General features: G+C 33.5%; 4 protein-coding genes and 2 long non-coding RNA genes across 13 annotated transcripts; 4 read left to right on the top strand and 2 right to left on the bottom strand.

Moving 5' to 3' along the window:
* The first annotated feature begins 1,237 nt into the window (after nt 1-1,237).
* Nucleotides 1,238-2,567, top strand: LOC125057930. The gene is made up of 2 exons (XR_007118288.1): nt 1,238-1,882; nt 2,399-2,567. It is a non-coding gene; the product is annotated as an uncharacterized LOC125057930 (long non-coding RNA).
* On the bottom strand, nt 2,565-3,404 carry LOC125057926. The gene is made up of 2 exons (XR_007118283.1): nt 3,287-3,404; nt 2,565-3,202 (listed from the first exon to the last, which is right to left on the bottom strand). It is a non-coding gene; the product is annotated as an uncharacterized LOC125057926 (long non-coding RNA).
* A 75-nt stretch (nt 3,405-3,479) lies between these two features.
* LOC125057914 (facilitated trehalose transporter Tret1-like) lies at nt 3,480-12,104 on the top strand. Its single transcript, XM_047661878.1, has 8 exons — nt 3,480-3,619; nt 3,686-3,783; nt 3,979-4,113; nt 6,366-6,449; nt 7,342-7,620; nt 8,094-8,214; nt 9,553-9,684; nt 11,227-12,104. The coding sequence occupies exons 1-8, from the start codon at nt 3,562-3,564 to the stop codon at nt 11,742-11,744; spliced, it is 1,425 nt and encodes a 474-aa protein (XP_047517834.1). The 5' UTR covers nt 3,480-3,561; the 3' UTR covers nt 11,745-12,104.
* Nucleotides 12,105-13,446: 1,342 nt separating this feature from the next.
* LOC125057910 (eukaryotic translation initiation factor 3 subunit D) lies at nt 13,447-20,740 on the bottom strand. The gene is made up of 10 exons (XM_047661871.1): nt 20,431-20,740; nt 20,129-20,319; nt 19,528-19,684; nt 19,001-19,110; nt 18,649-18,787; nt 18,130-18,290; nt 16,774-16,905; nt 15,617-15,823; nt 14,348-14,543; nt 13,447-13,735 (listed from the first exon to the last, which is right to left on the bottom strand). The coding sequence occupies exons 1-10, from the start codon at nt 20,621-20,623 to the stop codon at nt 13,575-13,577; spliced, it is 1,647 nt and encodes a 548-aa protein (XP_047517827.1). The 5' UTR covers nt 20,624-20,740; the 3' UTR covers nt 13,447-13,574.
* A 1,550-nt stretch (nt 20,741-22,290) lies between these two features.
* On the top strand, nt 22,291-36,337 carry LOC125057912 (facilitated trehalose transporter Tret1-like). 3 transcript variants are annotated; one of them, XM_047661876.1, is made up of 9 exons: nt 22,291-22,478; nt 24,841-24,886; nt 25,449-25,546; nt 30,257-30,391; nt 31,257-31,340; nt 32,735-33,007; nt 33,786-33,906; nt 34,867-35,001; nt 35,445-36,337. In XM_047661876.1, the coding sequence occupies exons 2-9, from the start codon at nt 24,844-24,846 to the stop codon at nt 36,008-36,010; spliced, it is 1,455 nt and encodes a 484-aa protein (XP_047517832.1). In that variant the 5' UTR covers nt 22,291-22,478; nt 24,841-24,843; the 3' UTR covers nt 36,011-36,337. The 3 variants fall into 3 exon arrangements, with proteins under 3 accessions (XP_047517832.1, XP_047517831.1, XP_047517829.1); XM_047661875.1 differs by lacking the exon at nt 22,291-22,478 and adding an exon at nt 23,721-24,124; XM_047661873.1 differs by lacking the exon at nt 22,291-22,478 and adding an exon at nt 24,644-24,756 and having other exon boundaries at nt 35,445-36,336.
* Nucleotides 36,338-39,556: 3,219 nt separating this feature from the next.
* On the top strand, nt 39,557-69,931 carry LOC125057907 (facilitated trehalose transporter Tret1-like). Of its 6 annotated transcripts, none has more exons than XM_047661864.1 (14): nt 39,579-40,032; nt 40,434-40,531; nt 41,448-41,582; nt 42,540-42,623; nt 47,349-47,624; nt 48,239-48,359; nt 48,759-48,893; nt 52,994-53,091; nt 56,249-56,383; nt 56,833-56,916; nt 57,333-57,611; nt 58,287-58,407; nt 59,568-59,702; nt 60,147-60,934. In XM_047661864.1, exons 1-14 carry the CDS (start codon nt 39,990-39,992, stop codon nt 60,677-60,679), a joined length of 2,277 nt encoding a protein of 758 aa, XP_047517820.1. In that variant the 5' UTR covers nt 39,579-39,989; the 3' UTR covers nt 60,680-60,934. The 6 variants fall into 6 exon arrangements, with proteins under 6 accessions (XP_047517823.1, XP_047517824.1, XP_047517820.1 ...); XM_047661865.1 differs by lacking the exons at nt 59,568-59,702; nt 60,147-60,934 and adding exons at nt 68,150-68,284; nt 69,351-69,931 and having other exon boundaries at nt 39,581-40,032; XM_047661863.1 differs by lacking the exons at nt 58,287-58,407; nt 59,568-59,702; nt 60,147-60,934 and adding exons at nt 66,675-66,795; nt 68,150-68,284; nt 69,351-69,931 and having other exon boundaries at nt 39,587-40,032.
* The last annotated feature ends 2,158 nt before the right edge of the window (nt 69,932-72,089 follow it).

Here is a 72,089-nt window from a genome sequence, read left to right as displayed (position 1 = left end):
AGTCAGAGCATATTGCTAGATTTGGTGAGAAACAGCGAAAGAGAAGGCTGATCTTCTAGGCTGTCTCTTTGCATCGAACTCCACTTTGGATGATCAAGGGAAGGAACCACGGTCATTATTGCGGTGTGATACTACGATGCCTGAAGTTATATTCCGGCAACGTGCTATCCCTAAAGCTTTATCTTCATTGGACATCCATAAGTCGAGTGGGCCTGATGGCATCCCCCCAATTGTGCTGCGTACTTGTGCTACTGAGTTGACTCCGGTCCTAACGCGTCTTTTCCGGTACCTGTACTCGCTCCGCACTGTTCTGAAGTGCTGGAAGATCGCTTCGATACATCCGATCCCTAAAAAAGGCGATCGCTCTGATCCGTCCAACTATCGCCCATATCCATAACCTATTTGTTCTCCAAAATAATGAAAACCATTATTAACGGCAGCTCTTGAGGTTGAGCTCTTGATTCCCTTCCCAATCTTCCCTTTATAGCGGTGGAATGGAGGGCTGACATCAATTCCCTTGGACAGCTTTGGCAAAAGACCAGAAGGTTTGTGTCCCCGAAGGGAGGAAAATTTCTCGCCAACTCTGACAATGTGCTCTGACTGTGGTTAGCGATTATCCGTTTGAGTGACTGGAGGCTGAGGTATATACTTTTTTTAAGATTGCCGCTTCTGCCCAGGCTTAAAAGCATTCTCACTTTCGACGCAAGGCGGCCTTACAAGAGCGTTTAAACCAAGGTTGGGACTTGTCACCGATGGGCACCTCAGAGAATGAAAAAAAAGGGTGCGTGTACTTATGTACGCGCGTAAGAGGTTATATTTCTTTGGCATTATTATAAATAGTTTTTGATTGCATGCAAATAATTAATTACAATTAAATAATCAAAGACTGGAAAAGGAGTCATTATAGTCAATAAAGTTCAGTTTACATTTGAAAAATTAAATAAATAATCAAAGACTGGAAAAGGAGTCATTGTAGTCAATAAAGTTCAGTTTACATTTGAAAAATTAAATAAATAATCAAAGACTGGAAAAGGAGTCATTGTAGTCAATAAAGTTCAGTTTACATTTGAAAAATTAAATTAATATTTATTATTATTCTCTTACATTAAGTTTGTGTAACATAAATTCTGTTATTATTCGAATGTTGTTTTTAAATTATGTCCAATGCCGTAGCATCTTCTGTGGGCAACTTCATTCTGTTAATTTTGTGTCACGGTGCGCGCGCATCGTTAAATTTCACTCTCATCAATTTTTCATAACGCGCCTTAAGAAATATAACTTCAATAAAAAGTTCCATACCCAGTAAGATTACCTCGGTGACTGAGCCAGAAACGGTATCTGGAGTACCTGACGAAAAGCAAATGTGGGATCCATTTACAAGAGTAGAATACAAAAAAGACCGCATTCCATCCCAATCCTCTGACTTGTATTGCCACAAACCGCGACAGCCCGCAAAGCGAGGATGGTGAAGGCGCGTAAAAAATGATATTAGCCGCCGTGAAATGTAGACAAATTTTAGAGACTATTATTTTCTATGATACAAACTGAATGTCCTAACTCCTATCCGTCGATGTAGGAAAGTCGAGCCTTCAACACTCTATTACCTGTTTATTTCAAGGATTACTTATCTGTATTCTGTAATTATTCGGTTCACTATTGCTCTGCTATTGAAATCTGTGAGACTAGGCGGTATGGTCGAAAGACTATAGTTTGCGCCATAGTCCTTTGCCTTTCCCATTAGGCATAAATTAATATCATCATCATGAAGTCTGTGAGACTAGGCGCCGGCGGTATGGTCGAAAAACTATAGCCTAAGCCTGCGCCATGGGCGAAAAAAAAATTGAAATCTGTGATAGTTTACGTTTTAAAAGTAAATAAATAGGTATAACAATTAATATATATAAACAAATAACAACTTACTTAACTTAACTTTAAATAAATTTAATTTGGTTCAGTCTTTATAATCAGGAAAAAATAAATTTTTAAAACCCATTAACCACGGTAACATGGATGACACTTCTGCTCAAACATATGAATTTAATGCTTCTAAGGAGGACCCGTTATTTCTTAACTCTTTAATCTTTAAATACGTTAAAATCCAGGTCCTAAGAGATATTGTGTACTCTGGGTACTTAGAATCTATCGATCCACTTCAATACAGGTGAGAATAAATATAGAAAAAAATATTCAGCAATTATTAACTTATTAAAATTTATTTTGTTTTTAACACAATATGAAAGTCCTCTTGTTAAAATGTAATTAATTATTCTGCTTTCTAATTAGTACCCTGGGTATTAAAATTTTTAAAGTTTTAGCAGTAACCGCTCATACTATTAATTCTATGTATACAAATATCACAATAAATTAATTTATTAATGTAAATTTTTTTTTGTTTTAGTGTTATATTAAATGTGTCACAGGGAGATGAATGTAAAAAAATATTGATACCTGGACATGCTGTATTAAACATAACTGTTTTAGATGATATTGATTGTATGAAACCAAAAAATAATGAAGTCATATTAACTTCGGAGGATGTCTTAGAAAAGAAACAGAAAATGATATCATGGTTTAAGAAAAATTTATTGCCAGTAATAGAAGAAGGAGAGAATATTGTTGTTGGTAACATTTCAGTTCTACCACCATACAGTGAAAATGATATCTGCGCTTTAAATCCAATTGTTGCTACAGAAGTTAGAAAAATGATTTTAAACATGCCATAACATGAACTACAAGTATATTTAAATTAATGTGTTTATTTCTATTATTATTGCAAAAGTATAGCAACCTGATGACCTTGAGTGAAGCATAGTATATTCTGTACATATAACACAATTGTTTTCTGGAAAATTTAATAGTAAAACAGTTACAGAAAATATGCATAACTCTTCAAAAACAAAAATAATTGCATCAATGGCAAAATGTAATATTCGGAATTTGAGTACAACTATAATAATAATAAAGCCCATTTAATTTGCAATCAAGATTAAAAAAATGTGTATATACAGCTTAGATTTTTTTTTACATTTAATACATTATTTTTATCTGGTTATCCTATATCCTAGCTACCTTCAGTACCGTCCATCGGAAGCTGGAACAGCATTTTCCAACTGACTCTGTCTATAGCTTTCTTTCCCCATTCGCTTCGCTGCTACTGCTTCTATTTCTTCTATCCACCTTTCTTCTGTTTTTGTGGGTACAACTATTGTAACAATATTCAATTTTATTTGTTAATTCTCTTGAGATTATTTGGAATAACATAATAGCTTCCAAAAATACCTATTACCTTCCTAAAATACCTAATACAAATAACGGAAGTTGCAAATTAAAAGAGCTCAACGGTAATGCGACGTTATGAGTCTACTTGATAGTTCTGATCACAAAGTTTGAATTGATAATGCGTGTGACGTGTGAATCAACTAAGCCGTTTACTGCCACTGAATATCACAAACAGCTATTAATATTGTAACCATTGAAGATGTAGCGTCGTTTTTGTATTAAAAAATATACTGCCAACCATTACGTTTTAATTGGAAACGAGTAATATATATCGATCTCAAAATGTGTTCAGTGTCCGAGTCATCGAGTAGAAGTGTACAATATTTGGCGGGACTAAGCGGTTAGTGAAAAATAATTTATTTCTGTTTACAAGGAATATTTTGTTATGCGAATTTCCCCGTTACAGTTTCCTTTGCGTTTACATTCACTGGTGCAGTATTATCATGGCCTTCGCCAGCGATTCCAAAGTTCAAAAACGGTGAAGCAAATGTACAAATAACTGACGTGAGTGTTAATGACAATTAATTATTAAAAATACATTGTTGGTTTTATTTATAATTAACACAAATCTATGCCTAGAGCTAACAAATTATTCGAATATTAAAATGAATTCGTAATATTTAAAATTATTAAGAATATATTTTAAATCAAAAATGTTTGTTTACTTGATTTAAAACATGTTTTGTGTAAATTTAATAGGAACAAAGCTCTTGGGTCGTTGCTCTATGCCCTCTTGGTGCGTTACTCGGCTGCTATTTTGGGCAAGTTTTGAATGAGAAAGTTGGTCGACGCCGTACAATTCTCGCTTCAGTACTGCCGGGATTAATAGGTGCGGTATGTTATTCCTTATCTAACGTGTCTGGCAAAGATATTATTAGCTTCATAGGTATTACACCTAGAATATGTTTTTGATAAAGTTTATGTTTGAATTATCGCATATACATTAGTCCGTCAATATTTTACTTATGTAGATACAATTATTAATGTATAATGAATAATCGTTGTAAAGAAGTATGTTAAAGATCTATTTTCTCTATTCTAAATGCTGTTATTTAAAAAAATATCTAATCGAAACAGTTATCTAATATATAAAATTCTCGTGTTACAATGTTCGTTCCCATACTCCTCCGAAACGGCTCGATCGATTCTTATGAATGTTTTTATGCATATACAGTAAGTCTGAGAATCGGCTACTATCTATCTTTCAAACCCCAAAATGTTAAGGGCGGTCCACCCAAAAATTTTAATTTTTTAGATAATTTATTTTTTAATTTTTTAGTGATACAACATACAACCCTTAATTTTCACCCCTCTACGATCAACCCCTTTAGTATAGTAGATAGTTATTTTATTGAACTAAAATAATATACATGGAAAAACAACGTTTGCCGGGTCAGCTAGTTTTTAGCTAAGATAGTTTTAAAATTGCTAATCTCAGGAACTGTTTCTGCTGGTTTTAATTGAAATTGTTTTGTGTTCCATTCATCAAAGAAGGTCTGTGGAGAAGAAAGCGTAGCGGTTATGCGAACTAATATAATTTTCTCTCAAAAAATCTGTTTTAAGTTTTTCATATTAAGAGTCAAAATGAATCTTCGAACTATAATGGTGTTCGCTTACACACGGTTGACTAGAAACTAACATCTCTTTTACACGCCTGTCTCACGATAATGCTTATCGTTTAATGGTCCTGTTAACAGATTGTGTCCGATTTACCTACAATAAAACTGTGATGTACAATGACTCGATGAAAACCTTTCGCCTTGTCGTTTGAGAAACCTTGCTGTTTTGATTAATTGCTTATTATTATTCCTACATAATGATGTATTACAGTGTATAGTCAGTGCCGGATTAAGCCAGCGCGGGGCCTGTAGCAAATTCTGCCTATGGGCCCTTGGTTTGCTTTAGGTTTTTAAGTTAAGGGTATTTAATAAAACAAATCTGTTTCAAATAAACTTTTCTGGGTTTAATATGGGCAAATTTAAAGATAACACTATCAATATCGACTTCTTCAAGCAAATCATTATCTATATTGAATATTGAACAAAGTGAGATGATTAAGACGTTTTTGGCCCATCGAGTTCCTTAATTCATTTTTAATACCATTTAATATTGAAAAAAAAAACGTTCGCCACTGCAATTAGTGATCATGAGACACAAGTAAATGCAATGCGCAAGGATCATTAATAAAAGTTTATAATATTGCTGCTCCTGAGGTTCCTGTTTCTTGCTGTCAATAACAGTAGCCACATCTGTTTTCGCAACTCTACAAACTGTACTAATTCGCCACCTAGGCTGTTCTCCAAATCATTTTCGTCGTACGTCTTCATCGTACCACATTGTACCCTTATGATCGTCAAAAAAAAAGAAATGTATAAGAAATGCTTCTAAATTTACATTTAGTGCCAGTTCTCAGATCAAGGGCGTAGAACGGAAGAGAAGAACTGGCAATAAACTCTCCGCCACTCTTTTTAATCGATTTTTTTCGTACACAACGTTTGTAAGCACTCTGAACATTAAAATACTCTAATAATTTCTATAAGATAATTCGCCCTTCTCTCAATCGGTCTCAATCGCTCTCTCCCTTTTCTTCGAAAAAAACACTGCACATCTTCGTGACGCTAATGTTATTATTATTGCGTTTCATCCGTAAAGAAATTACCCTCATGCGCCTCTAGAAGTTTCCCTTCAAAAAAAAATTGAAGCGACTGCCGACTACGACCACAAATTTATGCCGGTTCTCTTTCCGCACAGACTCTTCTTAGCCATTTTGAATACAAAATTTACATACACACAAATTAACACGGCATAAATCGCGAAGCTTAGTAATCTGTAAACAGTGTGAGGTGTTCTAGTTCCACTGTTTATACTAAAATTTCAATTAAATGTTCAACATTTACATTTCATTTATATAAACAATGCAACGTGTAGTTGAAAGTTATCAATTACATATCAATCACACTTCTTCGAACGGCTACTTAGCCGTCTTGAAGAAGTCATAATTGCAGAGAAAAAGATTCGTAATTTACAGAGCTTACCGCTGTAAATTTTAAATGGTATTAGATCCTAAGCGATTTTTTATTTTTTAGCTCTTAATCTTGTTTACAAAGACGCCATGGCTTATGTGCGTCGCGAGAAGTATTATTGGTGTGGGAAATGGTATTACTGCTGTGGTAAGTACAACAATAGATATTATATTATTCTCATACATCTGCTGGCTTAAAATAAATAAATCAGTGCGACCTTTTTAGGTTTGGGCCTCAGATTTCTGTATCTGTTTCACAATCATTTGTCAATCTAATAGGCAAGTAGATGAGCCTCCTGTGCCTGACATGCCGTCGACTTTTGGGTCCAACACAAGCCAGTTTCCTCACGATGATTTCCTTTGCCGTTTGAGCGAATGTTAAATTAGCATAGAAAGAAAGTCCATTGGTGCACAGCCGGGGACTGAACCTATGTCCTCAGGGATGAGAGTCGCACGCTGATGCCACAAGGCCAATACCACTCTATATCAGATCGGCTGGCTTACCGCGTAAAATAGCTATTTCGATTTTAAAAGTGTGTGTACCACGTAATTCCAAGTTTGCGACATGTCTGAAAGAACTACATATAAACTGAGTTTGGTGGACGTTGTCTTGTGACAATCTTTGAATCAGCTTTGATCTTACATAACAAGGCAGCGTGTGTTTCTAAATGGTTAAACGTTATGTTAGAAATATTATCTAATGTAAAATATGAAGAAAATTATATAAGAACAAGCTCATATATATTATAAAGCAATATAAAAACCATGAATTTACATACAATTGAGAACATTCGAGTTAGGTACCATAAATTTTGCGTCAGAAAAGTGACAATCAGAGGCTGAATGTGTTTGTCCCATGACCTGGGGCTTGAGACAAAGTCCCTTTACGACAGTCGTGACAATACGCTAAGCAAATTTGTGGGAATGACATTTGTTTACGCTTTGTCACGTGATCATTTTAATACAAATTTGTTTGGCGTAAATAAAAAAAAATATGTTTAGCCATTTGCAGTGATGTCAAAAGTATTATATGGTTTTAGGTAACAATGGTATATATAACGGAAATAGCTGACAAAGAAATTCGCGGTGCTCTGGGAATGTTGGTTCAAGTAATGATGAACATTGGTAGCTTATTAGTCTATGGTATTGGACCTTTTGTGTCCTATACGACACTTAACTGTATAGTATTATCTATTGTTATCCTCTATGGATTTGCGTGTTTATGGGTTCCCGAATCCCCGTACTACCATTTGAAAGACGGAAGGTTGGCGCTTGCAAAAAAGGAGTTTATGTTCATTAAAGGCACGAAGGATGATAAGGTATGTTTTTAAAATAATCATTCGTAAGTCAATGTTTAGAGATATTTTTATATAAACGGGCTTATCTAATGATAAGTGGACCCATTGCCTTTTAAGAATTGAAAATAATAAATGCATCGTTTTAAACTAAAACTGTTTTATTTGCTCTATTTTAACTAATCCTCTTTCGTCTCTTTCTGTCAAATTGTGTTATCGCTTTGATGAAAAGAGACAGCTTTAGTTACAACGGAGCAAAAAGAGTTTTGTACGGTTGACAAAAATACACATTGTATGTACTGTAGTGGGCTATCTAGTGCCTTGAGATTCGTTAAAAAAAACTATTTAAAAAAAATCAGTGGCGCTACAACCTCTTTAGGGCCGGGCCTTAGATATCTGAATCTGTTTCATGTTTTTTTTTTTAAATATATGTTACACGATATAAAGTAATGAATATATCTTGAATGTGTAACATTTTTTTTTTGATAATTTTTTAGTGGGCAAGCGAACAGCTGGCGATAATGAGAAGTCATGTAGTAGAGAGTATGGCTAATAAAACTACAACTAAAGAGCTTTTTACTAACATGAGATATCGGAAAGCGCTCTATGTTGTGGCAGGTATTTATTTGTTTCTGTAGCATATACATATTATTTATTTTTATTCACTTTATTGGCACTTTTCACTTGCTTCTGCTGTTTTCTTTAATAATAATTAAACATTCAAATACATTTCTATCTCCGTCTTTTAGCTATGGGGCCGTTTAAATATTGCGTAAGCAGATTTACTGCAATTTATCCCCCCCCCCCATCTTGTCAGCAAAAGTAAGCAAAGCTCTCAAAAATAATAGTACATAAACCTTAATTTTTTGTTGTTTCAAGCATAGACAATCTGTGGGTAATATGTGTAAAAAAGTTAATAATTACTGTTGACTCACCAAATAAGAAAATCAAAACAGATCTATGTTCAGTGGCGGTTGTTGAAGGACCAATCCTTCAACAACCGCCACTGAACATAGATTGATTGACCAATCAAATAAATGAAACACTGTTCGAGGCTGTGTCAACTGACTTTAATCGGTTCTTAAAACTATGTGACAAATCTGTTACCTATAAAAAAATAAGTGATGTCGATCTATTGGACATTCTCGAAATGTAGGTTATGTATAAAAAAAGGGTGCGTGTACGCGCGTGAGAAGTTATACTTCTTTGGCATTATTAAAAATAGTTTTTGATTGCATGCAAATAATTAATTACAATTAAATAATCAAAGACTGGAAAAGGAGTCATTATAGTCAATAAAGTTTTACATTTGAAAAATTAAATAAATAAATTTCTATTATTATTCGAATGTTGTTTTTAAATGATGTCCAATGCCGTAGCATCTTCCGTGGGAAACTTAATTCAGTTAATTTTGTGTCACGGTGCGCGCGCATCGTAAAATTTCACTCTCATCAATTTTTCATAACGCGCCTAAAGAAGTATAACTTCAAAAACTCAAGGGTTCATTTATTGTAAAACTGACGTTTTAAATGGCTACAAGTTAAAAATGATTGTAAACATTTAGTATATATGTAACTTAAGTAACGTTAAGTTACTTAAGTTACTTAAGTTACATATATACTTTAGTAAAACTAACTTTAGTAAAAACTGAAATTCGTAGTTGGAACTGTAATATTTGTAATTGTTTAAAAAAATAATATTCACCCTAATTTTCGTGTGTTTTAGAATAGATAGTAATTTATACTTTAGAAAATGCATTCTCTATGATGTGGTGTACTTTAATAAATAAATAATTACGAATGATTTGCAACCAAAATTTTAGATTACATATTTTTCTCGATATATATCGTATTGACTAAATGACATGAAAAAAACATTAATATCATTAAAAAAATAGTTTTTTATTTGACTTTGGAATTTGTGTTCATAATGTTGTTTTTCCTTAATTTTGTACAGGTTTAAAGGTCCTTCAATATATGACGGGTACATGTGCCATACAGGCATATTTAGAGCCAATTTTTCGCCAGAGTAGTTCCGTTTCCGGTCCCTACGTGAGCATTGTCTATGGGTTCGTTCAACTTGCCGCTGGTAAGTTACAAAACCTTACTTATTACTTAATTTATTATGTAATAATAATTAAAAATGTGTGTTAATCTCGAAAGTTAATTAATTATTTCCATATATTGTGTCATGTGTGCCCTGGTTAGTTTTCTCTGAAGGCACGATTAATATCTGAATAGTGTTTACTTAGCTTTTGGATTTAGAGTAGGTATTATTATTGATTGTCATATTTAGACTTACTAAATAAAAATGCATATACGTATAAATATAGTTTTTAAAGGTTGCTATTAATTGATTGCCTCACAAGATCTCACAATATTTAAATATCTTTTTGTATACGCAAAATAGAATGTTAATATTTGGTCAATGTATGCAGGAGAGTAAATTTCTAGATATAAATGAATTAAGTCATTGTCTTTTAAAATATTAGTTTTTATTCATATATACCGGCGAAAGAAAGTCACGCTTTAACTATTACGGCAGATAATTTAATCGTTAAAATGTAAATGGATTGTTTGGCTTAGAAGTTTCGAGAATAATATTATTAATAAATAACTAGTCATGTTTCGTGTATATAACCTTCACTTTGCCTAATCTAAAATATTACAACTCGTATCTTACATCACAAATTGATCTTACTATCACATTACAGTGGACTTTCGATAATAAAATTATCGAAAAATTTTGATATTTTTTCGGTCCCTTGAAAAATACTCGAATAATTGAATAAAATCAATGTTAATTGCTTTCCTCGGTATAATTTTAAGGAATAGTATCTTGCTTGCCAACATGCCATAATTTCAAGTCCGGTCTTCCTTACTATCTAAGTCTCTATAATTTCAAGTACATACATATTTATGATGCACAGACCTATTGTTTGTTTACATAAATGAGATATGGGTTCGCATTCCAGTCTCCTTACAGACGTTAATAACTCACGTTAATCTTTGATGACATCATGATAATGATAGACTGATGTTGCTCACTCAAAAAAAGATAACGACTTCTCCCTTAAATTTCAAATTATCGAGGGTCGAGAGTATACCTATATAGAAAAATAAATATCTCGAACAGCAAAAACTAGATTTCATTTGACATTCCAGAATTCAGTACCAATATTTTTTAGTTATTGCATCAAAGAATGCAAATGTTAAAAAAATAAAATATGAGTACCCAATTGAATATTTCATAAAATTAATTGAAGTAGTGTAGGCATATTAATAATTCTAAATAATTCAATTTCAAACAAGACATATTTCCTCTTTATATCACAAACAATAAAGTTTATTGTTTCCTAGTTTTGTTATCTAAATAATACTTCGGTAAATATTGATTCATACGGCGTCTATAGCTGTAATTACAACATTAAAGAAAGTTGCCGGTTAATTATTTTATTTAGAATAACAGTCGTAATTACTACGAGTCGTTTTAAACGACTTTGTGACGTAAAAAATTAAATAAATAGACGAGATTTATAAAGTGTAGCCTATACATTCTTATTATTACGACTCGTTGCAATTACGACTGGTCTATAATAAGTGAAGGTGTTAATGAAAAAAAATATTACAGGTATCACCGCAACCTTTCTCACAGCCTGTGTAGGACGACGTGTATTAATGTTGACATCTTCGATCGGTGTTGCCATATCACTAACAGCGGTTGGCATATATTTTTTCCTTCAAGATTACTATCAGTTGAGCGCTCAGACGCTTTTATCAATATCTGCACTCCCTCTCCTAGGCGTTTTGGGATTTAATATTCTATATAGTATTGGTTTAGGAAATCTACCTTATATAATGCAAGCGGAGTTATTTCCCATTAATGTTAAAACTGTAGCGTCCAGCTTGGCGACCATGATGGCCGCAATATTAAACTTCTTCGTGACGAAGTCTTACCAGGGTATAAAAGACTTTTTTGGACATTATACAGTGTTCTGGTCGTTCGCGAGTATCGCGTATTTTGGTATATTTTTTATATATTTCTTTGTACCGGAAACGAAGGGAAAGACGTTGGAAGAGGTTCAAGATAATTTGAATGTTGAGGCTGTTGAAATGGAGCAGTTGAATAAAGAGAAACAGAAGGAATAATGTTTTCTTCAGTATAGCTAAATTCGCTTTTACGCACGCGTAAATCGTTGGAAGTAGCGAACGTTTTTTCAGTTGTAGAAATGATTGACTTTTATATACAAAATACGTCTTCAATCAAGTGTGTTGGTGTTTTCTAAACAATTATCGTTTAAAGTTTATTAGATAATATTAATCGGTAATTGGTGAGAGCGAATTAGTGTGTGAGTGCGAGAGAAAACACTGTCGGATCTTTATACTTTTCTCCAACTCAAAAGGTACAAACCAAGGGCGCCTTACGCATTCAACAGATTAATTTTAAGTATATTCTTGTACATATTATTTTGTATGAAATTATTGTTACATTAAAATTCTATTACGAAATGTGTTTATTTTTTTAAATCTCTTTATCATATAAGTATTAGCATACTAATTAAACGTAAAGTTTGTCATGGCCGTAGACGTAGAGTAACCTAACAACGTTAACCTATCTAACGTTGGTAAGGGAGCGTTCAAGTATTACGTAACGCAATTTTTGGAGATTATTGACCCCCCCACTCCCATGTATGATGTAACGTGTCGTAACGTTTTTCTGTACCCAAAAGTAAAACGTTTCTTGACCACCTAGTGACTCTTTATACCTAAAAGTAACCATTATGTGGTGTAAAGTACTGGAAAGTCGAAAATAATATTAACAATAACGCGTAATTTAATCCCCGCCCCGCATCGTAACGTTTTACAAATAGACCCCCCCTCCCGAAATTCGTTACGTAATACTTGAACACTGCCTAAGGCCTTGTCTTAAATGGCGAATATAATGAATGCGTCTCAAGGTCAAAATGTAAGAATAAACGATATTTATATAATATAAAAAAAATAAAGTAGCCAGGTCGTTTTCGCACCACAAATCTTTATGGGTTAAAGGGCGCTCTATATTAGTGGCGCCACACAATTTCTTCGGAAAGCCTCTGGGCTTGGGTGATGGTAAAACCTGTATCGGCCTCTAATTTTTTTTTTTTTTTAGACAATTCACACCTATTAACCTAGTCCCATGCTAAGCTGGTGAAGTTTGTGATATGGGTACTAGGCAACGGATATACATACATATTATAGACATATAAATAAATATTTGAACACCCAAGACCTAAGCACAACACCAAATGCTCATCACATCGATGTTCGTCTCAGCCGGGGATCGAACCCGGGACCCATGGATTCGCAGTCAGGGGTACTAACCACTAGACCAATTGATCGGTCCGAGTAGGGCATCGGCCCTCCACCCAGTCACAAAATGCTTTTCTAAATTTTCTGGATCTCTCGCATGTTACAAAGCAGAGTTGGCCTAGTGGCTTCAGCGTGCGAGTCTCATCCCTGAAGTCGTAGGTTCGATCCCCGGCTGTACACCAATGGACTTTCTATGTGCGCATTTAACACTTGCTCGAACGGTGTAGGAAAACATCGTGAGGAAACCGACATGTCTTAGACCCAAAAGTCGATGGCGTGTCCTGTGCACTGAGGCTGATCGCCTACTTGCCTATTAGATTGAAAAATGATCATGAAACAGATTCAGAAATCTGAGGCCAAGACCTAAAGAGGTTGTAGCGCCACTGTTTTTTTTTTTCGCATGTTACATGTCAAAAAAACTCAGGATCCGTGAGTTATTGTATCGTCTTAGTACAGAAATTTCTTTAATATGTATGTCCATATAAAATCAAATAAAAAAACATTTGTGACGAAATTATTTATTGGCCAATACAAATCTGTAAACAGAACTATTAAATAATATAATAGCAGGACTAACAAAATTCCCGTGTATCTAACGATACACAAAAACTAATTATTCCCACAATTTTATTAAATCCTCTTGGAGTTTCCATACGAGTACAAAGGAGCGAAGGGTGTGTCTGCCGGTTCGTCCCCACTTTCCTCTGAGGCGTCAGACTCAAACGTATTGTCCGGAATGTCGTATAAACGAATGAGTGGCTTGTTAGGGTCCTTCATAATAAGGTATTTACCTGAAAAAATACAAATAACTATTTGAACAGCTCTTCACATAAAAGAGAAATAAATAAACTTTTGTTTAGACTTTACCTACGTTATTGACCAAATATTTTCTTCTTAAAAATAACTAAAATTTAATAAAATATCTATAAAATTTATGAAAAAAAAAAATACAAATGCTACTTTCTGAAAAGCATCTTATTTTATGTACTTTAAAATTGTTATAACAAGTTTACTATATATACATGTATGTTTTTGTATTAGCGAGCGTTAAAGTATTACGTAACGAATTTTTTGTCCTTTTGTAAAACGTTACGATGTGGGGCGAGGATTGAATTACGCGTTATTGTTAATGTTATTTTTGACTTTCCAGTACTTTACAACACATAATGGTAACTTTTAGGTATAAAGATTTACGAAACGTTTTACTATACTTAGTTACAGTACTGTATTTGGGTACAGAAAAACGTTACGGCGCGTTACACAGGGGGGGGGAGGGGTCTCCAAAAATTGCGTGACGTAATTCTTGATTCCCTTACGTAGACGAAAGCTTAATATTGAAATCTGCATCGACGTCCACTAAATAAGATTTATCAAACATACGAAAAAATGTCGTAAAGACTCACCATCCTTCTGCTTCATACAAATATCGATGATGCATCGAAGTATACCCCACGCGTTGTCCATAGACAAGTTAATTTGCGCGGCAAACTCGTGCGGCTTGAATTGCTGCGTGCCGAGTATCACGTGACGCGAGTTGTCACGCACTTGCACACGTGACACGTATCCGAATTTAATCTGGTCCGAACCAGCTAAGAGGGCCTGTAATTTTTAATACATTTTTATTTTATAACTATATGACTCGGTGAGCTTCGTATCACCTACATATTATATTTGTATCAAAACTTAATACAAAATTTTTGAGTCTAATAGAAAATTCAATTGTCGTTAGTATTTTTCTATACTTATTATTTATACCACCGATTAAACCTTTTCTGAACTTCCACAAATATTTCAAGTTCATTAGTAACCAAACCGGTCCAGCCATTTTCGATTTTTGCCGTGACAAACATCAATTAGTTTTTTTCATCATTCACAAGATATAATAGGTATAACATTATTAAAGAATTAAATGTTCCTAAAATTATTTTTTCTGCCAGTCTTAATCAATGGCGTAGAAGTCCCCCTTGAAATCATTTGATTTATTGTTAAAAAAACACCTTTAAGCCATATCATTTTTTGTAACCGTGACTAATCAAATTTGTTTAAAACATATTTCTTAAATTTTCCACATTAAAGTCTCCAGAAATTGAGACTAAACAAGCAAAATATTTTCCCTGACAGTCAGTTTTGACTGACAGTTAATGCAGTTTCTGTTTGTGCCACATGCTGAGGTTAACTGGAGCCCAGCTTAACATCCAAACTGACTGACAAACCATAACACTTGTTTGGAATATTTACACTTCAACTCTTTGAAAAACCATAAAGAACAAATAATCTATAAACAATAAATGCTGTTGACCTACTCACTTCATTAGTGAAAAGTACCTCATTGAATTACAGATCTGTTTAGCATTTCCGTTTTATTATATTTTTGATGTTGACCTTTCACTCAAATTACAAGAAATAACAAATAACTAAAGCACTCTATCACTCAAATTATGTTTCTTAATGATCATTATTTTCATGATATATTCTTGGAACTAATATGATATTTTGCACCTAATTACATATTATTAAAATAAAATTTCAAAAACTATGAACTTTACTGAAAACTTAAAAATATATATATATTTATTTTTATTAACTGACAAGAGAAGAAATAACCAAAGCTTACTAGATTAACCGACTTCAAAAAGAAGGAGAAACTTTAAAATTCAATATGTATTTTTTACCTGAACGGTCCACTTGGCAAGCTTGCACGAGTTATTCCTCAACTCGTTGGCCAGGACAGCACCCCGCTGTGTGTCCAATTTCTGCCTCCACTCCACACCGTTGGCCAACTTAGAGTCCCATTCGTTCAATGCCTTGATGGTCAAGAATTGGGTTTCGCCTTGAGGACCTTGAAGTACTGCGTCGTGTTCGCAACGAGCTACTAATACCTTGAAAAATTCACAATTTAAATTATATAGGAATTAAAAACTGAAATTATCCCTGCACTGTATTTGTATAAAAATAAATCAGTGGCGCTACAACCTCTATAAGTCTTGGCCTCAGATTTCTGAATCGGTTTTCAATCTAGGCAAGTAGTACCTCCAGTGCCTGACACACGCCGTCTACTTTTTGGGTCTAAGGCAAGCAGGTTTCTCACGATGTTATCCTTAACCGTTCGAGCGAATGTTAAATGCGCACATAGAAATAAAGTCCATTGGTGCACAGCCGGGGATCGAACCTACGACCTCAGGTATGAGAGTCGCACGCTGAAGCCACTACTGCCAACACTGCTCATGTCCTGTATGTGTTATGAAATTTATTACCTGTGAAACTCTTCTAGGATATTTCACATACAACTATTTCTTACTATTTTTAAGATATAAATGAATAAAGATTTATTCGATTGTATTATTTACTAGCTGGCCTGGCGAACATCGTACCGCCTAACAGTCGATTCTATATTTGTTTAAAATAATTATTCTGCTATTCGGGACACCAGTCTAGCTAAGTTGTCTTATCAATTTTCTTTATTTTATCTTAAAATAAAGAAAATTGATAAGACAACAAATACATTATGTCAAAAAATAAAATTTACCTTCCCGGAACACCTCCACTAACACTTGAACTTTATGATATGGTATTAAAGTTCAAATTGACTTTTAAGTATTATTACGAATCTTTTGTATGGGAATATAGAAAAGTGTTGTTTTTAGACTTTTTCACTCATTTTTTTTAATTTTTCTCTCCGTAAGAACCATCCTGGTACTTCAAGGAATATTATAAAAAAAGAATCAGACAAATCGGTGAAGCCGTTTTCATGTTATGTCGTGACAACGGAAAACGGGTTTCATTTTTATATATATAGATAAGAATAAATATTAAGTAAAATAACACTTACAACACCATTGTTCAAGTTCCACTTCCGATAGCGGTACCCCACAGATGCCACTTCACCATCCTCTTCTTCAGACACAAATGGATTAGATTCAGGGAATTTGTATTTCGGCTCAGTAGGACCGGATTTCAGCACCTGTAATTAATTAATTTCTTATTTTAAATATATATAGTTATTGAAGTTTTATCTGCGGTGCATATTGTAATTTGATTACTATTTTTAACTGACTTTAGAAAAGGAGGTTATCAGATTTTGTGATATTGTTGGATTATGATATTCAAGTAAGAGTATCTTTTTAGGATTTCAAACATGTACGCCAACTTAATTGTAAGTTTATGTATATGTATATATAAATACTCAATGTCAATATTCTTGAAGTGCATTCATTATATTTGTCTGATACTCTATGGACATATAACGGTCTACTATAAAGCCGACCAATCAGGTACAGCCTTCGGACAGTTGACAATTTTAAGATTGTAATTTGACGGTTTCACTTCGAATAATAATACGGTAAATTGTAAGCAGTGCGTTAAGGTTCACAATCTTTCGACAGTTCACAATCTCGCGAGGTAGCTTACAATCTAACGGTATTTACAATTTTACGGTGACATATATACATATGTTTACAGAGGTAGTCATATAATTAGAAACACTTATGAATAAAGAAAGTATAACTTCAATGTACAAATGTAGCGTATATCAAGATAAAATAGATATTTAACCAGATAGAAAATCTCTTCTGCTGTATTGTTAAAAAGAAAGTCTTAAACAAACGTAACACCAGTCAAAACGAACTATAAAAATGTATGAAATTGATTGAATCAATGCCATGTTGCAGTGCTATTATTGAAAATAAGGGGTTCACCACTAAATATTAATTATAACTATTAGTAGGCTGTGGATAGTAGCTATTTCTTAAATAACAATACTAATTACTAATACTTTAGAAAAAAACTGTTTTTAATACTATTTTGGTGTTGTTCCTAATTAGTTGACCATTATTGTTCATGCCATAAAACTGATTTAAATGTTTGTCCATAATGTTATATTAAAACTGCACTTGTGTACTGGGACTTATATTGATTTTCTAATGTATATTAATTGTTGCCCTATTTATTATTTAATTTAAAAATAGAAACCATTGCAGTGAAGTATCTTACATAATGTCAAGGACCATTGCTAGAGTTTTTTAATAGAACCACCACTATAATTATATGCCAATTTCTCGAATAAAATCGGTTCAGTAGTTTTAAAACATCGGAGTGATTCTACATGCTTAAATTAATCATTTGTTGTCAATTTATGTTTTTTAAGTAACTTTTTCCATAATTATATATCCAATGATTCAATTCTTACTTGCTGGCTGAAATTATGGTTGATGAAGGTAGCCTCCAAAGCCAAGTTACGGGGTGAGTTAATAGAAGTCCCATCATCTGCAGGAGGTTCCACAGATGTCTCGTTGACAGTTAGCAAATCAAACTCAGTGTTGTCACGCTTGTCCAAGAACAACTTATCACCTGTAAATTGCATGTTTATCACATAAAAATATATATTGTAGTGTCTCATTACTTAAAAAGTATGGTAATAGGTCAGTTTTTTGTTTTGCTTCCAAGCATGATAAAGCATTAAATCAACTTTAATTGAACATAATAGCATAAATATCCTTTCTAAGTGAATTTTTTTTGCAATAGTGTTAGCAAAGGTGAGTTAGCCATAACTCTTTGCTATATATATCACAAGAGCAGAAATATAATGTGTCTTGCTTATGACCAAATGAATATGTGTACCTTGTTTCAATTCTTTTGAATTTATTGGCAAATAAAGATTATTATCCTTGCCTCAATTTTTTTTAAATGTTTTAATATAGTTATTTACCAATCTTTTCCATAACAATGTCCCATGAGTAGTTGGAGCGAGTGCAGCACATGATGGTTGCAAGGATAGTGTCTGTGGCATACACAGTACCGACAGTCTTACTGAGACGACGGATCACTGGGTCATCAGTTGTAGTGACCTAGATGTAAAAAACATTGTGTTATTATTGTCAAATAAGAATTGTTTTAGTTTATATTATGTCTATATTAAAGTAGCTAGTAGATAACATAGCTTTAAAAAAATTACCAATGAAAAAAAAGCAAATGTATCTACTTTAAATTCAATAAATTATCAAATTATATAGCTAAAATTTAATTATATGGTAAGAAAAGGAAATAAATAAAAATCTTACGGTATGGAAGATTCTGTCAATGCGTTGTAATGACTTCTCATGCTTCACATTGACTCGATCATAAGACTTTTCATAGTATTCCAAGGTACCACAGCAGGCAATATCCTCACCTGGAAATAGAATAATTTCAATATAATTTTCCACAATCTTTGAATAAGGTAATCTGAAATGGCACTAGTATTACAGAATTTTGATTTAGACTTAAAATAGAAATCAACAAAATTACTATAAACTCCCAATGTTACACTTTCATTATTTGTCCGTAAAATATTAAATTAAAAGGCAGTGTGCATATTTTATGGAATAATTGCAAAAGCCATATGTTTAAGTAACTGGATCTGGCAAGTGACCTGCAATCACAGTTCCCCATATAAGAGACTTTAAAAATTTGTAAAAATATATAAGTTTTCTTTTTAAGGCTGTGATGTAATAGACACATGATAAGTTAAGAGGCACCCTTGTGAACACTTTCTCAAATGAGAATGACTATGAATAATTTAACTATATAAATAATGTTATATTTTCACCTTCTTTAATTCCTGGTAGAGACAATTTCGCCAGACGGGGAAAGTCCATATCTTCAATAGTTACCCAAGTAGGCCTTACAGTAACTGAGGCATCACGAATCTTCATAGGAGCACCCCTTTGGCCCCACCTCTTACCAAGCTTGCGATCCCTTTGTTGCTGCAAATTCAAGTTAATTATTAAACAATTATACATCATTCACATGGATATGCATGTCATAGTAATAAATTTATAGATCATGAATCTCATAAATACTACTGAATGTGTCGAGGTATTCGCTTAAGGAGGCCTGAAGATGTAGAAAAAGCATACGTAAATGCCATAGGCCCACTGCATTTCTCAGTGGTTCCATCAAATGCAACAATAAGTATAGAGGAACGGATATTACTTTTAAAAAAACAATTATTGGCATTTGGCAACTCTCTACAGTAAGCCGTTTTTCATTTTCTAAACATTTTCACTGTTACCCAAGTACATTAGACAAAATGTGTGATTTACTGAATTAGAGTTTATAAATTACTTGTAATAGTTAAGATTAAATGCTTAGTACAGTTTGAGGTAATGCTAGCTAATAGTCAATTCACTAATTGACATGATTCTTACTTTATTCAAAGTTGTCATGCCACCAGGAGTTCGAGCGCCTCTGGCACCACGGCCTCTCTGTCCCCGAGCACGGCCACGTTGGTAAGGAGGTTTCTGAACCCGAGTAGTATCCACCAGATGGAAACTACTCTCATCTTGATCGTGGAAGTAGGCGTACGATGAACCAGCACCAAACTGAGATGCAAACTTATCTAAAACAACACGTTCGGGTAAATATAGACTCCAACAAGGAAGAACATAATAAACCAGAATAGTGGTCACTGTATAACCTACAAATATTATTTGGGACTTATAAAACTTACTCTGGTATTTCTTGTCCTGTACTACTGTCCAGTCACTTATCGTTCCTAGCCTGTCTCCTTTGCTAAAGGGCTGATAAGGCATGTCTCGAAATTGATCCGGCATTTCGCAAGGACCCCATCCTGTAGGGTTATCTTGAATTATCGGCGCGATGAATCTTATCGGCTCTTCAGCCGGCAGCACATGTTCTGACATCGCGAAATAATGTAAAAGAATGTGTTTTTGTCTTAAAATTTAATACACATTCGACAAAAATAAAATTGATGCCACACGACACCTATGACTTTAAGCAGTCACAGATTACTATAGACTATTCACTATAGAGTATAGTAGTATAGAGTACAGACTATAAACAAGGCGCTCTGCAGCGCGGTTTTTGATTTTTTGAAAATCGGCTGCAAAATAATATTCGGCGAAAATCGAATGTTTAAAATAATACATTCCTATAATATAGTAATAATTTATATTAATAACGTTAATTTCAGATAAATTGCGAAAGGGTACTTCACATGATGTTTTTTGTGTAGTAACATTGTGGTAGTAACCGTGGTAATGTGGTAATAACATGTGGTAATAACCATTTCGCACATCATTCTATGTGTCCCAAAATATCAGAGGCGGTGGTACCTAGAGCCGGTTCCAGACTCTAAATTGGCGCCTCGTCAAGGCCCTCGCCACGAATATTGGTAGTAGCCTTCCACACTCTCGCTTTATTTAGTTGCTCGCTTACATCTACGCCCAGATGGACGTGTTTCGGATAACTGCGTTAGCTCATAGATTTATATCGTTAGATAGGCCCTTACCGCAGTGAGACCGCGCCGTGTTGTCGCACAGTCGAAGTGAGTGAGCTCACTAACCTGGGATCAGTGCACCCCTAAACACAGTGTTGTAAAGGACGTTTGCGAGCAGTTTAGTGTCACAAAATGCCATCGTGTGCCTTTCTAAAGTGCAACAACAATTCTAGAAACACAAATAAAGCCAGAGGTGTAACATTTCACTCGTCAGTATTGCGATTTGATTTAAAAACTTTTATTTTTCCTTCCGCACTGTCTAAAATAACAAATTTAAATGGCGAGTGCACGAAAGAGAAAGTAGTGCTTGCAACTAATGTAGGAGAAAAAGAGATGACACTATTTTGTCAGTATTACAACAGATAAGTACAATGGCAGAAACACGATTTTTTAACTACTCGTTAGTGTGCGTGTGTCGGCATATTATTAACGCACACATTCAAAATTTAAATGGCGAGTGCACGAAAGAGAAAGTAGTGTTTGCAACTAATGTAGGAGAAAAAGAGATGACACATTTTTCTCAGTACATAGGTAATAACAACAGATAAGTACAATGGCAGAAACACGATTTTTAAATTACTCGTTAGTGTGCGTGTGTCGGCATTTTGTAAACGCACACATTCAAAAACAATGCCACAGTTTTTGGTGTCTGGGCCTATCTAACGATATAAATCTATGCGTTAGCTACTCTATGTGCCTTCGAATATTTTAATGCCTTGGGTTCATATCACAAATATAAATAAAAAAACTTATCATGCTGGTATAAATAAAATAAAATAAAATTGTATGAACTGTATTTAATTTCCGATCATATAAATTTATCAAATCTAATACGTAAAACATAACGCAATCTAATCTTGAACCCAGAACCACTGACCTTTATGTATAGACAATGTAGAGTAGGATTGTTACATACATATAGTTTACGTGCAGGGAATTCCCCGATGAATCAGAACCTACGCTGAGCAAAAACTAACCGTCTCTGTCTGACAAAGCAACATTGAATTTTCTATCTCATTCATTACGTTTTGATGGTTTTGTTTTATTTCTTTGCTACTGTAGTGAGCACTTTCATTTTATTTAAGATTAAGACTTTTGAATGATTGTGAATAACGTAAATTAAACTAAAAACTATGTAATTGTAAAAATGGGCTCAAGTAGTGAGGAAAGTGATGTTCGTCGCGCTTCTGGTCCGTCAAGAGTAAAAAATAAATATCGGCAACAATTTCTAGAGGAATGGCTCCAAATACAAGACTTTCGTAAGTGGCTAAAACCTGCCAAAAAAGCTGCTTATAAATGTATTTGCACTTTCTACGATTCTTCATTATCTGCCGATATAGGTGCTATTAAAAGACACGGAGAAGGTGCTTAACATAAACTTCGTTTTTCTGGCCAACCGTATGTGCGTATCATTGATAATATTTTTAAGAGTCTCTGACTCTTACTGTTAACTGTACACTGTACACTGTTAACGTGTAGTGTTGATGAGCGACGGAAAATTGCGGAAATAAAATTATCGGCCTTTATGGCAGAATATAAAATATCGCACACAGTGATGGATCATCTTGTTTATTTACTTCCAAAAAAAAATTCCAGATTTAAAATTGCAAGTAACATTAATCTTAAGCATACTAAGTTACAACAAGTAGTAAACAACGTCATCGGAGCTTCTGAAAGAGAATATTTAGTAGCAGATTTAAAACGCGAAATGTTTTCTATAATGGTAGATGAAAGTACCGATGTTGCCAGAGTGAAAACAATGTGTATTGTATTGTAGTCAAATATTATGATCTTAGTTCAGCGTGTATAGTAAGTCATTCTGGCATCTTATTCAAATTTTTTATCATACAAATGCTGGACTGATTGCTGATTACTCTGCTACGACTGAAAAATCTTAAATTCAATAATTAAAGCATTTCAAGACATATACATTTAGAAAATATAATTCGATTTGGATCAGATGGCTGTAATACTATGATGGGCTGTCGTAATTCAGTGTCCTCACGGTTTAGACAACTTTGCCCAGGTATTATCGTGCTAAAATGTCTCTAAAATGCGCTGTTATGCGCCTCAGACGCTTGAAAAGAATTGCCTCATGATGCAGAAAAACTGACTCGATTGATATACAATTATTTCAAACGTCAAGCAGAGCTTAGAGAATTTCAAGCATTTACGGACACTAACATACACAAAATCCCATGACCAGCCCAAACGCGTTGGTGGTCGCTGTCCAGTGTTGTGAACAGAATTATGCAGCAATGGGCTGCCTTGCGATTATATTATGACGATAAATGGCTATAAGAACAGGATTGCCAAGTCATTCAAAATCTTTTGAATAATCATGTTGCATTTTGGATGCTGCCAAAATTTACCCGCGTCAATATATGTATACTTTCAAAGTGAAGATCCCGTTATTATCGAAGCCCACAACAAAATGACTGGGCTATACAGAGAACTGATATTGTTATTCATAACTACAAATTATCTCTAAAACACCCCACTCGACCCTACTAATAGTCAACATTACATCAATCTGAAAGATATATACCTGGGATTGGGTGTTACTAAACATATTGCTGACCCAGAGCTACATGCGCATACCGAAGAAGTTGCCGTGATGAAACAGAAATGCCTTAACTTTATCGTAAAAACATGCGTGGGCATCGTCGTGGAAAAGATACAGTTTAAATGACCCAGTTTTGAGGTCAATCGCAAAGTTGAATCCTGATTCTTGCTTATCAGGTAATAGAGAACAGTCTTTGTCTTCACTGTACCCAGTGTTAACAAGGCTGAAACCCCCCCAACTTTAAATGATCAACAGACGTTAGATGACGAATGGAGAAACTTGATGTTGATAAGTTATTACATGTAGCAGACTTATACAGCAGACTTATTTTGGCACCAGGTAAAATTTAATCATATAAGAACTCTATTTACATATTTTTTTTATTTCAGTCGTCTCAAATGAAAGATAGCAATGGAGACATTAAATTCCATTTGCTGCCTTGTTTTATGCTGGAAGTATTATCTTTGCCTCACACGAACGCCTAGTGCGAACGGAAGTTTAGTGAAATGAATAATATAAAAACCAAGCAGAGGAACTCTCTGATCACAAATACTATTGAAGGAAATTTGTTAGCTCAGCAAGCCATTCGTCGAAATTCTGAAAACTGCGTCAAATTTATTAATCCCACTAATGAAGTAATTTTGAGGTAGACAACAAAAATTTATCAAAATCATGAGGAAATTATTTTAGAATATCTTACAGTAATAAGTATTTTTAAATAAATTAATACAGTAGCTTATTTTTCAATAAGCTTATTATTTTTTAATATTCAATAATATTTAAACAAACTTTTACTGTGATCGATTTTGAAATCTGCTGTAATGTTTTAAGAAACTACTATATTTTTTAGCTGACAACACTGTAATTTTACTTTTGATATCTGGAAGCACTGTATTCTCACTATTCAGTATTCAGTGCTTGTTACAGACATCAAAGATTGTGCATGTCAATTTATAGTAATAGTGGCACTGGTGCGTTTGTTACTTTTAATACGGTGCATTATCAATAACAATGTTTAATTTATGTATCACAAAAAAAGGTTAATTTTATTTCAGAAAATGGAGAGGAACCGACAGCTTCAGTATTTGGTGGCCAGTGCGGGTTTGTTGAACTTTTTAATTATAATGCAATAAATGAGCGCGAAATTTAAAAATGGGGTTAGGTTTGCAATAAATTTTAAAAATAAAATGTCTCTTAAATAAATGTTTTTTTAATACTCATAATATATGAAATATTTACTAGCCACTGACCATGATTAAGTTGACTAAGAATAATGTTTTTCTGAATTGTCTGTTAAGATATAAACGGTTAGTATTTGGAAAACAATCTCCTAGTCTAAATCGATGAGGTATTAAGAAAACAAACAAAATTGTATTCTTCCGACAATACTTTAGATCAAACAGAAGCGATAATTGTTGAAAATAATCTTGCGAAATTACAAATAAATTTGGTGACAGATACGATGTTGGTTTAAAAAAATCAGTAAAATTTAATTATATATTAAGTTAACATAATTTATATGGTTATAGAGTTTCGTATAAGGCATAAGGAGGAAGTAAGGTATTCCTTACATATTTGTTTAAATATTTGTTTTTGATTTCAGAACTAGATTGCCGCCCTAAATGATGGATTAAAAATTATGAATATATTAATTTTTTTGCAGTGTCCTTGGCCACAGCTACGCTAGGTATGTGTTCCTTATGGACAACACCAGCGATGCCTAAACTGACAAACAATGAAACCAGTATTGTAATAACTAATGTAAGTATATTTATTATTCATGGCATACAGTATTACTACCTAGTAAAATATGACAAGGATTCATCAAAAATATATATTGTCTATTATAGCAATGTGACGGAGTCGTTTACGTTGAATACGATTATGCGATTTTATAAATAACTAGCTGACCCGGCAAACGTTGTTTTGCCATGTATATTATTTCTTAGAAACATTTTTAGTTCAATAAAAATAAATATCTACTATAATAAAAAATAGGGGTTAATCGTAGAGGGGTGACAATTAAGGGTTGTATGTATTTTAAAGCAATATAAATAAATAAAAATATCCAAAAAATGTGTGGACACCCCTTATCAGTTAGGGGTTTGATAGCTCAGACTTACTGAATACGAGTATGCATAAAAAATGAGTATTGGAACGAACATTGTGACACGAGAATTTTATATATTCGCGTTTAAGCGTTCGATAAGGTGAAAGTAGACTACTTTAAAGTTATAATATTAGGCTCGATAAATGTTTAATAATTAGACCTTTTTTTTAAGTTCTGCGAAATAGTCTTATTACTTTAAATTTTACCGGAATGCGCTTATCTCTAGTGTAAACACAAATAAACGGGACAAAGCGTTGTAATAAGAAGTGTATCATTTTACATCTATCAGCACTATTGGAAATAGAATGTATACTATTTTTAATAGTCTATTGTACTCTTTAATACCGAGTATTAATTATAAAGTAACAGTCTGGTTTATACATGGTCCACGCAATTACTAAAATAGATGTAAGAGTGAAACAATTAGTTCACTGTGTTGGTTTTGTTTACAAGTTCAATCAATGTTTTGTTTTATTTTTAGTGATGTTGAATGTAATTACTAATACACATTAACGGTAATAACAAGCGTCATGATTCACACTGGGCATTTAGTCTGTTACTAGTTAGTATATATTATATATGTATGTATTTATCATTAAGTACCTTAACATTACAATCAACTGTACAGTATTTACAATTTTATTAACCTAAAATAATTTAAAAAAAAACACAAAAAATAAAACAAATTTAAAAAGGTTGGCAGTTTCATGGCAGCATTACGTCGCTGTATTGCGATACTTATTTGTTGAGCGAGGAAAGCACTAGGGTCACCTGTAGGGTACCAGGCGCCAACTTAAATCTTTAATTAGCGCCTGTGCACTTGAACCCCACGGCCCAAGAGTCTCTACTCCAAAGGGAACAAAATCGAAGTTGGAGGAAAGACTCTTATATTCGTGCCGTTTATTATTTACTGCCTGCTCTGCGGGCGCCCCAGATTTTTTGCTTGTTCGAAGGATATATATTACACGAGAGAAAGGCGTATAAAATGGATATTTGTGTAACTATAAACGTGCCACTGTAAACGTGTACTGCAGTGGATAGGGATTTTAAACAATTCCGTATGAATGACTACATCCATCGTAATTTATTCCATTCCATTCCATTTATATTGTCTAGGTATTTTTGTTTACCTATGATAAAGTTAATGTATAACTTTTTAGCACTGTTTGCGCGTACGTACGTGCGCCATAGGGAACAAAATCGAAGTTGGAGGAAAGACTCTTATATTTGAGCCGTTTATTATTATTACTAGTTAGTGAGTTCTAAAACAACAAAATTAAAAATACAAGAAAATATGACATTACAAATATACACATCAATTATATCGGAAGATAGATAATAATAAAAAAGATAATTAATGTAGGTAGGTACTCGAAAACACATAAAAGCAGCAAAAATAAAATGCAAATAAAAAGCAAATGCAAATAAAAAGCAGCAAAAATAAAATTATTTAGCTTTAGTTTTACTAAAGCTAAATAAAAACTTGGAACTCTTTAAAATCTTAATAAACAAGATTACGGTACGAAGATATATTTTCAAAATTAAAATCGGTCCAATTTGGTGTATTCGTTAAAAACATACGAAAATATAAATCTGTCCTTAAATGTAAATATTTAAGCGTATAGTAAATTAATCTTTAATTACGATAAAAATAAATATTTTTAGTAATTCCCCTGTATGAGTTGTTATCAGTCAACTGATAGTATTTTTTATCTAAAATTATCGAAAAATCAAGGGACCTACATCTGTATGAAATATTAAAATTTGGGTATTATTATTATTTTCTTTCGTTAAGTATATATTTGATTAATTTATTTTTATTTAATATTAACTAAGAGTAGATAATTCGTTTCGCGATTTGATCTCATTAACTTAATTTGGCTTATCTTAGGGTCAACAAATCTAAATTACACTTAAGCTATTGGACATTATCGGAAAGGAGAATGATAAAATACAATTATGAGTGTGGTAAAAACTAAACTCATATTGGCTTCAAGTGTGCGATGATTGTTTTCATTTTGTTTACGCTTCTAATTATTAACTAAATTTTTTAATACATATGTATATCGATAGCGATAGCGATCTTAAGCGATAGAACTTCTTCGTGTTACCTTTGAATGATGTAAAATTAAAAAAAAGGGGCGACAGCGGTGATTAATCTTCGTTGATGTATAATTTAATTCAGCTACATATTGTACCCATTTTCATTACACATATATATAGGTATATGGCCCCACTAAAAATCAGTGGTGTGGTCAAGACTTGCCCGAGTGTCCACAGAGTGATGAGGCCAAATTAATACTGCGAATTTTTATGCCTCTATTTTATCATATTTCTTTAATGTTTTAATACATTTTCAAAAAGCTTTAAGGCAAAAAATATGACGCGTATAATATACGAGGGCGCCGCCTCTGTGTGCGAAGTGTGAGTGCTGAGAAAGTACACACTCACACAACAACATATTCTTTATCCACTACAAAGAGTATCGATAAGTAAGTAGGTAAGCGCAAATGTCACACACCGGAGTTGTTCGGATTAATACTCGAGTTTCATCATCGGACGTCAAGGCAAAATACGAAATATCACCCGTATCGTATTGACGTCCGTCGTTCCACAACTGCCCTGCGATTCTGTAGCTCACTTTTCGAACTCACACAGCGGTTTTCGCATCGGTGGTCGCTCTCAAATCAGTCGTGAAGCAGTCATTTTATGATTTGGCAATCTGAAAAGGTGGGAGCTTGTAGTTTATTGTTTATTTTGTTTAATATTAAAACCAAATAAAAAACAGTATTCACTATTATTAAATACTAGCTGCGGTTCCACCCGCATATTTCGTAAAACGATGTTTTATAGCGTAAGCTTTTCTCGGTTAATAAACATTTAAATGCAAAATAATATTTCTTGTGAGACATATTGTATACCGGATATCTTCTATAAAGATGTATATGTACTCGTAACTTTGCTCTATTGTCAATAGTTTCCACAGCGTACGCGGTGTAGACATTTTTATTGGCCTTATTCACACCTTGTAACCCACCCACTATCGTTATTACATATTTACTTTTTTTTCAATATTCTAAAGCTTATGATCACCAAGCATAACGTAGGGTTCTAATGGTCCCTTAAATAGAATGCCTTGGCGAACCCCGAGGGCCCATCTTAAGGGCGTGTGGAGGGCTTCGAGTGTAGACCCAGCCCCAGAACCCGCGTCAAGCTCGACACTCACCCTGCGTAAGCGCATTTTCACCTCACTAAAAAAAAGTATTCTAATGAACTTTTACAAATCATTCCTGTAGTTTTGGAACCTATGCATGCAATGAAATCTTTCCTCTTTATATTATTAGTGTAGATATAAAAATCATGCTCTCAATTTATTTCAATTTCTGTTTCAATTAACTTGAACATCATGCGTCATTAGTTCGATCTTAGCTTGTGATTCTCCCTAAGGTCAATATTTTGCGAATAACTGGCACGTACGATGAAGGCAGAGATTGTAAGGATACCGGCGTATTTTATAGATAACAATCCAGGCCGCGTATTAGGTACAGGGGGCTGATACGGAATGAAACAGATACAGACATGACTGCCTCTTTGTGAGGTTGTGGGAATTACAATGTACGGTCCGAGTTCCGATCCAGCATTCGCGTCGTCTATGCTTCAGTTTTTTATAAAAAAGATAGATTTTATAAATTTGTAAATATCCACAGACTAAAAAAATCAATAATAAATTTTATATCATGGCCATGACCCCCTGGATTTACCCTTGCCACGGCCAGTGTATATTTTCTATTGACTATAATCTTCTAATGAAACCAGATTAAAGATCGTCTATACTCTATGTTATTTATGGAACAATGAGTTTGTTGTTTATGTTACATTGTTATTGTCTACGCTATTATTGCTTCTCAGAATATGGTTATCGCTTATGTACAGAATATAATGATTGGTTTATTTGCTATGTAATATGAATGATTACAACATAATATATTATGAAGAATTATAAACCTTTTTGACCGGTGTTAGCACATTTCTTCTGACAATAGTGTGTCACTATACAAAAAGTAAATTCATACTCCTCCGAAACGGCACGACTGATTCTTATGAAATTTTTAATCGGCTACTATCTATCTTTTAAACCCCTAAATATTAAGGGTGGTCCACCCCAAAATTATTACTTTTTTTAGATAATTTTTTTTATGATACACCATACAAATATATATACAACCCTCAATTTTCACCCCTCCACGATCAACCTCTAATTTTTTAATAGTAGATAGTTATTTTTATTGAACTAAAAATGTTTCCAGCTAGTATGCTTATATAAAAAGTATATATCTCATATATTGAAAAATATTTTACAGAAACAAATATCGTGGATGCTCAGTCTATCGCCAGTAGGGTTCATGATAGGCAGCTTGGTCACAAGGTTTATTTGTGATCAATTTGGTAGAAGAACCACTCTTCTACTTAGCGCAGTGCCTATCGCTACCGGAACGGTAAGTTTTTTTTTTATAGAACAGGGGCAAACGGGCAGGTGGCTCAATTGATCTAAACGCCCGCCGAGAGTCGTTTAGTCGAGATACTAACTTAATAAAAAACTACAAAAAGCAATAAAAAATATATTGGAGTGAAACTTCTTTAGGCGCATGAGGGTAATTTTTTACGGAAACGTCACGAAGATGGGCAGCGTTTTTGTCGAAGAAAAGGGAGAGAGCGATTGAGAGAGAGTGAGAGGGGCGAATTACCTTATAGATATGCTATTTTTAAAATTACAATTTCGTAAAGAAAATTTATTAAATATTAGTATTTTAGATTCTATGCAAAATAATTTATTGAAATCTCAAATGACGAATTGTATATTAAAATTTGCCACGTGTTTTTATTATTGTCGAAGAAATAGATTTAAAAAAATTAAATTTATAATTTCTATTAATTTTCGATACTTAATGACAATTAAATTCATTAAATTCCTAACATATGTACCTTTTTCCCTCCCTCTAAGTCATGGAAATCTAAAGTTTTAGATTTATATAATTTTAGACTTAAAAAAATAGTTTGCCAAAGAAGTTTCACTTCTGACATGTGTACTTGAAACGCCCGCACTTTAAAAAAAAATATAATAAATAATAATAAATAAAAATAAATTGTGCTTTACTTCGATACTATCTACCTACTACCATCAAATGGTGGCAACCATAGTCTTTACCCTTAACTACAATGGCATGCAGGATATGTTTGTTACATTAGCTTGAATTTGATTCCTACACAAAACCAATTATAAGTAGCCCATTCAAAGACCACACACATGTACACTCGCATACACTTTAAAATTGTGTACACGTATTTTTTGTATGATTTCAGATAATTGCAGCGTCGGCAAATAAAGCTTGGTGGTTGTTCATAATGAAGATTCTATGGGGTTTCGGGACCGGTATGATATCAACTGTATGTATAGTCAATTTAATATAATAATTAATGATAATAATTAATGATAATAATTAATGATAATAATTACTGATAATAATTAATGATAATAATTAAAGATAATAATTTCTGATAATAATTAATGATAACAATTAATGGTAACAATTAATGGTAACAAATAATGATAATAATTAATGATAATCGCTGTGATGTTAACTAATATAATGACTGTTACATTGCATAGAGGTCAGCCTCTATTCCCCGAAACAATTGTTTTACAGGGAACCGAAACAAGTACCTCCAGGTTGTAACAATCATTTCTATGTCGATCAAGTTAGATAATTTAATTAATCAGCAGGTTTACCCTGTATCTTCAATTGCGACCACATAATTCTATTTAACTTTCTCCTTGTAAAAATAAAATAAAATATGGTATATATAAATAAGGTATCACTTATTCACGTCATTAAATTTGAATCGGTAGACATCCCTACTCATCGGCAAAGAAGACAGAGTGTAGGCCGAGAGAAAAAGCCGGCGTAAAAAACTCTCGGTACTCTTTTAAAATAGCAAATCATCAAACAACACTTATTTTAAAACAAATACCGTAAATTAATTAGAAGTAGCCTGTCTAGCACTAGTCCCAGGCCCTTTTATCAACTAGATAATCGTTAACTTTATAGTAAGCCTTTTTACATAGCTTTTCTTTAATACATTTCTTAAATTTAAAAGAGCTTGCTACAGCAGTGAGCCTTTTGTCCGCAACAATATTTTAAACCGTCATAAGTCATATCTGCACTCAACATCGTACCTACACTTTTGATGTTAATTATTTCGACTATGTGTTTGCGTGTTGTTCCCACGAGAATGTAAGTGCGTGCTCCTATTTCACCATGCCTCCTGCTGATAGGGGACAAGTCTTTGTTTTTAATTTATGTTATTATTATTAATTACTTGGTTGCAGCTCCTTACAAACGTTGTGTAAAAAAAAAACATGGTGATTAAAAAGAGTGGCGGATAGTTTATTGCCAGTTCTTCTCTTCCGTTCTACGCCCTTGATTTGAGAACTGGCACTAAATGTAAAATTAGAAGCATTAATATGTTATTTATTTACTGACAAGTCATAAGTGTACAATGTGTTACCTATATGATTAAATGATTTTTGAATTTGATACCTTTTTCGTGGATAAATACGTTACGCATATCTTCCTGAGGCACGACTGCCTTGTGGTGGCACTAAAGCAAGTGGTTTTTTAGTCTCGATGGTCCTTCCGTCATAGTGCATGTTATACTCAAATATCTGCAAAAAGGGGGAGAATACACGATGCCTTGTTAATTTTTGAGTCAGGTTTTCTGTTGAAATATAATGATATGTTACACACGAACTTAGCTATAAATAACACTATTGTTTCTAGATAGTAACAATATATATAGCGGAAATAGCGGATAAGGATATCCGGGGACGGTTATCTGTTGGTACGCGCATCGCGTTCCACTTTGGAGGCTTACTTATGATGTGCATCGGGGCTGTGGCGACGTATGACGTCACAAACTACTTACTGCTAGCCATGCCAGTGTTGTACTTTAGCGCTTGCTTGTGGATTCCGGAGTCTCCGTACTATTATTTGATGAAGGGAAGACAAGAAGACGCGAAGACAGCGTTCGTGAGATTGCGGGGTACGAGTGAGGTGGGTTTTAAATTTTCACTTTGGGAGCGTTCAAGTATTACGTAACGCAATTTTTCAGAACCCAAGTATAGTAAAACGTTTTGTGACCACCTAGTGTTTCTTTAGTTACTATTATGAGGTGTAAGTCGAAAAAAAGATTGACAATAACGCGTACAAAAGCCCCCCCTCCCCCTCGCAAAATACGTTACGTAATACTTGATCTTGATCTTTCTTACCTGATCGAGATCTGTATTTGCGTTCAAATAAACCCCAGGATTTTATAGACTTTAATAGGGTTACAAATACCTCATAATTAGTCATAACGACTTATATTACTGATTTGTTCTATTGGGGGAGTATAGAATAACAAAAAAGTGAAACAGGGTCTGCAAGAAAAGAGCGTACTAATTCTTGAAAAGCCGGCAACGCACTTGCGAACGTCCTGCAATGTGAGTGTCCATGGGCGGCTGTATCACTTAACGTCAGGTGAGCCTCCTGCCCGTTTGCCTCCTACTATATAAAAAAAGAGAAAGAAAAAACCTGCCTATATATTACTGATTTTGATTAAACATCTATTGTTATTTAAGTTGGATATATTTAGTTCTTAGATATCTCAATAGAAGTACACTAAAATATGATCCAACTCAAATACCACATACATAGACGTCAAATTGATACTCTCCTTTCCTGAAGTCGTCTAAAAAGATGCATATTCCCTTCATATTACCATAATACAATTTATTCAGAAGCTTGAAGGCTTTCAAATCATAATTTTTAATTGGTACCAATAAATCTTCAGGATCTTGACGGAGAGTTGGAACGTATTACGTCTCACGTGAAGAAAGACATGCGTAATCCCACCTCAGCTGTGGAACTTATAACGGGGAAGCAGTATCGGAAAGCGGTTATTATTGTTGTTGGTAAGTTTATAGCTACATAGTATCTTATTCTTAAAAAAAATTATCAGTCTAATTGCGCCATCTTAGATTTTTTTTATGGAAACCGCGAAACTACTCGTACGAGTAGCCCTATTCATTCATTTTTAGACAGTATAAATGTGCAACCAGTATTGGTTGAGTTATCTTGCATAACCTAAAGTACGTACGAACTACGGCAAAATAATGTTTATCTACGAAGGCGCACAGCTGTATAATAAACTACCCACAGATATAAAAAATATTACTTCTATCAATTCATTCAAATCGAAGCTATGTGAATATGTTAGACAAAATTACAAAATTACTACTACTTTAATCCATATTTCTTTGGTTACTTTTATTTTTAAGTTTATTGCATGTACGGCTATCTTTTATTGTGATTATTTTAAGAACGACTACAATGTTATGTTAATCTAAAGTATTATTCTCATGTAAGTGTCATTTTTTGTCTTTTTGAAAAATAAAGTCTTTAAACCTAAATCAAAATCTAAGGTAAACTCTAGATTTGCCTGTGTTACTTTGAGCCCGGCGTTGACTCCCGCCAGTATAGCAAGCTTCCCACTACCCGCCTACCCGGCAAAATTGCATATGTACTTTATATGAATTATTTGTTCGGTCATGTTAAAATCTTTGAAGTATGAATAGATCCATTTTCGACTTCTTAAATAATACTCTATTTGTTCCTATCCATGATGAATCCAAATCCAATATCTGTGTCAATCCATATTTGCGCTGCAGAAGCGGGCTGTTTGGGGTATTTGTTGTCTTTCTCCGAGGGAGTCGGTACGGAATAGGTTTAAGGAATTAAATATTATGACACTATCTGGTCAATATATTCTTGAAGCGTTGTTGTATGTCCAAAAAAATATAAACGATTTTAAAACAGTTAATTTCTTAAGTACCCGGAGATACTTAAGAAATTAACCATATCTCATTTTCCAGGACTAAAACTGGTTCAGATAATGTCCGGAACTCAGGCAGTGCAGCAATACTTAGCAGTGATCATGAAGGAGAGCGGAGCTGAACTCCCCCTCTCCATAATGCTGATCATATTTGGAGCTATCAAATTTGGTGTTGGTAAGTTTTTGGTAAAACCTCGAATCTTTAAATTACCTAGAAAATTTTACAAATTATCTAATATATAAAATTCTAGTGTCGCGGTATTTGTGGTTAAACTCCTCCGAAACGGCTCGACCGATTCTCATGAAATTTTGTGTGCATATTGGGTATGTCTGAGAAGCGGACAACATCTATTTTTCATCCCCCTAAATGTTAAGGGTAGTCCAGCCCTACATATTTTTTTTTATTTTTAGATAATTTTTCTGTTTTTATTTTTTTTATGATACAGCATTAAACATACATACAACCCCTAATTTTCACCCTTCTACGATCAACCCCTTTTTTTTATTATAAATGATATACATGGCAAAACGACGTTTGCCGGATCAGCTAGTATTTTATTGTTTAATTGGCAGATTTCAGCGATATCTTTCAAGCATAAACTAAGTTATCTTTTACAGGTATCATGTCCTCTTTCCTTGCGGACAGAGTCGGTCGTCGTCCCCTCTTTATCTTCTCCTTCCTTGGCTGCAGCATTGCCTTAGCTACCGTCGGCACCTACTTCTTCCTTCTAGAAGTTATTAAAGTTGACCATGCTTCTATCAAGCCTTTTGCCTTATTGGCATTCATCGGAATCGTTTCTTCAAATGTCATATCCACACTCGGTTTTAATTCTATCGCTGGCGTCGTTCAAGGGGAAGTTTTTCCTATAAATGTAAAAGCTGTAGCTATCACATCCGTGAATATATATGGAGGTGTTCTGGGCTTCTCAACAGTCAAGCTATTCCAGGAAGTAAAGGACGCAAGTGGATTGTGGGGGGTGTTTTTGATGTACGCGTCGATTTCGTTGATGGGTTCGGTATTTTCATACTTTTATATCCCGGAGACAAAGGGTAAGAGTTTGAGAGAAATTCAGGTAATGCTACAGGGAGAGGATTATGACGAGCAAGAGATGAAGAGTATGAATGAGAAGGACGCATGTTTGGATGAGACACAGGATCTAAAAGAAATGAATGGAAAGAGTTGACCAATTTGGAAGGTATTCTTAATAATAAATCGTTTATTTGCAAAGAAAGTGGTACGTTTAGATTGACTAATTATTAAAAAAAAAACACCGCAAAATCAGCCATGCAAGTGTCATATTAATTATCATGATGTCATAATAATAAGAACAGTTATTTATAATTATTGTCATAACTTATTGATATTCAGATAACTGTATGTTTGGTGATATATATATGGTATATTAGTAGTGTTTTGAAGGTTGACCACTTAAATTTTTTTATTATATAGAACAGGGGGCAAACGGGCTCACCTGACGTTAAGTAATACCGCAGCCCATGGACACTCAATGTCAGAGGGCTCGTGAGTGCGTTGCCGGCCTTTTAAGAATTGGTACGCTCTTTTCTTGAAGGACCCTAAGTCGAATTGGTTTGGAAATACTTCAGTGGGCAGCTGGTTTCACATAGCGTTGGTGCGCGGCAAAGGCGGTCTTGAAAAACGCTCAGTTGTGGAACGGCGGACGTCGAGGTGATACGGGTGGAATTTCGTATGCTGCCTCGACGTCCGATGATGAAATTAAGTACTAGGGATGTTCAATGAAATGTGATAATGGTTATGACGCAATTATCTTTTATTGAAGGTAATTTTATTTTTAACGTAGTCAGTAGTTTTTAGAAACACATTCCTAATATACGCAAAAGAGTACTTATATTTTTAAAAAACAAAAGAGTACTTATATTTTTAAAAAATAAAAGAGAATTGATTGCTTTTTTATCATTATATCTAAAGTACGCCTGCCAGTACTTTTTTTATTTCTAAGGAGAATGTATTATCACTATTTATTGAACACCCCATCGTATGTGAGGAAATCTTAAACCTATTTTAATTATACTTAGTGTTTTTAAGACATTCATATAATGTATCTATGCATTTATGTAACATGTTCGTAAAGAAAACTCCCTGAAATAAATTTCCACAAGTCCTTCAAATGCAAAGGAGGAATCAGACAGCAATTAATTATTTTTTATAAAACAATCATGAATTATACTCTATATAATGGATACAATATTGTTAGCCAATACATTCTTCAGTATTTGACATATTTTAATATTTAATATATAACTTAAACTTTATAACTTAAATTTGTCAAATTATAAATATGATAACTCTTAAGACTGACATTTTATACTTTTATTAAAATTAATACTTTTATTAAATACAAATAACCAGCTTGGAAAGAGGATTAGAACAAATTACGATACATAAGACATGTTTTTTGGTCTTTGTTGTTGAGATTTTAAATAAAACTTATTAACGCGATTTTATACGTTTTTATATAATCTATTATTAAAACGTTTTAATTCCTTCTAGCAGTTGTCAGCGAATGACAGCCACATCAATTTGACAGATAACTATTTTATTCAGTGACTATTGAAATGATGCCATTTTCCGCTGGGTTTATACATGACGTTTTATATTACTTCATATTTTTATTTATATTGTCTTGGGGCTTTTATTAATTATTCGGGAACAGTTTGTAGTCAAAATATATAAATGCTTGTGTTTATTGGACAATAATAATTATAGGATCTAATTTTATGAATTGAAAAAACTTACTATGTTTATTGAGAATATGTTTTTGTATAGTTTTTAATTTTAGAATAAGTACATTAGTAATAGACTTATATGACAAGGATACGAAAGAGAATGCTTAGGTGGTTTGCTCATGTAAAACGAATGAATGAGAAGCGGTTAACAAGTAGGATATACAAGGCAACCCTGGATGGTGAAGTTGGATTGGGTGGGCTTGTCGTACATACCTGGACCAAATCCAGGAGGTACTAGAGAAGAGATGAGTTAAAAGTACCCATAACCGACGAGCATGCACGTCATGAAAGTGGATGAAGCGAGAGAGGTTCAAGATTGTAGTAAGTGGATCTCCACTCCACTTGATCTCTGCCTACAATATGTATATATAAATAAATAGTATAGGCAAAAATGTAAAAAGAAATCTATTTAACTAAAAATTACCTTCTTTTAGTCTGCATAGGACAAATACATTTCTAGATCATCAAGATCCATTTTAATGTGCGATTTGAACTATGGAGGTGGAATAATTTTACAGGACTCGGTACGGATTGATGGTTTGTCCAAAAAACACTGAGATAAAGCGTGGACCGAAGCTTTAAAGTCTCCGTCACTCTAAATAGCCAAGTTGTTTTTTTATATCATACTTATTAAAAAGAGATTATATTTTCCAAATTATTATTTTTATATAAAGAGTCGTTATACGCGACAATATCATAATGTTGTATAGTTGAAATAAACTTTGTAGCAATAAAACTTGTTTAATTTACAATTCAATTTTCTTACGAGTCAATGATTGAAGTCCCGTCAAGTAGCAAGACAACATCAACAACGGTCAAGTCCTAGCACTAAGCACAATAAAAACGAATTTGTGTAAAACATTTTAATTAAAAAATAAATTTATTTTCTCTTGTGAAAGATTTTACCGTTAAATTACATATAGTTAGGCGTTCTGTTACTATCTACCTACCTTTATTTATATAAATAAACTTGTTTTTACAAAATATTTGCCTGTATATTTTTATCAGGCGCTGGGGGGAATTGTAATAACATTGTTCGATATCTTAATTCCATGATAGCCTCGAGGTCAGCATCGAGGTTTGAAAACCTAGGAAGAAGCAATATATGAACTATGAAATAATCGATAATTCAATATAGTGAGTGCACTAGGATAGGTGACCAGCCATTCAGACGTCAGAATGGACGGTCACTAAAATTGTTATGGTTCTGCCAAGGTACTAAGGAAGCAATTGTCTTATAGTAGAAATTAAATAGAGGCAATTCGGAAATAATTTTTGAACTATATTTTAACGTTCTACACGACTAGTGACCGTCCATTCTGACGCTCACAAAAAACACTATCACTGAAGTTGGGGTTGATGAACTTAAAGCCCGACCAATAAAATAAACGCCATCATTCCGAAATAATTTCATCAAATGGCAACATTCTGTTAAATGTCATTACCGATTGTCACTGTCATCATCTGTCAAAGTGTGTTAATGTGCTGCTTCGATTTTTCATGCTAATTCTTGGATATTCTATAGGGAGTTATAAGTGCGTTAAATACCGAAAACTATTAAACAATTGTTTACCCTATGACAAAGTATTTGTCGGATGGAAAGTCTGAACTGGACTCTATAAACAATCTGTCAAATGTCATGCGATTTCCCATGTATGTGTTGCTATAATCATCGATCATTAAGCGCTCCCAAAGCAGTTTTTTTTTTGTTCGAACTTTTTTTTTTTTAATGGCGATTTGTGCATTAGCCAGCGTCAAGTATAGGATTTTTTATAATTCGTGCTTGTCTTTAGAAAATTCGACCATGTCCTCCATGTACGGTTTAGGCACTCGCCCGGTACCGCACAACCCTCCCAAAGGCCGAGAACAAATTTAAATTAAATTAAAACTTGCCCTCGAACCGGGAATCGAACCCGGTACCCCTCACCTAGCTGCCACTTAATAAGACCGCTAGGCTGTGAGGCCCCCTTGTTCGAACTTACAGAGTACTAGCGCTGACATCATGTTTCCTATATTAGTTCATAAACCCGTTATCACTGCTGTTGGCGAACAAAAGAGCGTTGAGGAAAATGTAATAATTTATACGCTGTTTTAAATAAAATAAAACGTTGCAATAGAAACCGCCTCCGGGTTTTTTGAAATCGATTCAATCTTTAATATGTTTCATGCTCTGTTGTAATTTTATTGGCGAGTGTGTGTAGAAGAAGAGTTATAAATACAAGTGTTTCGTATAATACATAATGATCCGGTAAAGGCATTTATGACTAATTCCATAACTATGATAATGTAAGTAACGCACGGAAAACAGAAGAAAATGTTTTAATGGATAAAACAATATCTAAGAATAAGTGGAAGTTATAGACATAGGTTTTATTTACCCTTAAATTGTTTGTGACGATGGACGATGGAAGAAAGTTGCAGTATATGGTGGCTTTTGCCGGTGAGTAATAATTATGAAATAACAATTTAATAATAATAACTTTTTTTCTCCCATATAGCTGATAATTTGTTTTAGATAATTTAATTATCTCTAACATGAATTCGTGAAACTAAACGTTTTAAAATGTACTCTTAGTGATATCGTTATATCTACTATATAAAAATAAGTCGGGTTTTCCTTCCTGACGCTATAACTCCAGAACGCACGAACCGATTTCCACGGTTTTGCATTCGTTGGAAAGGTCTCGGGCTCCGTGAGTTTATAGCAGAGAAAATTCAGGAAAAATTTCAACAGAAAAGCGGGATCACCAAACGAAATGTTACATAAAACGAAGCCATCTGGTGGCGAAACGGAGTTCGTCGAGTTTGCTAGTTCTGTATAATACCATAATGACGTTTCAGTATCATTATTTACTACTACAATGGGAATGATCAACTCCTGGACCTTATCTATGTTGATGAATTTTTGGTACAATCAAACTAATACCAAAATTGAAGACGTAAGTGTTAAAGCTAAAATATAGTTACTTAAATACCTGTAAATAAATATAGATATACACGATAATGTAAACAAAAAATAAAATAAATCAGTGGCGCTACAAGCTCTTTAGGTCTTGGCCTCAGATTTCTGAATCTGGTTTATCATCATTTTTAAATCTAATAGGCAAGTAAGTCTAAGCCGCCGTCGACTTTTTGGGTGTAAGACATGTCGGTTTCCTCACGATGTTTTCCTTCACCGTTCGAGCAAATGTTAAATGCGCACATAGAAAGTCTAAAGTTGGTACACAGCCGGGGATCGAACCTACGACCTCAGGTATGAGAGTCGCGCGCTGAAGCCACTAGGCCAACTCTGCTCGATAATGTAAACATAAGTTTTATAATAATTAGTCTATAAAATAGATATTTGTAGATAAAATTATACCCAGGGAACACCAACAGGCCGATATCGGACTCACAGACCACAGTTATGAAACTACAAAAGTACAAATAGGGGTCTTTTAAATGAACTTAGTGTTCTAGTTCTTCAATTGTTTTTTTAATTGTCATCGGTGAAACATTAATGCGAGTTAGCATGACAGCAAGAGACGCCTTTACCAATGACAATTAAGCGAAGCACAGAACAGCACAGAACTTAGCACATATATATATATAAAAGGCGGTGGAATTAACGAATATTACAGATACCGGCAAACATCTTGAACATTAAACTAGGGAGTGGGGGAAAGTTTGCGCAGCTCGGGACCCAAACGTCAACTGATTTACCAATCACGCGATCGAAACGTCACTCTCCCGCCGCCCAGGGATACCTAAAAATCGCTTCTGCGCAGGCAAGGACATTTGTTCAAGATGTTTGCCTGTATCTGTAATGTATCGAAGTAAGTTTAGTATGGTTTAAAATACTTGTATTGTTTTAAGGTCGAGGTTAATTGGTTCTATAGGATGATACCAATCGGGCTAGTGGTTGGTTCAGTGGCGGCCGGATATCTATGTGATCGTTTTGGCCGAAGGACTACAATATTAATTGCAGTGGTGACTTCAACGTGTGCATCGGTAATACAGAATGTTTACAAGATTTAATGTACAAAAAGATAAGTTAACTATGTTAAACCCAATGCATCATATCAGTGGCGTAGCTACCTTGGGTGGCACCCGGTGCGGCAGTTGGTGGTGTCACCCCATCGAAAGTAAAAAGCAATAAATTTTATATGATAAAGATCGCGAGTATGGGACGGGGAATCCCCACGACAGCTTTAGGCTCTTTTGCGGGAATCTCCGAATTCTACACAGAGCTGAGCTAGTGCTAGGGGAGGAATCCTTGAAAAATAAATTTTTATGCTATCGATTTTTTTTTGTACATTGTTCTTAAAGTTGAGATACCTGGTGGGTGTCACCCCAAAAAAGGTGACAAACGGTCCGGCCCGCCCCCGCCGCCCCCCCTTTGATACGCCACTGGATCATATATATATTTTGTCTATATTGACTTCGAATACTATAAATAACCTCTTTATAGAAGAGATTCTGCTTCCTGGATGATCACCAGTTACCACCAGTTTGCCACGTAGACTCATTTTCCGCAATTAGACGATCATTTGTTCTGTTGTGCGTTACGCGATGCTGCCCATGGAGACGCACATACGCTCGGCTCTGCCTTTGCATATTTCGGCGTGTTCGCTCGAACCGGTAATGGCGTCGTGTCAGTATCAACATGGATTCTGACGACAAAGATACTGGGTGTCACTTTAATACACTCTACTCAGAACTGCGAACTTAAGAGCTAAGAAGAGCGTCAACGCTTGTACGAGTTGCGCGTGTGCCAAAAGGCGCGCATATACGTGGCTACACGCGTTTCCAAAGACGAGCTTATACGCTCGTAATAACGCTAGTCTGTAACCGCCCTGAGCTCACAATTAGTCACGTGACCATTTTTTCACAGTCTCGTATAATACGACACGTACAATAAAAAAATCCTTTAATTAAAAAAGTAGTTAGTTAAGTTGAATGTTTTAGGTACTTTCTGCCGTAGCGACCACAGCATGGATGCTGTTCATGACTCACATACTTTGGACTTCCTCTTGGGGTATTATGTCGAGTGTATGTATAACTTAGTTATTATAAAGTCAAGTAGATTTGAAAAGATTTTCTTATGGGTGAACGCTCTTCGTGATACCAATGCATGGTAATAGAATCCAGAAAAGATTTTCAAGATTACGTAACTAAGGGTCGATTCGACCAAACAAGAGTAAATCTTAATCTTAGAATAAATCGTCAGTTAATCGAGAGTAAATCAATTTTACGTTTTACCAACTACAAATTCTAAGAATAGTGTGCTTATTCGGGAATTGCTACTATACCGCCGTTTCGCACGGAATAACAGCTATTCCTAGAATAATTTAATGGCGTTAGTCAGTCCAATCAGCTGATTTCTATTTTCTGCCATTTCACAAATATGTATTCTGTGTTTTAATTGCAAGTCAACGCAACGCACTAAATTAATAGTCTAGCATTGTATAATGAAACGTTTAAACAATTTATTATTTATTTATTTTTAGATTTTTTATTTTCTATAATATTAGAATGAAATTCAACTGGGCTCAACAGAAGTTCCTTTTTAGACGAAAGCCTCAAACAAACAAGAAATAAAAACTTTTTGTTGTCGTTTGACACCTGTTAAAAGCTACTTTTTCACACTATAATACGGCAAAATCGAGTTGACATGATGTATGCTCTTACACTGTCCCGTTGTAGAACAACATTTATTTGCCGAGTTTTATTTTCGTTCACCATTCTCTTGCTATTCGCATATTGTTATTCCTAGCACAATTATACTATCGATTACGTGGACAAACGACTATTATATGGATTTACTCGAGATTAAAATCATGAAATAGATTATTCTTGGTATAGTTACTCGTGTATAAATTGAAGTTTGGTCGAATCGACCCTAAGACTTTAAAAGTGCTTAGAATATTAAATGATAATGTTTATGCTAACTAAACAAATTATTAAAACTTTTGGATGCTATTTTTATGCGTCAGTATCTGTGAATGAATATATAATATTTAGAAATAATGAAATTTTTAATTGGCGGTAGATAGTACCGGTGAACTCCGAGCTGGTACTTTCCTGGCTCAACGAATAAGTATCGCAATACAGCGACACTGCCACAGGGTCTAAACTTTTTAAATTAGTTTTGATATTCTATTTAATTATTTTTATTATTACTTTGTAGGTGAAGAAAATTGTAGGTAAATACCTACTGTAACTTGATTGTAAATATTGTTACGAATCCTCAATATTGACTATTTATATTATACAAATACTTCTCCTTATTGTCATAGATTGGTTTGTTGGCATCAGCCATTTAATATCGACATTGAGAGTCTACTATTTAAAGGCTTCTGCTTAGTTAGACCGCTCAATCGAACTGAGGGCCACACCAACCAGTTCCTGTATTTAAGCAACCAGCATTTGTCATTAACCAGTTTCGTGACATTTCGTGTACTCGTTCCACGACCGAACCCGAATCGACCACAGAGTCGAACGGCAGTCATAGGAACGAGTGTCAAAGATTACTTTAATATTTAAAATTATGATAAATAACGTTTAATAATAATAAGTAATCACAAATTCATTACATTCGGCCGTCCGACTACGTGCGATCTCCCGACGCACGGTATATAATCATGGAAAGGTTTTATAAATTCAAATAAGTACACTAACAAGATATTTTAGTTTCATGTGAACTAATTGTAACCTATCTATACATTTGGTTTTAATCAATTATTCATTACATTCGGCTATTATTTGGATTCAGATTGATTTTGTTACTTTTGTTACTTTCGCTATCAGACGTACTACTGCTTCTAAATTATCATTATGTTCGGACACATTTATATTGATCCACGGCGAATCCTGTCTACTGCAACCACACTATAAACTCCCTGGTGCAAATAATGCACTTTCCTAGGCTCCATGAGGATAAAAATTACATTAAATAAGGTGAGTGCAAGAAGTGCAAAACTACATAAAATATACAATTACTTAGGCAAAGAATGGAACAAAACTAAGCAATCAAAACATTTTGTAGACAATGAAAGGGACAATAACATAAAGAAAAGTGCCTAATCAAATCTCAAAATATTGTTCAAGTACATAAGGAAAATATAATATTTGACAGTATAAACTGTGTTCAGATAATTTAATATGCCCCGTAGACTTAACCATGTTATTTCTAGCTTGTAAGTTGCACCATACCTGAGATGAACTTGATAAATGTCAATGTCTATTCTACCTAGTCCTGCTTCATTTCTAGGGATCCTTTATTCTGTTCAAATTAAATTGTTAAAGATGACTCTGGCCTGGACCAACTGCAAACATCTTAATAACACACTGCACAAGATATTTTATATCAGTCTGTGACATATCTGCATTTTATTTCATTTCATTTCATTTCATTTCATTTCATTTCATTTCATTTTATTTCATTTCATTTCATTTCATTTCATTTTATTTCATTTCATTTCATTTCATTTCATTTCATTTCATTTCATTTCATTTCATTTCATTTCATTTCATTTCATTTCATTTCATTTCATTTCATTTCATTTCATTTCATTTCATTTCATTTCATTTCATTTCATTTCATTTCATTTCATTTCATTTCATTTCATTTCATTTCATTTCATTTCATTTCTATTTCATTTCATTTCATTTCATTTCATTATAAGCTTTATTTAAGTTCATGATGTCACAAATAATTGATGGAAATATATAATTTTAAAGTCTTCCTTCAAAAAAAAGGCTTACTGGTAAAAGCTACTTCCTTGTGTCTGTAAATTACTCTTTACAAATTATGTATTATACATTTTCCTTGTACCTGTATTACTAAAGAATTTTCATATTAACACAATATTGTTCAATAAAATGCTCACAAGTGAGTGATAGAAGTAAACCAAATTCAGGAAATAACAAAATCTAAAATATTATAATGTTACTAAATTTTCTTATTTTTATTTTAAATATATCCATGAATATTTATTTATGATTATATGAATATTACAATGGTTCACTTTAATAACAAAAAATGAGTAACTCTTAATGTTCTTTTTTTTTTTTCTAGACACATGACCTCTAGGATACTCACATGACTCATGATAGGCATACATAGCCTCTGGTAGCTGAAGCACACTTGGCTTCCTATTGTGGGCACACATAACCCTCTAACGACCAAGCACACATGGCTCGGCAGGCATACATAGCCTCTAGTAGCTGAAGCACACTTGGCTTCCTATTGTGGGCACACATAACCCTCTAATGACCAAGCACACATGGCTCAGTAGGCATACATAGCCTCTAGTAGCTGAAGCACACTTGGCTTCCTATTGTGGGCACACATAACCCCCTATCGACCAAGCACACATGGCTCGGCAGGCATACATAGCCTCTAGTAGCTGAAGCACACTTGGCTTCCCATCGTAGGCACACATAACCTACCAAGCACACATGGCCAATAGGCACACATCACCCATTAAGCACACATGGCTCGATAGGCATACATAGCCTCTAGCAGCTGAAGCACACTTGGCTTCCTAATGTAGGCACACATAACCTACTAAACACACATGGCTAATAGGCACACATCACCCATTAAGCGCACATGGCTCGATAGGCATACATAGCCTCTAGTAGCTGAAGCACGCTTGGCTTCCTATTGTAGGCACACATAACCTACTACGTACACATGGCTCGTTAGGCATACATAGCCTTTCAGTATGTAAAGCACACTTGGCTCTATAGGCGTACATAACTTCTAGTAGCCAAAGAAAACGTGGGGCGTTCGATTTCTATTTATTTATAGCAATAACATTAATAATCGTATAAAACACTTGTACGCACCTTAGATTGGGTCCTTATCGCACTTCTGAATTGTTATGAATCCTCAATATTGACTATTTATATTATACAAATACTTCTCCTTATTGTCATAGATTGGTTTGTTGGCATCAGCCATTTAATATCGACATTGAGAGTCTACTATTTAAAGGCTTCTGCTTAGTTAGACCGCTCAATCGAACTGAGGGCCACACCAACCAGTTCCTGTATTTAAGCAACCAGCATTTGTCATTAACCAGTTTCGTGACATTTCGTGTACTCGTTCCACGACCGAACCCGAATCGACCACAGAGTCGAACGGCAGTCATAGGAACGAGTGTCAAAGATTACTTTAATATTTAAAATTATGATAAATAACGTTTAATAATAATAAGTAATCACAAATTCATTACAATATGAAATTTATAAACAAGATTTATAGATATTTTTTTCTTTTGTTATATTCCTACCTAATACGAATTCTTTCATACAAAAAGTCCGAGAGTTGTCTGCTGCGATATTGCGGGCTACTCGATTGTGGGGAAGTTGCATGGATCTGGTTAGCACTGTGCCTTATTAAGTTATGTTAGCTATTTCAACTATGCATTTGCGTGTTGCTCCCACGAGAATATAAGTGCGTGCTCCTATTTCACCATGCCTACAGCTGATAGAGGACAAATCTCCGTATGAATGACTACTTCCACGTAATTTATATATCATTTATATTGTCAATTTTTGTTTACCTATAATAAAGTTAATGTATAACTTTTTAGCACTATTTGCGCTTACTATTTTTTTTCCTTGCAGAGATCGCACGAAAGCGATAAAGCCGCCCATTGCCCTCCTAATTATTAAAGTGTTCTAATTGTACTGGTTTTACAAAATTTTAAACTAAAAAGCTTATAGCACGTTTTTGAATTAATTAATATTTATATATCTTTGTAGGCAGTGAACATCTATATGGCAGAAATAGTAGATCCGGACATCCGGGGTGGTCTCATAGTAACAACCAGATGCATGTATAATTTCGGAAGTCTTTTATCGATTTGGATAAAGCCTACATCACCTAAATTATTAAATGGCTGGCTTATCGCTTTACCTATATTGTCTTTTGCTGCGATATACCCAATACCGGAGTCACCCTATTATCTGTTAAAAGCGGGAAAAGAAGACGAGGCCAGAAAAGCGTTCATGAGACTGCAGGAAAATTTTGGTACTCAAGTAAGTTGGAGATTTGACAGGATATCCACTCCACGGGTTGATTTTTACATTCTACTTAAAATAAATAAAAAATAGGATTTAGGCACAAATGTCATATCATTAAAATAGCACACCCAAAATAAAACTCTTCAATATCCGAAATATAAAAATTATAAAGTTTTTACTCTATTATACAGTACTAGCAAACTCGGCGAACTCCTACAGATGGCTTCGTTTTATGTAACATTTCGTTTGGTGATCCCGCTTTTCTGTTCAAATTTTTCCTGAATTTTCTTTGCTATGAACCTCACTGAGCCCGAGACCTTTCCAACGAATACAAAACCGTGGAAATCGGTTCGTGCGTTCTTGAGTTATAGCGTCAGGAAGGAAAACCCGACTTATTTTTATATAGTAGATATCTTATTGATCTTACTTTATAAACTACTTATACATAGTTTTAACTTAAATATTGAATTGTTTATGTTCTAAACCATTATGTGGACACGTTCGATACAAAAAAGTTGAACAAAAAGTAACTTTTCTGGAATCGCTTATTCTGTCATAGTTTGAAGGCGCAACGGTCATCACAATCGCAATTTAAAATTTGTCGTTATTTTTTGGATTATTTGTTGTAGGAAATTGAACCTGGATTTCAAAGAATGAGGGTACATGCTAAATTGGAGTTGGAAAATCCTAACACCTTCATTGACTTTCTCAGCGATAATATTTATCGTAAAGCTGTGATAATAACGTTTGGTGAGTTACAATTTAAAATCAGTAGCCTGCTCAAATCTCTCAAAAAGCCTAGTCATTCTAGGCATTCCACCATATTGGCCCAGGTGATCGACAATGATGTTATTGAGGAGATGGAATTACCATCCAAAGTGTCCAAAATACGTTTTTGATATAACAGTGAAATTTAGGTAGGGTCCTCAAGATAGGTGAAAAACAAATTTCAGTATCGCAGTACCAGGCGTCTCTATCTCTCATCAAACTGCTTAGATACGAGTGACGAGATCCGCGTTCAATGTATATTGAAAATGTGTGATTTCTCTTTATACATAGGTACACGTATTTGTTTATTTGTTTCATGAGATGACCCAATAATCTTTCTTTTTTCTAATTCTTCCCCAGTTTAATATGTTTTTATTACAGGTTTAGAATTGATATTTCTTTTATCGGGAACAACTGCGATTCCAGACCACTTCCTTACTATATTGAGTGAATGTAAGATAAACTTTAGTCCTTGGAAAATGTTGGTTCTGGATGTTGTTATCAAAATTGTTATTGGTAAGTTACGCGTATCCCATATAGCTTTATTGATATACTCTTTATGGGGCATCGCATAATAGGTATCACCCGTATCCCTTTGACGTTGGACGTTACACAATTGAACGTTTTTTTATCACACACCATTGACTCTTCAACCAACTGCCCAACGAGGAATTTACAAATAATACGGCTTGGTTTTGGAGAAAAGACCAAGCAAATAGAATAAGTAATCCCTTTCATGCAGTGTTCGATTATCGATATTGCGTTAAATTATAATAAACTAGCAGACCGGCCAAGCGTTGCTGTGGCTAAGGTTTTTGTAATATTATATAGTAGCAGACTATTCAAGGGAAACGGTAGAAGAACACCTGTCATGGGGACCACCATGTTTTTTTGGTGGTTATGCCATTAAATTGTAGCTTATGTGAAACGTGTTGGTACTTTCAACACAGTGACTATCAAATAATAAACAAATATTTTGCAATAAAATAATATTGCGGGTATAAATTGAGATGTAAGCTATCCTATCTTTTAAGTTGGATTAAACTACACACGGTGTGCAAATTTGATTGATATCGGTTCGGTAGTTTAGGAGTCCATAGCGGACAAACAACGTGACACGTAATTTATATATTATATTAAGATTATGAAAAAGAAATTTAAACAATACTTTTGGCTCTAATTTTTCGATAGTTTAGTTTATTTATTTATTAGTAATCTTACAGTTAACATACATATTATAAAACAAAACACTTAGACAATATACATACCAAAACCAATTACATAGATAAACAATACATAATATGAAACAAAAAACATAAGTACATTAATAGACAAAAAGAAAAAAAATACTTTATTTTAATTCTCGCTCCATAGATTTTTATTATAATTAATTAACAATTCTTAATATGTTTACAGAGTTTAAGTTTTCTATACAAAACTATTATCAATTCGTCATATTAATATATATGTATAAATTTATTGTTATATTCTTTATATTATACGATTAAGTTTCTAATTCTTCAACAGGTATACTCTCAGCTTTGCTAATAGACACAGTGGGTCGTCGCATTCTTCTTCTATCCTCACTTATCGGATGTAGTATCTCCATGGCTATAATGGGACTATTCTTTGCTGAACGAGATGAGATAGCATCGCTTAAAGTCTACGGTCATATCACATTTGCAGCTCTCATTGTATATCTCATTTCCACATCACTGCGCCACATTAAGGATGTTATTCAAGTCGAAGTGTTTCCTCTGAACATAAGACCAATGGCCGTAGGAACTCTATATACTTTGGAAGGACTTGACTATCCAATTAACAATGGTTTTGCAAATCTCAAAATTGGCGTATTTGTAATTTATTGGATATATGCCGCAGTTGCGTGTGCGGGATATGTTTTTACATACTATCTCCTCCCGGAAACAAAAGGTTTGAGTTTGAAGGAAATTCAAGAGATGCTTCGAGGTGGGGATGGGCATGAACAGGAAATGACGGATAACGACAGATCAAATAGATGATTAGTGACAGAAAAGGATTGTAAAAATAATTAGTTTAGTAATATTTAATAAAAGTTATTTAATACTTAATTATAATTTATTATTACCCAAGTTTCCCAAGCTTTGATTTAAGAGTCTATATAGTTAAGAAACCGGCATGCCTTAGACCAAGTGGCTGTGTCAGGCACAGAAGGTTGATCACCTTATCTTTTAGAAAAAACAAATGATCACCAAACAAATACTGAGGCCCTGTAGTTTTTCTCTTTCGACCTTGACCACGCCTTCGTGAGTATTCTCCCGTCTCACGGTATCGCTTCCAAAGTCTGTAGATAACAGAAGGGGCTACTCCTAGATCATTTCCTACATAACGCATAGTTCGACCCTCTTCAAGCAAAGCGATAGCTCGGGAGACATGCAATTCAGTCAGATCTGGCATTATGACCTAAACTCACTCGCTTAAATGAATAACAAAAATTCAATGAATGGCAAAATCTTTTAATTTTTTTTTAATAAAAAAAATACAAATTGTTTTTTTTTATTAATTGTAGTAATTAACAAATTAACAAGGTAAAAAATAGCGTACAAGTTAATTTAAATCTAATTTTAGTTTAAGCAATAGAAAGGAGAAAAATCTTGTTCCGCTAATTGTTTTGAGCAGTATATAATAGGGGGGTAAACGAGCTTGCGGGACGTCCAAAAAGGGCAGTCATCGCAGCCCATAGACACCCATTTTAGTGGGTGCGTTGCCGGCCTTTGAGGGAGGAGTATACTCGTTTTTTGAACATTTGGAGGTCGTATCTCTGAGGAAAGACCCCCACCGGGAGTTGATTCCTAAATCTATCTATATATATATAATGAAAATGATCTTCGTTTGAGGCTCAATCACGCCTAAACCACTGATCGTATCGACATGAAACTACCACCATTCGATGCGAAATTTTTCCTAGATGGTTTATGGCTATTTATAATTCCAACGTTCCTTCATTTTTTTATTTCTGTTTTACTTTTATGAAAATTTATCCATACGGACTTCACCGCGGAAACATTCGGGGAGGCTTCCTAGAACCTCTAAACGTCAACATCTGTTAAAAACTCGATTTTCGAAATATTTCAATTTTCTTAGCGGGAAGTTAAAAAGAAGAATAATAAAAATATGAAAAAAAATAAAATAATGAAACATAAAATTTATTTTAATTCGTCCAGCAAACCGGGCGCGAAACGGCTAGTAGCTAGATAAATTAACAATGGGCTGTATCATTTGACAGTTGTGTGACAGTGACAAGATTTAATCACGATATTAAGTTTTTACGGTAATTGGCAACAATAGTAAACAGGTATTAAACGGATATTTTGTATTGCCAAAGTGTCAGGACGTGGTTGAAACTGGTTTAGCTACTTATAACGTTGATGTCAGATCTCAAAAGGCTTTGAGGAAAACACTACGTGCGTGCGCGAACAATTTATTGAGAACCTGTATAATACAATTTGAAAATAAATCGTTTGGTATTTTAAAAATTTATTCATATTTGATCTGTGCAACGTATTGCTAACTAAAGGTAATCCGATATGAGAGATTTCCTTACGATTTTTCCTGTTAATCTTAACATTATGTAGTAAACAAATGAATATAAAATTGAGGACGATATTAAGAAAAGTGAAGGAAAATGATAAATTTTATCCGTGATATTGTTATAATTTGAAGTATTATTTATTTCCCTAATAATGGAGGATGGAAGAAAGTTGCAGTATGTGGTCACATGTGCCGGTAAGTTTGTTTCAAATAAAGGATACAATATTTTATACTTGGTAGAAAATATAGTAGTGCGATCTTGACACATATATGGTTTATTAACAATGACTATAAAACAATAAAAAACTTAAATTTGTATAGTTATTGTTCAATTTTGAATTCTAATGTGAAATGACCTTAATGGGAAGCTTATAAACCTAGATATTTTAACGTTTAATCTCCACGATAGTCACTTGTTTACTAACCAATGCTGGCATAGTTTGAATTCTTACGAATCAAATTAACAAATTGGATCAATGGTTTGCAATATAATTATTAAAGTAAACCGACGTTCTTTTTTACATTCTTGCAACGTATTGTAGCATGGTGTATATTTAGTTGGTCAGTGTTATGTTAACCATAATTATTATTTTCGTATAAGTAGCTCAATTGTAACAGTTTATTTATTTTATTCCATATCATTATTCTATCATTACAGTTATTACTAATTCGATAGAACGACACAATATTTATACCCACTCCGATTAACCTAGATAAAAAATCATTAAAAAGATATTTATATACCTAAATCCTATCACTACTTTACAAATTTTTAAGGTATATGAAATACCTTAAAAATTCAGAAATCATTTATTCCTATAGGTAACACAATGTACACTTATGAACGTCAAAAAAGAACTTAGCTTGTCTTACCCATACTACATTTATCTATTGGTCATCAGGTTATTCTGTGAAAATTCTGATGTCCAATGACCGGCTAATTGGCAGACAGAAAGCTTTAAACCGAGACATTCAAAACAGAATTGATATTAAGCTCGCTGGCTATTAAGTGGTTCAACTTTTACAAATAATCAATTTGATTACAGTATCTATACTAACGTCGACTATGGGTTTCATTAATACTTGGGCAACACCAATGATAAGGAAGTTTTGGCAGAATGAAACCGATTTTCAATTTAATGATGTGAGTATTTTAGAAAAACGTCGGACTACGTTATTTTTTTTCTACAAAAAATATTTTAATGGTAAAATTGGAAAAAAAACTCATCCCTTGATAGCATATATTTGTAAAATAGCCGCGGCATGGTTTTATAAATTTTGCACCTGTTTATGAAATTATGATGAAATACCGTTTGAGGAAAATGATAATTTGAATATGGAACTTTTTGCATTTTTGTTTGATAAACACGTTTACTGACTGCAAAGGCAAAATTTGAAGGAAATGTTTAAAACAGTGGCCTTACATTATTTTTCTGCATTATTACGATTCTGAACTTAAAGTATTAGAATATTATTAACTAATTACTAACTAACTAACTAGCTATCAATCCTTGATTTTAACCTTAGATTTTTGTAAATGTTTCGTGATTATTTTGGTTTTTCTAATAGGCCAGTAGGTGATTAGACTTCTTTGCTCGACAACCGATATCGTCTTTTGGGTATAAGGTCTAAGTCTAAGTCTCTTTACATTGTTTTCTTTTACCATACGAGCGTGTGTAGAAATCTTGGCAGACTTAGGTAACAATAGTAAATTATAAAAATAACATCTCTTTCATATTACTAAACTGGTACTCTTTTTCTCATTTCCTATACGTTTATATAGAAAGGACAAGGAGTTGGACTTACCATTGATGCACAGCCGGGGATCGTACTTGTCGTGGATCTGAGCCGCTAGGCCAACACTGCTCTTAGTCCAGTCAAAATAGGCATTTGACTTAGCCAAAATTCGCATAGAGCTGAAAATTGGCAGAGACGTTAAATACATCATTATAAATGAAATGTCAAAAATCCCCTTCGATCCTACTTCTGCAAAAAAATTTATTCAATGTCAAAAGTATAAAATTAAGGTTTTTTCAATTTTTCTCGAAAACAGTTAGTATTATCGTGAAAATAGATCAGACAAAAGTTGTAGATCATACAATTCTGTACAAAAATGGTTCAGTCACTTTTTCTCTTACGACTCACCATTCATGAGATATCGCGGTTTTAATCATTAGAATCCTCTCGAATAATTGCTGCAGCAGCTTTCAATATTCTGAATCGTTCTTCGTTTGTATTTTGTTTTTTATTTTCATACCAAGCTTTATTAAGAATATCGTACTGATTATCAATAAAACAGATAATTGTTATGCTTCCTTTCTTCCCAGTTATAATAATTTTATCACCATACTTTAACTTTAATCTTCTTTTAATTGTTTTATTATCTATAGTTGGATTTTTGCCGATATCTTTCAATTCTTGTAATGAAAATTGGCAATCATCATTATTTTCAACGTATTGAAATATTTCCTCCATCGCCAAGTTTACTGAATCATCTTCGGGACGACCGACTTTATATCCCGTGGTAGGTCTCAGAAAGATATTATAACAGTTATTGTGGTACTTAGCTTCAGCAGCAACTAAGTCAAATTCATACCCAATACGGGCAATAACAGCTTTTGCTACGTCATCAGAACGAGTCCGAGCTACCTTTAAAATGGAATCTTTAAATTCAAGTGTAGATACGTTATAAATTTTACGACGAACATTCTGCGCTTTCTTCTTTTCAGCTACTTCATTTGCTTCATCGCCGCAAAATAAACAACATTTTTTAAAGTTGAAATCTGGCTCACTTACTCGTGCTCTAGTATGAGGTGGACTTATCGTGGATGTACTACCTTCTTCTGTCTCGCGCTGTCTTTTAGCTGCAACAATACTACTCTTTCGAGTATACATTTTACGACACTGCACGTGGACTGTCACAGATTGCTTGTCTTTTAAGTATTCAAAAAAATTATCATTTCTTTCAACACTTGCATCAATCAAAGTCTTCATTCCACGATCAACAACAACGACTTCACTTTCTTTCAAAGGTTTATCACAAATAAAACAAACTTCTGACATTTTGTTTAAATTATTTAACAGCACAAATTAAAATTAAAAATATTACCAATAAGCACGTCTGCTCACTGCACAGGAATTTTCAAAACTAACAGTATATACTGAGTAATTTCATTTACTTCCTTCAAAAATAGGCAGGTATGCGACCCTCCACACTCAAACAATGACGTAGTTAGCAGATGTTACTCAAGGTTACCGATGAAGGGAATTAGGGACTGACAGTATAGTCTTATATTTTAAAATCCTCATTTAATTTATACAAGTTTTATTGTGTAAGTAACACTAACGAATAGTTTCTTATTTTCATTTATTTTGAACGTCCGGTGACGTATACAGACTGCATTTTAGTGCATATTATCTAAAATATGAATTTTCTAATGGTTAAAACCGCGATATCTCATGAATGGTGAGTCGTAAGAGAAAAAGTGACTGAACCATTTTTGTAGAGACTTTTGTCTGATCTATTTTCACGGTAATACTAACTGATTTCGAGAAAAATGGAAAAAACCTTAATTTTATACTTTTGACCTTGAATAAATTTTTTTGCAGAAGTAGGATCGAAGGGGATTTTTGACATTTCATTTATAATGATGTATTTAACGTCTCTGCCAATTTTCAGCTCTATGCGAATTTTGGCTAAGTTATGACTTATTTTTGTCTACTTTGACTGGACTATCTAGAATATAACAAGAACCGCAATAAGAGATTAACAATCAGCGGCCTTGATGTTGTAGTAGAAATGTAATCGAAAACAACAATAAGAAATGTTATATTAAACCGACTTTAAAAAACCACGGTCACTAGCAATAAATCTTGAAAACTACATATATGCTTCACATAATCTTAATGAAGCAGAAATCAACTAGTTACTACTTATTACATTTATTGTCTTTTAGTTGAAGTTGCTTAATACTGCTGAATTACTTTTTAGTTTTTTACATTTTAATGCATTTTAAAGTTAAATTGTTTAACTTTTTAAGATATTCGTTGGTCCTTTTTTTAATATTTTTATGTTCTTATTGAGTAATTCAATAAATGATCCTATTTCAAATTATTAGCACTTAACGCTTTATGGGTTGACCTACCCTTCAACCTATTTATCTAATAAAATATTTTTTTCTTGCCAAGCCATTACAAGCCGCAAGTCTTGCTTTTTAATTCTGCACCTCGGAAAAAATCGGTACCAACGATGGTTTCCTTCACACTGTTCTTGAATATATTTTAATTACTTATGTTTCTAGGAGGATACAAAATGGTTCTTCAAGATAACACCAATAGGATTGTTGGTTGGAACTGTGTTTGCAGGATACATTTGCGACAAATTTGGCCGACGAACTACATTATTAACTGCTACAGTGATCGCTGCTTTTGGATCGGTAATACAATTTAATTTTGTTTTGGTTCTATTAATAAATAAGACGTATTTATATATTAGACATAGGTCCGGTCACGTGTTTAGGGAGCGCAACAATGTATTAATAAATTTACGGTTACTATTTCTGCGTGATAATAATAATATTAAATTATGTGTATACGTAGATCTGTAATTACATAAAATAAATAAAAACTACAATAAGCACAATAAGGATTACATTAAATTTAAGTGAAAGCTTCATCCAAATTCTTCCATTTGTCTCTCACCTTCGCTACTATTTTCCAATCATTCTCTGCTATCTCTTTTATTTCTTCTTCCTAGGTTTCTGGTGGGCGTCCTCTCTTTTTCTTTCGACTGGACCATTCCAAGTAAGGATATTATTCACTCATCTACCATCACAAGTGTAACTAAATAAGAAATAATATTGTCTAAAATGGTCTACCTTTTCAGATTTTTGCTGCTTTATCATCAGCAGCATGGATGTTGTATGTAATGCAGGGTATTTGGACATTCTCTTTGGGTATAGTATGGACTGTATGTATCTGTGTATATGTTTAATAACTTCGATAGCTCGTACGCCTTGGGGCAAATAAGAACATCACTTGTAAACTTTGCGTTTCTTTATGAATATAAGTGTTTTGTGATTAAAACGTTTTCTTGCTTACCAGCTAATTCAAAACTTTATTAACTTTATTATATGTCTCTCTCGCATATTATATCTTAACCATTAAATTCATACTTTTGTACAGAAATACTGTTTGAATGATTTTTTGTCTTTCCATTTCGTTCCAAATACACTGACCGGAGACTGCCTAAGTTTTCTTTACATTGTTTTATTACAAATTTGACATACAGTACCTACAAAAAATAAATGACAGTAATGTTACTATTTGGATACATAGCGACGACCTTGGTAGTAGTTTCTGTATAGTAATTCTTCATTTTACCAGGTTGGAAATATATATATGGCAGAAATAGTTGACCCCGATATCCGTGGAGGTCTGACTTTGGCGACAAGATTTATGTTCCATTTTGGAAGTCTTTTAATGATTTGGATAGGAGAAAAGGTATCTTACAGAGCTATGAACAATTGGATTATAATTGCACCTTTGCTGTCCTTCGCAGCGATTTACCCAATACCAGAGTCACCTTATTATCTATTGAAAGTGGGGAAGGAGGAACAGGCTAGAAAGGAATTGTCTAGGTTGCAGGAAAACGTGGGGACTGAGGTATGTGAGAATAAATGTTACTTGAATATAAGTCACATTAAATAATAAGATGTTAAACGCACCAAATTCTCTACTGTTACACTCTTTTTAAGTCTATCTATGTCTATATCTCTAAGAAATTTAATTATAACAATTTTTCAAGTCACTCTCAGCGCATTTCTGCGCTGAATTTTATAATAATGGTTTTGTAATAATACATTTAACGGCTACAATCTACAAAGTTATTCTGATCACTAACAAAGTTATTCCGATCACTTACAAAGTTATTCCGATCACTTACAAAGTTATTCCGATCACTAACAAAGTTATTCCGATCACTAACAAAGTTATTCCGATCACTTACAAAGTTATTCCGATCACTAACAAAGTTATTCCGATAACTAACAAAGTTATTCCGATCACTAAGGATATATAGAACTTTTCGACCTTAACCATTGTGGCCTCTGGGCTGATCAGTAGTTAGACTATTTGAGGATCCTGTCTCCTTCTGAGCAGACTACATCCTTCTTCCACAATATCACATTAACAAACCCAATTTCGATGTGTCAATAAATATTTATGTGTTTCGAAAAATCGGGATTGATTTTAAGTTACGGACTCATCTTGCAGATCAGCCTTTTAGGAAAGAGATTTAGACGATATGAGTCGTTTGCTGATAATATAAATTTATTGCAGGACATTGATACTCAATTTGAAAAAATGAAGATGCATGTCACAACGGAGATGCAAAATCCTAGTTCGTTTTTCAAATTCTTTAGCAATAAAAGGTATCGAAAAGCTCTGATTATAACATTCGGTGAGTAATGTGACACAATGAGTTTGACACAGTACTGAATGCTTTCATCTGCGTAAAATTTCTCACTTATAATACCACAAGAGCTTTCCCTCAAGGTTCCCTGCAAACAAATATAGTCGTCATGACGACTTATAGTCGTCATGACGACTATATTAATTGTTTGCAACGAACCTATCGGGAAATACCCGATAATTTTGAAGCTCGTGTGGTATTCGGGGGATTATTTTTCCGACCCAAATGTCGGCCAATAGAATTGCACCATGAGACGAAATGTACAGTTAACAAATAAGAATTTCATAATGAATAAAACAACTACTTAATACTTTTCTTGAAGCAACGACCAGAGAAAATTTTCACAAAAAATTTTCAGTATAATACCATGTAGGTTGAACCACGTGACGTCGAATGGTGCAATTCTATTGGCCGATATTTGGGTCGGAAAAATAATCACAAATATTTTACGCATAGATTGCGTTTAAATTTAATGTTAATTTATTATTATATTATAATTTACGTTGTCAAACTTTTTGATAGTCTTATAAAAATCTCGACAATTTTCTGACTTTTTTCGTAAACGTTTTAGAATTGAAGTTCTTCCAATTATTTAAAAGGTTGATGTATATTTTATTTACTAAAGTTTTTTGGCCTTTGCAAGTTGCAAAAAAAAAAACACATTTCAAGTGTAAAAAGGTCTTATTTATTCACACTTTATTGCAAGAATTAAAACGAATAGAAAACTTTAGAAGATTGCATTGTGATATGGGCGGCCTTATTGCTAATAAGAGATCTCTTCCAGATCAACCATATAGAAGAAAATTTACGTAAATATAAAGATATGTAAAGTGCAAGAGTGCGAAACTAAACAAAATAATAGCCATCGTTGAAAATTACATAGACGAGAAATTATCCTTTCTTTTTGTAAATTAAAACATTTTAAACATTTTGCTATGCTATGCCCCAATATGACAGTTCGCTTTCCGGAATAAAAACCTGAGTATATCAGACTAAACTTTTCAATTTATTTTGTATTTTTCTCTTCATAAAAATCTTCCCTAGATTCATGGATTAAAAAAAAGCTGAAATTGGTCCAGCCGTCTCGGACTTTTGCGTTCAACACATTTTGCGATTATAATCTATTTATATAGATTATATCGTTTCAGGTTTAATGTCGTTCTATATTTTGTCGGGAAGAGCTGTGATGCAAGGTTTATACCTCACAATACTTATAGAGGGGGACATCAAATTAAATCCCAGAAAAATGGTTGATATAGATGTGGGGATAAAACTTGGTATTGGTGAGAAGTTCTTCCTCTATCTTATTTTTATTTCTCTAGTACTACCTCGAGTATCCGATTTTATGGCTGCCGACACGGGTTTAATTATTAAACATTCAATCAAGCTAGGACCCGTCGATTGGAATCCTGGACTCTCGGTACAGCTACTGTAATAGATAAACTATAAAGCCTATAGCAAAATTGAGAATAATAGCTTTCATTGATAACAATTAACTATAGACAGATTAATTTGTTCCTGTATTTCATCATAGTCTATTTTTTGGAATAATTTCACTTAGCTATCTATGTATTTGACAATTGAAGCACAATTAAAAATATATGGTAATTTGCTTAGAAATTTATTGTAGATAAAATTTAGTTCACCAATGTAAAAGTAGTTTTTAGTTAAAGCCTAGCCTGAAGATTAGGTATTTACTGTATTAAAAGGATTATAAATTTCAACAGGTATACTCTCTGCATTACTAGTGGACCGAGTGGGTCGTCGCATTCTTCTCTTGTGGTCATTCATCGGGTGTAGCCTGTCATTTGCCGTCATTGCCCTATACTTTGGAGTCCGAGATTATTATACTGACATGATTCAATCCATTGGTTATATAACTTTTGCTGCTGTTATTATATTTCACATATCAAACTCACTTGGTTTATCCTCTGTTAAAGATGTTATAGAAGTGGAGTTATTCCCTCTTAATGTAAGAGTAATGGCTGTTGTGACTCTTTATGTATTCGGAGGAATTGAATTTCCATTACATATAGGTTTTACAAAATTTGAGAACTCATCTGGGCGCGTGAGTGTTTTTTGGACGCTTGCTGCAATTGCAATCCTTGGATTTATTTTTACATGCTTCGTCCTACCTGAAACGAAACGTAAGAGTTTGAAAGAAATTCAAGAGATGCTTCGAGGTGATGATAATGTAAGCGAACAAGAAATGACAACAATACAAGGGAGAACAGAGAGGTTTAGAGAAAGAGCTGCTTAGAGTAAAATAAAATAATTGAATTACATAAATTTGATATAAAGTATTTATCTTGAACTTTAATAGCCGATATTCGCAGCTTACTTCCAAAGTCTAAGATATCGTCTATTCACTGACACGATCGTAATACTGTCGTAAGCTCTATTATTTTTCCCGTTCATTGTCCCTCATGTTTGGAATACGGTTTTTTTTAGTGCAATATAGCCTATAAAAACCTCTTTAGAAAAGCTATTATTAATGACAATGATTAATTGATATACACTTGGGGGTAAACATACAGTTAGAACAAAGTTTTAACAACATACTTACAGTTACACTTACCAGTGCGTTGCCGACTTTTAGTATACAATACGTTCCTTTAAGTACTTAGTAAAAAGTCACCTGGTTCCATAGATTTCTATTGTTGTTAATGTTAATTCAAAATAAACATAGCATGTTACGTAGTTTACATATTAAGTGTTTTAGTTTTAAGTTTTTATTAGTAAAAAACGAATAAAAGATTCGAATATTTAGTGTATTTCTCTACAATTGTCTCGTTTCTAAATCTTACCCTCATTATAACTTGTAAAATGGGTTTGATAAGCGTATAATAAGTCTACGTCAATTATGAAAGATATTTGTTATTTAATATTCTAAGTTTTTTTAAACTAGCTAAACTATCGATTGTCCGGAAAAACTTTAGTACTTTTACATTATACTTATTAAAAATAAATGACTGTATTTGCTAAATATTTTTATATAAATAGTCGTCATACGGGACAATATCATTATGTTGTATAATTTAAATACACTTTTAGAAATAAACGTTTAATTTACAATTTAATTTTCTTACGAGTCAATGTTAGTAGTTCCATCATGAAGCAAGACAAAATCTATGTCTTTTAAACAGTCAGGTCCTCCAGGTCCAGCAAGCATTGTGTTTGTCGTGGAAAAAAATTGTTTTGTATTTCCCAAAATGACAGGTCGTGTATGAAACTGGTTTGGCTACTTATTGGTTACGTTGGTGTTAGATCTCAAAAGGCTTTGAGGAAAACACTACGTGCGTGCGCGATTAATATATTGAGATCCAGTAAAATACAATTTGTGAATAAATCGTTGAGTATTTTAAAAGTTTATTCATATTTGATCTGTGTAACGTATTGCAAACTAAAGGTAATTCGATACGTGAGATTTCTTTACGATTTTTTCTTTTAATCTTAACATTATGTTGTAAACAAATGAATATAAAATTGAGGAAGATATTAAGAAAAGTGAAGGAAAATGATACATTTAATTGGTGATATCGCTTTAATTTGAAGTATTATTTATTTACCTAATAATGAAGGATGGAAGAATGTTGCAGTATGTGGTCACATGTGCCGGTAAGTTTGTTTCAAATAAAGTAAACAATGTTTTATACTTCGTAGAATATAGTAGCGCAAACTTGATACATATATGGTCTGTTAACAGAGACTTTAAAAAAACTTAATTTTATATAGTTATTGTTCAATTTTGAATTCTAATGTGAAACGACCTTGACTCGAAGCTTATAAATCTAGAAATTTAAACGTTCAATCTCCACCATAGTCACTTGTTAACAAACCAATACGTGCATAGGCTTATACCTAATTTATTTTATTGTTTGCTGGATACAAAAACAAAATACACATATTCATTACAACAATTGTATGATTTGAGCACTAATTATTGGCCAAAGTGGCCATGCGGTTAGTTTCATTAATCTGACCTGACAATCTATAATATATATGAATGATATGATATACAATGATATTTATTGCGTAAGAGTTCAATCCTACGAAATATTGAATACGCAACGGTACTTAGATACAATGAAGGTCATTGGCAAAGGTCTCGGACATTTCAAAGTATTTATTTGTGTTTTAGTTAACATGGGCCGAAAATTTATAAAAAATCTAACAACGCTTAAGTGTTCTTTAAAAAAATAGTTTAAGATTTTAGTACACTTAATCACATTTTATAAAGTAATTCATACATATCGTATAGGTTTTATAACTGAATAGACAGATATACAAGTGGGAATATATCCATATACAATTTTATTAAATCTTATCCATATTTGGATATACATTGGAATTTTTAATTGGAATTCAAAACAGAATCGATATTGAGTTTATATAACTACAGGGTAAGCCCAGCCCGCTGACCATTAAGTATTTCGACTTGTACAAGTAATGAATTTGATTACAGTGTCTATACTAACTTCAACTACGGGTTTCACAAATACATGGGCAACACCAATGATAAAGAAGATTTTGTTTAATGAAACCAATATTCAATTTAATGATGTGAGTATTTTTAACAAAGAGATATAAAGGAGAAGTGGGTTAGAGACACAACGGATGACGTCATTTGAAATTTGTTTGTTTTTTTAAACTAAAATTGTTTTAATTTTTACGTTTGTAAAAGTATAACGTGATTCTTTGAGAGTAATGAGTCGCGGGATGAATGAAATTGTGTTGAAATACTGTTTGAGGAAAATGATAATTTGAATTTGGAATTTTTAGCATATTTATTTGATGAACACGTTTAGTGACTAGACCAACGACAAACTTTGAAGGAAACGTATAATAAAGTGGTCTTTCATTCTTAATATGTATTGAGATTCAGAACTAAAAGTATTAGACTAATTAAAAACACCAGTAGCGTTAACAAATCTTGGTTAACCTCAGATTTTTGTATGTTTTGTGATCATTTGATTTTTCTAATAGGCAAGTAGGTTAGGTTAGGTTAGGGAAACTTCTGTGCCTGACACCCGCCATCAACTTTAGGGTCCAAAGCACGCAAAAATCCTCACTATATCTTTCACCGTAAGAGCGGGTGTTTAATGCGCACATAGCACAGTCGGGGGTTAAAAACCTTCGAAAAACTATAATACAATCACCGTGAAACATAAGTTATCATTTTTATTTAAGTCTCATTAATATCATTGTTACTTTTTAAAAGACAATTTGTTTAACTTTCTTAAGGCTGATAGCCTGTTATTGTTCCATTTATTAGCGTATTCCGGTTTTAATTTAATCTTTTTATGCTCGTATAAAGTAATTCAATAATGTTTCCTATTTTAAATTATTAGCATTTTATGTGTTGGCTTTTCAACCTATATATTTAATGCGATAATTCTTTTTTTTAATTAATTATTTTCTTTTTCTTGGCAAGTAATTAGCCTCCTGGACATCGGAAAAAGTCGGAAGCCACGATGATTTCCTTAAGACTGCTCTTGTTTATATTTTAATGCCTTTTATAATATTAATCACTTATTACGTTTCTAGGAGGAAATGATAGGGTTCTTCTGGATATCACCAATAGGGTTGTTGGTTGGAACTGTGTTTGCAGGATACATTTGTGACAAATTTGGCCGACGAACTACATTATTAACTGCTATAGTGATGTCTGCTTTTGGATCGGTAATATAATTTAATATTGTTTTGGTTCTATTAATAAATAAGACGTATTTGTATATAAACGAATTTATTACACAACTTGGTAGATTCCGCCCGCAGCGTCGCGTAGATTTTGATAAGAATTTTGATACTATTTACATCAAATTATCATTAAACCTTTAATCATACGAAGTATTGCTCAAAACTTCAGTTTGGTAGTTTTCTATTTTATAATATATAAGGCTTAATTCGCGTTTTTGTATGCTATATGTACTAATAAAACGTCTATCGCGGGAATGATTTAGTTTTAGATAATTAGGGCTTTCTTAAATCACTTAATTAAACAGCGAAATAATTTATTTGCACTACCTAATCAATACAAAAATAACAATATTCATCGCTAAAGACTAGATTCATTTTAAGAACTTTTTAAACATGCATACAATTTACAGTACATATAATTAATAGTTACTTAAACATAACAAGGGTTTAAATAAGTTAATTGAATGGTAATGTTTCATTAATCAGGCGTTAAGTAATCGCACATGATCAATAGCTGTGTTCCTCTATCTTCTTTTATCTGTTGTGGTGGATAAAAAAGTCTTTTTATTCACGTAAAGCTCTTTATCGGAAGAACCGAGGCAATATAATACAGCGAAAATTTCAAAAATATATAAAAGTTAACGCGCGGACGGTGTGCGGGTTTTCAAATTATGCGTTACTCTTCGAAGAGTATTGTTCAAAATGGCGTACCTAATCCTTAAAAGTGTTGGCAGGCGCAATATCAAAAGAATTTTTGCTTCGATGGATGATTCTAACACAACGGGACACATTGAGTCGGTTTTGAATGGACGAACTTCCAGGCTCGGACATAGGTCCGGTCACATGTTTAAGCAAGCGCTACGATGTATTAATAATTTTACCGTTATTGAATTAGCGTCATAATGTTAAGTATACTCGTAGATCTGCAAATAAATGCAGAATATTATTTAATTTTTTTTTTACATTTTCAGATTTTTGCTGTATTATCTTCAGCAATGTGGATGCTGTTTGTAATGGAGACTCTTTGGACATTTTCATTGGCTATAGTATGGAGTGTATGTATCTGTGTACATGTTCAATAACTTCGTCAGTTTGTACGCCTTTAAACTTTGCTTTTCTATACACCTCTCTTGTGAATCTGTTTTGTGATGTTATTTGTGGGCATAACGTTTCCTTGCCTATCTGCTGCTTCATAACGTTATTAACTTTATTATATGGTGCTGTCTCTATCTTATCAATTAAATTTGTATAGTTGTATACTGTTTCCATGAATTTTTGTCTTTCCGTTTACTTCCAAATACACTCACCGAGGGCAAATTTTCTTTCCAAAAATTTTGGTATACAGTACAGAAAAAAGTGCGACAGAACTATTTGCATACATACCACAAAACTTAGTAGTAGTTTCCGCATAGTAATTCTTCTTTTTCCCAGGTTGGAAATATATATATGGCAGAAATAGTTGACCCCGATATCCGTGGAGGTCTTACTTTGGCGACAAGATTTATGTACCATGTCGGAAGTCTTTTAATGGTATTGATAGGAAAAGAAGTATCTTATAGAGCTTTGAATAATTGGATAATAATTCCACCTTTGCTGTCCTTCGCGGCGATTTACCCAATACCAGAGTCACCTTATTATCTATTGAAAGTGGGGAAGGAGGACCAGGCTAGAAAGGAATTGTCTAGGTTGCAGCAAAATTCGAGAACTGAGGTATGTGAGAATGTATACTACTTATATAGTTTAATCAAATAATAAGATGTTCGACGCACCGAACTCTTTTTTATATAGTACAGGGGGCAAACGGGCAGGAGGCTCATCTGATGTTGAGAGAGAGTGTATTTCAACAAGCAGCACCTACATACCATGAAATCCTACTTCGATACTAAACATAACCAAGTTGATATACTGAAGATACTAAATTCATTAATTGCAGATAAAGAAGCTGGTAGTGATGTTATACCACCTATTTTTATTAAAAAATGTGCTTAAGCTATTACAGAACCATTATACATTATCCGTGAACACATTTGGCATTTATTCCGATGTATGGAAGGTCGCTTGGCAAGGCTAGAAGTGACTTTGTTCATATAAGTTGTGGAGTTCCTCAAGGATATGTATTAGGTCCCCTGTTATACAATGCATTTCTTTATGACATAAATAGTAGCGTTAACAATTCTAATTACCTTATGTTCACTAATGATAAAAAAATATACCTAAAACTATACAAAGAAGGAGAGTTTTGTTTTTTTTTAATAGAACGGGGCAAACGGGCAGGAGGCTCACCCGATGTTAAATGAAACCGCCGCCCATGGACACTCTCAATGCCAAAGGACTCGCGAGTGCGTTGCCGGCCTTTCGAGAATTGGTACGCTCTTTTCTTGAAGGACCCTAAGTCGAATTGGTTCGGAAATACTTCAGTGGGCAGCTGGTTCCACAAAGTGCCTTGAAAAACGCTCAGTTGTGGAACGGCGGACGTCGAGGTGATACGGGTGGAATTTCGTAATGATAGATTTAGATAATATAAATTTTATGCTGAAAATATAATTTTGTTGCAGGACATTGATACTCAATTTGAAAAAATGAAGATGCATGTCACAATGGAGATGCAAAATCCTAGTTCGTTTTTCAAATTGTTTAGCAATAAAAGGTATCGAAAAGCCCTTATCATAACATTCGGTGAGTAATGTGACACAATGAGTTTGACACAGTACTAAATGCTAACCTCTGCGTAAAATTTCTCACAAATATTTTACGCGGAGTTTGCTTTTAATACTTTGTCAAACTCGAGTTGTTGATAGTCTTATCGCTTTCGGTCGACTTCAAACCTTGACAATTTACTGACCTTTTTCGTAAACGTTTAAGAATTGAAGTTATGCTAAGTATTTAAAAAGTTGATGTATGTTTAACTAAAGTTTTTGGACCAAGTATAGTAAAAATGACATTTCAAGTCAACATTTCTCATTTATTAAAACTTTATTGCAAGAATTAAATTTAAAAAAAAACTTTAAAAGATTAAGAAATATCTTTTGTGGAGAGGAATTGTAAAGTGCAAGATTGCGAAATTAAACAAAATGCTTGCTTAAAAGCCATCGTCGAAAAATATAACACTACCCTCCTTACCGCAAACTTCGTTTCGCCATATGATTATTTTAATTAACCTACATTTTTAGTAAAACATATGGAACATTTTGACATTTTTCACATTTTATGCCCTGTAGTGACTGTTTTATTTTCTGGAATAAAAACCTGAGTAGTGTATAAAACTAAATTTTTCACTTTTTTTTTAATTTTTCTCTTCATACAGTTCTTTCCGCACAGTTCAAGGAATAAATTAAAAAAAATACTGGATGTTGTCCAGCCGTCTTGGAGTTTTGCGTTTAGCAACGCATTTAGGGATTATAATCTTTTTAATTGAATAAAAATATAGAAACATTTTTTTAGTTAAATAAAAATAACTATGTATAATATATATTAGAAAAATGGGGGTTGATCGTAGAGGGGTGAAAATTAGGGGTTATTGTTGTATGCTGTATCATAAAAAAATTAAAACAAAATTTTTGGGGTGGACACACCTTATCACTTAGTTGAAAGATAGATAGTAGCCGATTCTCAGACTAACTGAATATGCATAAAAAATTTTAAAAGAATCGGTCGAGCCGTTTCGGAGGAGTATGGGAACGAACATTGTGACACGAGAATTTTTTAAATTAGCTAGCAAACGACGTTTTGCCATGTATATCATTTATAATAAGAAATAGGGGTGATCGTAGAGGGGTGAAAATTAGGGGTTGTATGTATTTTTTAATGCTGTATCATAAAAAAATAAAAATGTATCTAAAAATTAAAAAAAATAATAATTTAGGGGTGGACTACCCTTAACATTTAGGGGGATGAAAAATAGATGTTGTCCGATTCTCAGGAATACCCAATATGCACACAAAATTTCATGAGAATCGGTCAAGCCGTTTCGGAGGAGTTTAACTACAAACACCGCGACACGAGAATTTATATATATTAGATATCGTTTCAGGTTTGAAGTTGTTCTATATTTCGTCGGGAACAGCAGTGATGCAAGGATTATACCGCACAGTACTGAAAGAGGGGGACATCGAATTGACCCTCACAGAAATGATTGATATAGATGTGGGGATAAGAGTTGGTTGTGGTGAGAAGTATTTTCTTCTTTTATCTTCTTTTTACTATTATTTTTGTTTTTACTGTCTCTAGTTTATAAGTCATTACCTTCGGATAGGGTTTAATTATTTAGCTCGTCAAGAAACATATGAAATATTCAATTGAGTTAGGACCATTCGCTCCATCTTTAGTTATATTTCTTACTAGTAGACTCGGCCACGCGTTGTCGTGGCTACGATTTTTGTTATATTACCACCAATCCAATCCACCATGCTTTTTTGGTGGTTATGCCATTAAATTGTAGCTTATGTGAAACGTTGGTACTTATTTTGATAAGGATCAATACCTAGGTACGAATAAAGAGCCTTTTCTAGCGGTGGTATATTAATAAAAAATAAAAATAAAAGGACGCTTATTGTGACGTAACTATAAAAGATAGAGACATGCTGTCGTGACATTTTTTATAGATCATTAATAGTTTTCGCAGCGCACACGATTGAAGGAAATTTTTTGTTTATTTTTTACACCTTGGGTTAGATTTTTCAAGTTTTAGTGAGCATCCCTAATTTTTTTGAAAATGAAACATATGTTACTCGGGAATAGTGTAGCTTGCCAACGGTGAAAGAATTTTTGAAATCGGTTCAGTAGTTTCGAAGCCTATTCATTTCAAACATACAAAATATCAAACCTTTCCTCTTTATAATATTAAGTATAGATTTATTTATCTGCGAATCGAATCCTGGACTCTCGGTACGGCTACTAGAACTGTAAAACTATAAAGCCTATAGCAAAATTGAGAATTATATATTTTATTGCAACCTTGGATTGATAACGATTTATTAAGACAGATTAATTTGTTCATGTATTTCTTCATTTTTTTGTAATAATTTCAATCCCTGATTATTTCACTAAGGCCTAAAGGTGGTTTCCTCACGAAGTTCTCCTTCACAGTAGGAGCGAGTATTAAAATACTATGTTCCAATTATATGTATATATGTCGCAGTAGTTCAGTTCACCAATATAAAAGTAGTTTTTAGTAAAAGCCTAGCCTAAAGATTAGGCATTTACTGTATTAAAAGAATTATAAATTTCAACAGGTATACTCTCTGCATTACTAGTGGACCGAGTGGGTCGTCGCATTCTTCTCTTGTGGTCATTCATCGGATGTAGCCTGTCATTTGCCGTTATTGCCCTATATTTTGGAGTCCGAGATTATTATACTGACATGATTCAATCCATTGGTTATATAACTTTTGCTGCTGTTATTATATTTCACATATCAAATTCACTTGGTTTATCCTCTATTAAAGACGTTATAGAAGTGGAGTTATTCCCTCTTAATGTAAGAGTAATGGCTGTTGTGACTCTTTATGTATTCGGAGGACTTGGCTATCCATTAAACTTGGGGCTTATAGAATTTGAGAACTCATCTGGGCGCGTGAGTGTGTTTTGGACGCTTGCTGTAATTGCAATCCTTGGATTTATTTTTACATGCTTCGTCCTACCTGAAACGAAACGTAAGAGTTTGAAAGAAATTCAAGAGATGCTTCGAGGTGATGACAATGTAAGCGAACAAGAAATGACAACAATACAAGAGAGAACAGAGAGGTTTAGACAAAGAGCTGCTTAGAGTAATATTGTAAAATAATTGTTGAATTAAATAAATTTGTTTTCTTTATCTTGAACTTTGATAACCGATATTCGCAGCTAACTTCCAAAGTCTCAGAGATCGTCTATTCACTAACACGATCCTAATATTGCCGCAAGCTCTATTAATTTCCCGTTCATTGTCCCTCATGTTTGAAGTACGGTTTTAGTTCTTAGTCCTATATATCGTATAACAACCTCTTTATACACAAGTCTTAGTACTTTCTATGTGATAGGATTAACGTACATTAGAATAAAGGCATTAACGAGTGCGTGGCCGACCTTAAGGATATAAAAGTCAAGTGGTTCCACAGATTTATACTATTACTTTAGAATGGAACGCGTCTAGGCATTACGAATGTTCATTCAAAATAAAGAGCAAATTACATAGTGTTTTAGTTTTAAATTTGTAAGAAAAAAATAAAAGATTAGAACAACACTTGTTTATATGTTTTCTACTCGTATACAATTGTCTGATTTGAATAAATTGCAGTTTTATCTCTGCATTCTTGCAGACGAGATAAGATTACCACAGACTGTACGAAGAATGCGGTTTTCATTAACTAGGAAAGTCTAAAAAACCTTTCCCCGGGCTAATGTTGCTAGCAGCCGGTCCTTTAATCCGGGATCTTGCGGCGGCTTGGTAAACACTAATCTTCGCCAACGTTGCTTTATCACAGATTAATCGACAGATATTTTGGTAGGTACTAAAAGTATGATGGGAAATTGTTCTTATTTTACAAAAGAAAATTAGTATATAAAATAATACAAAAGAAAAAGATTTTGGGACTATAAATTAGTTTATTAGTAATAATAATCGGTCTCAACAAAGCTATTTGAGAATGAAATCGCAAGAAACTATGGAAAAGTGCCAAGCTCGAAAAACATTATAGGGGTAACGTTTTTGGTGTTTTTAAAGACTTATTATTTTCCTTTACATGACTGTATTATTTTTACTTATAATATAGGGAAACATTTTACGAATAAATAAATACATACGGATTTATACAATATATTTAGAGACAATAAATCTTGTTTTTTTTAAATGAAAATACCTTAGAAATCTATTTTCATTTACGCTACCATTAAAAGCGCCTACCATTACATTTAAAAGCGAGGAATTTCTGCCAGCGTCAAAGGTACACTGCCACAGGAACCAAACATTTAAATTTGTTTTAATCTTCTTTTTAATAATTTTTATTATTGCTATGAAGGTTAAGAAAATTGTAAATACTGTAATACTGTAGCTTTTAAAAGACATATATAATACTAGCAGACCGGCCAAGCGTTGCTGTGGCTTAGGTTTTTGTTATATTACAATATAGTAGCAAACTATTCAAGGGAAACGGTAGGAGAACACCAGTCTTGGGACCACAATACTTTTTTGGTGGTTATGCCATTTAATTGTAGCGTATGTGAAACGTTGGTACTTTCAACACAGCGCCATCTGTTAGAATTGTGACTATCAATTAATAAACAAATATTTTGCAATAAAATAATATTGCGGGCATAAATTGAGATGTCAGCTACCCTATCTTTTAAGTTGGATCAAACTACACACGGTGTGCAAATTCGATTGATATCGGTTCGGTAGTTTAGGAGTCCATAGCGGACAAACAACGTGATACGTAATTTATATATATGTCTATACCGTCAATAATAATTTGAAGTCTAAATTAACATTTTCTATAACTTTACGAATCGTGGAGCTAGTGAGTAGAATCGCCAAGTTTTTGGCTAACAAGAAAATTTTAAGGACACGCCCTGCTCCATATTAACGTCTCTGCGAAATAATCTTTGACCAAAAAGAAATGGGACTCTTCTGAGTTATTTCCCGAAGCACTCGTTTGGAATAAATAAATATAGCTCTGATACAGACGAGACGTAATTCCCTTATCGAGGCCACCGCTAATCGATATCTTGATTAAATGCTACTATTTGCACAGCCATATCTACTTAATATGTATTCCTCGTTCGTGGGCTTGACTACGTAAACTAATTATTATGATGATTTAAAAGAATTGATTCATTGTAGGTTGGACTTAGGGTACTGAAATGATTTGTGTCTTGTCTTAGTACATACGTTTTAAATATAATAAGATGTTTTATCTATTTACCGATATAAAGTTTAATATATAATAATATTGTTCTATTAGTTTAAGATTTTGTGCTTTAAATCGTCATATTTA

Source organism: Pieris napi, chromosome 17, assembly GCF_905475465.1.
Source record: "Pieris napi chromosome 17, ilPieNapi1.2, whole genome shotgun sequence".
Classification (NCBI taxonomy): Eukaryota; Metazoa; Arthropoda; class Insecta; order Lepidoptera; family Pieridae; genus Pieris; species Pieris napi.
The sequence above is the reverse complement of the archived record's forward strand: the minus strand, read 5'-3'. Positions and strand labels throughout refer to the sequence as shown.

Bases quoted from the DNA above. Each gene is read 5' to 3' on its own strand.
- LOC125057914 (XM_047661878.1), top strand. From the start codon at position 3,562: ATGTGTTCAGTGTCCGAGTCATCGAGTAGAAGTGTACAATATTTGGCG. The intron at 3,784-3,978 runs GTGAGTGTTAAT...TAAATTTAATAG, and splicing joins CAAATGTACAAATAACTGAC to GAACAAAGCTCTTGGGTCGT. The intron at 4,114-6,365 runs GTATGTTATTCC...TTTATTTTTTAG, and splicing joins TGCCGGGATTAATAGGTGCG to CTCTTAATCTTGTTTACAAA.
- LOC125057910 (XM_047661871.1), bottom strand. From the start codon at position 20,623: ATGTCAGAACATGTGCTGCCGGCTGAAGAGCCGATAAGATTCATCGCG. The intron at 19,685-20,128 runs GTAAGAATCATG...TTGAATTTGCAG, and splicing joins GCATGACAACTTTGAATAAA to CAACAAAGGGATCGCAAGCT. The intron at 13,736-14,347 runs GTGAGTCTTTAC...GTATTTTTTCAG, and splicing joins TTGTATGAAGCAGAAGGATG to GTAAATACCTTATTATGAAG.
- LOC125057912 (XM_047661876.1), top strand. From the start codon at position 24,844: ATGGAGAGGAACCGACAGCTTCAGTATTTGGTGGCCAGTGCGG. The intron at 24,887-25,448 runs GTTTGTTGAACT...ATTTTTTTGCAG, and splicing joins GTATTTGGTGGCCAGTGCGG to TGTCCTTGGCCACAGCTACG. The intron at 30,392-31,256 runs GTAAGTTTTTTT...GTATGATTTCAG, and splicing joins TGCCTATCGCTACCGGAACG to ATAATTGCAGCGTCGGCAAA.
- LOC125057907 (XM_047661865.1), top strand. From the start codon at position 39,990: ATGGACGATGGAAGAAAGTTGCAGTATATGGTGGCTTTTGCCG. The intron at 53,092-56,248 runs GTGAGTATTTTA...TTATGTTTCTAG, and splicing joins CCGATTTTCAATTTAATGAT to GAGGATACAAAATGGTTCTT. The intron at 58,408-68,149 runs GTGAGTAATGTG...ATATCGTTTCAG, and splicing joins AGCTCTGATTATAACATTCG to GTTTGAAGTTGTTCTATATT.